This window comes from Anabrus simplex, chromosome 3 (assembly GCF_040414725.1).
Source record: "Anabrus simplex isolate iqAnaSimp1 chromosome 3, ASM4041472v1, whole genome shotgun sequence".
NCBI lineage: Eukaryota > Metazoa > Arthropoda > Insecta > Orthoptera > Tettigoniidae > Anabrus > Anabrus simplex.
In genome coordinates this window covers 50,200,165-50,272,253 of record NC_090267.1, presented here as the reverse complement: position 1 = coordinate 50,272,253, position 72,089 = coordinate 50,200,165, and the positions used below count along the sequence as shown (strand labels likewise).

The window sequence follows — 72,089 nt, the reverse complement described above, 5'->3', positions numbered from 1 at the left end:
CCACGCTGAGTCTGAGAGAAAAATCAACCCTAGATGGTAAATGGACTAATAAATAAATAAATAAATAAATAAATAAATAAATAAATAAATAAATAAATAAATAAATAAATAAATAAATAAATAAATAAATAAATAAATAAATAAATAAATAAATAAATAAATAAATAAATAAATAAATAAATAAATAAATAAATAAATAAATAAATAAATAAATAAATAAATAAATAAATAAATAAATAAATAAATAAATAAATAAATAAATAAATAAATAAATAAATAAATAAATAAATAAATAAATAAATAAATAAATAAATAAATAAATAAATAAATAAATAAATAAATAAATAAATAAATAAATAAATAAATAAATAAATAAATAAATAAATAAATAAATAAATAAATAAATAAATAAATAAATAAATAAATAAATAAATAAATAAATAAATAAATAAATAAATAAATAAATAAATAAATAAATAAATAAATAAATAAATAAGGTTTGTGATGAAATTCAAGAAGAGGGGTACTCACTACCTTCATTTGTTAGGGCGCTCAGAAAAACGAAGGCGAAATATCACAGCCATGTCCATCCCTTTTTATTTACTTTGATAAAAGAACTCGTTCTGCCATCAGTTATTACTGCGGCCAGATGTGTCAACAGTGACCTAACAAATTTTTCATCATAACTATAAAGAATCTGGAATTTAGATTTGAAAATGTTGATGGTAACCCTGATTTGAACCGATCTAGTAATAGGACGAGAGGGAGTAGCCTGGGATTCCTCACTCCCTGTTGTAACAAGAAACTGGACTCAGTGGTAAGAATATGTTGCTTTTATCGACACGTGGAGTGTAGAAGTGAACAGCTGAGAGTCTCGGAGCTAATCCTGGTGGAGAAGAAGCAGGGCTAATGTTGACGAGATCCAGCCTCGGCCTGCTGTAAACAGCGCAGTGTCGCTCACCGTCTCTGGTCTGCGTGTTGCTATTTCTTGACGGATGCACTATTTGTTTAAAATCGGTACCTAGCAACTGGCCGCATGGTTTTGGTCACTTGGCCATCAGCTTGCCTTCGGTTCCAACCCCACTGTCGGCAGCTGTGATGATGATGTTTCGTGGTTTCCCATTTTCACACCAGAAAAATGCTTGGGCTGTACCTTAATTAAGGCCACGGTCGCTTCCTTGCCACTTCTAGCCCTTTCCTATCCATCGTCGCCATGGAACCTATTTGTGTCAGTGCGACGTCAAAATAAAATAAAATAAAATAAAATAAAATAAAATAAAATAAAATAAAAATAAAATAAAATAAAATAAAATAAAATAAAAATAAAATAAAATAAAATAAAATAAAATAAAATAAAATAAAATAAAATAAAATAATTTTTAATCTGTCTCTTAGCACAGGCTAGAACAAAATGTAGCTTCCACCGAAGTCTCAGTCTCATGTATGGTTGTGACAGCACGGGGGCTGCTGAGGTGTTGGTGGTGATAAATAATGACATAGAAAGCACGTCTTGTGTGTCTGGAAATTACGAAAGATGCTCCTCATAAGGTGGTCGTGCTGTAATACCACTTTCTGGTCCAATGAGAGAAACAATGGTAGCCTAAACTACCTTAGTGGTGGTGATTATTGTTTTACTAGGAAGTACAACTAGACAACCATCCTCTATATAACACTAATGAGAGAGAAAAAATGGAAGGGGCCCAACACTTCGAAAAATGAAGATATCGGCCATACGAAGATAAGGGCCACGAAGGGCGTGAAAATGGAAGACTCCCTAACCCTCGGAACCTAATAGTGTTGGAGTCGGAAAAGAACAAGAGTTGACCAAGGGAGATCGATAGGATAGATGAAAGTGAGGAGCCTGGCACAAGTAAGTGGAAGCAATGCCAAGACTCAGCTAAGGGTCCCGTGGTCACCAACCCACGCTCCAAAGTTCCGAGCCCCTGGGGCCCCTTTTAGTCCTCCCTTACGACAGGCAGGGGATACCGTGGGTGTTATTCTTCCGCCCCCAGCAAACTACCTCACTTTTCATGGTTTGTACTTCTCATTATAGCAGTACCATCACTCTTTTGCGGTTTCCCTATAACCTTTCGTGGTGCATTTATTTTGAGGATCGCCTTCCCCTGGGCTGACGACTTATCAGACAGACAGACAGACAGACAGACAGACAGACAGACAGACAGACAGACAGACAGACAGACAGACAGACAGACAGACAGACAGACAGACAGACAGACAGACAGACAGACAGACAGATGAACGTGGTGATTTGTGGCTATTGTTGTTTTAAGAAGAGGTGCAACTTGGCAAACATCCTCTGTTAATATTAACCATAGGGTAAAGATGGAAGGAGTCCGACACTTCCAAAAATGAAGGTATCGGGCAAAGAAAGTCAAGGGCCACGAAGGGCGTGAAAATGAAAGACACTAAAACCGTCGGGGTCGGTAAAGAACAAGATTTGACCAAGAGAGGGCGAATAGGAAGTATGAAGGCGAGGAGCCTGACACAAGTAATTGATACCAATGCCAGACTCAGTTAAGGGCCCCGTGGTTGATAGCCCACGCTCCCATGTCAAGAGGCCCTAGGGCCCCTTTAGTCCCAATTACAACAGGCAGGGGATGCCGTGGGTGTTATTGTACTGTACCCATCACAGTGGGGAGGCAGACGGAGGAATTACTACATGTTAAAGTACTTCTTTATTTATTTCTGTCAAGGATTAGATAAAGAAGTCTATCCCGGCAACCATCGCATTCTTATTTTTTACAACTTGCTTTACTTCGCGCCGACACAGATGGGTTTTATGGCTCCTGCTCGGAGTGAAAAGGAAGCGGCCGTGGCCTTAATTAAGATACAGCCTCAGCATTTGCCTTGTATGAAAATGGGAAACTACGGGAAAATCATCTCCAGGGCTGCTGACAGTGATTTCGAACCCACTATCTCCCGAATGCAAGCTCAGAGCTGCGCGACCCTAACAGCACAGCCAACTCTCTTGGTCATCACATTTTTGATTAACCCATTAGTCTTCCTCGCATTTGGCATCTATTTGTTATTTTGTAACATTCGATGAGATATATTAGGGCGTTCCATATTTATGTACACTTTTTTAGTCAATCGGAACAGTTTCACTTCGGTCCACTTTCTCAATATAGCCTCCCTTCAGCTCAACACACTTGTTCCAAAGGTGTGGCAAATTATGAAGGCCCTCCGAGGGACTACTTTTTCAGAGTATGTCACAACAAGTCGCAGACAGCGTTTTGCAGCTCTTCGTGGTCAGCGAAATGTTATCCGCACAGAGGTTTCTTCAGAGTCCCGAACAGGCAGTAATCAGAATGGGCCAGATCCGGAGAATACGGCGAGTTTTGCAGCACTTTATAACCCCAGAATCAGCGATGGTGATAGTTTTTGTTTGTCTGCTGAGGGCACTGTGTGGTATTTCTTCGGCGGAGAATTCTCCTTGTGCTTCCAAAGCATTGACTCGGCTTTGGTTCATGATAACTGACACGGCAGAGAAGTTGTCTGCGTAGTAAGGCGGAGATAGCCAAATTTCGGTTCCTTTCTATGTCTACCGGTAAAATAACAGACACAGACGTGAATGTTATAAAGATCTCTGGAGAAGTAGAAGGTGAAGGCTTCTATTATACGTTACTTTGGTACTAAGCGGTTAGCTCTGCGTGTACAAGTTCGCACGCAATAATAAACAAACCTGCCAGTCATTCCTGTTGTAGGCTAAGTGAACCATGCGTCGTTCTCCAGAAGTGGTTGTTCCGTTTCGAAAAATCTGAGATTCCTGATGGCATCAAAACCGTGCACTTTAGGGTGAATCAATCATTTTTTTGAGGTCTTAGTTACACCTTCATCAAGGAACTTCACAAACCAGTGCACGTTGCTCATCCTCTGGACAGGGGTTGCCAACTTGGAGCTGTCTAAGACCTAAGAGTCTTGCTTTATATCTCTAGGAAGTGTGGGGAGTCACACATTGTGAAATCAAGCCTACAACCTGCACCAGTGATATATTCTGGAAAATGCTGTAGACGTGAATTCAACCATTTCCTTTTCATTGATTTCGGAATTTATGTAAAAACTACAGATTAAATAATAATAATAATAATAATAATAATAATAATAATAATAATAATAATAATAATAATAATAATAATAATAATAATAATAATAATAATATGAAAGCCGGCACCGTAGTGTAGGGGTCGCGTACCTGCCTCTTACCCGAGGACCCGGGTTCGATTCCCAGCTAGGTCAGGGATTTTTGCCTGGATCCGAGGGCTGGTTCAAGGTCCACTCAGCCTACGTTACTACAATTGAGGAGCTATCTGAAGGTGAGATAGCGGCTCCAGTCGAAAAAGCCAAGAATAATGGCTGAGAGGATTCGTCGTGCTGACCACACGACACCTCGTAATCTGCAGGCCTTCGGGCTGAGCAGCGGTCGCTTGGTAGGCCAAGACCCTTAAGGCTCTAGTACCATGGAGTTAGTTAATAATATAATTATAATATGTGAAGTGGATGATATAACTCCGTTACTTCTTAACTAACACGTCCTAGAGTGAGAAGTGAGAACTGATTTGCAAAAGTTGGACGCATGGCTAACAAAACCACTACATGGGAAGCATCCCTACTTAGTTAGACAAGAAAATGCCGATTCAGAAGCATCGAACTTTTGGCTAACTGCAGGGCAAACGTTCCCCGAAACAGAAGCTTTTATGTTGGCTATACAAGACCAAGTCATTCCACCAAGAAGCTACTTGAAAAATGTGGTGGAGACCTAACAGTCGTGACGGACTCGTGCCGATATGGCTGCCAAACGGAAGAAATTATCCATTATGTTACTTCTGGATGCTCACACTTCTCAGGAAGGGAGTATAAGGAATGCCACGACTATCTTGCCAAGATTTTGCACCAAGAACTTGCTAATACTACTACTACTACTACTACTACTACTACTACTACTACTACTACTACTACTACTACTACTAATAATAATGATAAGTGTGAGCATCCAGAAGTAACATAATGGATAATTTCTTCCGTTTGGCAGCCATATCGGCACGAGTCCGTCACGACTGTTAGGTCTCCACCACATTTTTCCGGTAGCTTCTTGGTGGAATGACTTGGTCTTGTATAGACAACATAAAACCTTCTGTTTCGGGGAACGTTTGCCCTGCACTTAGCCAAAAGTCCGTGGGTATGCTCCTCAAAACCTGACTTTCAAAAGATCAGATGGAAAACTTGCACCCAGTAATCAGGAAAATTATCAGGAACTAGCACTTTACTTCGCTGATCTCCTCAACTGTCCAGAACCCCTCACAAAATTCCCTCAAGAACCCCCAAGGCACACTTTCCCAGAATCTCCACCACCGACAGAGGAAGAAATTCACGGCCACATCCTCAAACTTAAAAACAATAGGACCTCCGGAGAAGATGGCATCATTGCGGAACTTCTGAAAAATCTTGGACCTAACTCCCTCAAGGAACTCACTCAAATCATTACAGATATCTGGCAATCGGAAGAATTACCTCAGGACTGGAAGTGTGCCCTCATCCACCCGTTACACAAAACGGGAGATAAGACTGACGTGAACAATTACAGGGGCATTTCTCTTCTCCAAGTGACATACAAAATTCTTTCAGCTTGCCTTTTGAAGAGAACGCAAGAACAAGTTGAAAAAAGTATTGGCGAATATCAAGCAGGCTTCCGCCCGGGTCGCTCATGTGCAGAACAAATATTCAACTTGAAGGCAACACTTAAATACAAAGCATTGAGGAACAAACCGGTCATCTGCATTTTTGTTGACTTCAGGAAAGCGTACGACTCGGTTGATCGACAGTCTCTCTTCGTTATTCTTGAGCAACTGGGTCTTGATTCCAAGACCCTCAACGTCATCAAGACAACACTCACTGACACTATCTCCAAAGTTAAATTCATGGGGGAGATCTCTGAACCATTCCTGATTAAAACTGGCGTCGACAAGGTGACGGCTTATCTCCGCTTCTTTTCAACCGCGTCCTAGACAAAGTTATCCGCGAGTGGGAGAAGGCATTGAAAGACATGGGATACTGGCGCCCCATACGACTAGGACGACCCAAAGACGGTATTGAGATATCATGCCTCGCTTTTGCAGATGACCTTGTCATACTGACAGATGATGTAGTCACAGCCGTTAAACAAATTGAAACCCTTAGTGAATGTGCTGGAAAGTTTGGCCTACAAATTTCCTTTGAAAAGACCAAGTTCTTCTGCTCAAAGCTTGACATCCAAAATTTGAACACGACATATGGGCAAATCAACCGAGTACCACACTTCAAGTACTTGGGAGAAATACTTGAACCAACGGGAGGCGAGAAGGCTGCCCAGAAAATTCGCTTACAAAAATTTCGGAAAGCCTACAGTAGGGTTCACAACCTATACAATAAAAAGTGCTTGTCCCGCCATGCAAAGATCAGACACTATAATACAGTAATCAAGCCCGAAGTCTTATATGCCAGTGAGACCCTTACACTAAATGGGAAAGGTGAAATAGAAAACATTTTAAAAGAAGAAAGAAGAATCCTGAGGAAAATTCTCGGCCCCCGAAAAACAGAAGATGGATATAGACTGAGGTCACGTAAAGTGACAGAAGAGCTTTCCAACATTGCAGCAGACATCCGCAAAAGACGTCTGAAATTTTATGGGCACGTTCGCAGACTGCCGGCAAGTAGACTGACACACAAGGTTCTCACCTACATAGAACATCTAAAAAATATTCCATGGGTACTGGAAGTGAAAAAGGATCTGGAAAAAGCCCAGATGAACTCAACTGACACCGCGGACAGAAACCTCTACAGGAAAAAAATTAATGGATGGAAAGTGCAACCAGAGAACGAAGTGAAAAAGAAGACTGGAGCAAAGTGGACAGAAGAACGAAAAAGGATCCACGGAGAAAGGATGAGAGCTGTTTGGCAACTCAGAAAATAGAATCGTTAGAGCTTTGCGTGATCCATTGGGTCCATACGCACATAATAATAATAATAATAATAATAATAATAATAATAATAATAATAATAATAATAATAATAATACTAATAATAATAATAATAATAATAATAATAATAATAATAATAATAATAATAATAATAATAATTTTGTGTGGCTATTTCTAGTCGAGTGCAGCGCTTGTAATGCAGACCCTCCGATGAGGGTGGGCGGCATCTGCCATGTGTAGGTAACTGCGTGTTATTGTGATGGAGGATAGTGTTATGTGTGGTGTGTGACTTGGAGGGATGTTGGGGACAGCACAAACACCCATCCCCCCCCGGGAATCGAACTCGGGACCCTCTGAACCGAAGGCCAGTACGCTGGCCATTCAGCCAACGAGTCGGACAAGAACTTGCTATTAAATAGAGACTGGTTGATGAATGATTTCCCTGTTTTCAGTACAGCCCTCAAACTGTATACTCGAAAATGGACGAGATTAAAATGTACTGGGACCGAACTATTATCACGGATAAGACGGCTATCCACAACAGACCGGATATAGTGGTGTTAGAGAAGGGAATAAAATGTGCCGCTATGATAGACATAGCTGTCCCGAACACCGGGAACCTCCATGAAAATTATATCGTGGAAATCAACAACTATACACCACTGGCAGAAGATATTCAAAGACTATGGCACTGTGAAGAGTTGATAATTGTACCAATAATCCTTTTGAGCACAACTGTTATACTTAAAACTCTGGTGGAAGGACTGAAGAAGTTGGATGTCATCACCAACATCCACACGGCCATGCAGAAGACGATGGTCATTGCCACGACTAGAATTGTTTGGAAATTTATGCGTTCAAGTTCTGCGTAAAAATGTAATACCAATATAAATGGTCCGTTGTTGGACATTATACATTTTCCAGCTAACTCATTCCTGGTTGTCAGCGTTGGAGCCACCGGCAGTGCCAATGCACCATGAGAGACTTTGTCTCTTTACCAACAATTGATGCTTGCTTGGCCATCAGATGATATAGATGTTGATTCCCATAGGGAACCTGGCAAATTTTGTCCCGAATGCACTAGCCATGCGTCTTGGTGAGTGTGCTAAGTACCAACTGATGAGCCCAACTTAGCACACGGGGCGATACATGGCAACCAGGAATGATTTAGCTGGAAAACCAATAACGGACCGTTTAAATTTATTCATTCGGGACAAATATTTCAGGTTCCCTATGGGAATCAACACCTATATCATAAAAATGTAGTGTTAAAACTTATTGTGCCTTGATTTCCTAAAATCTGTGCAATTGCTTGAATATCATTATCACGAGAGTGTGCAACATAAATAATAATATAAATAATAACAGTAATAATAATAATAATAATAATAATAATAATAATAATAATAATAATAATAATAATAATAATAATATAATAAAGACAGTAGGGGACTCTTTATATCTGAAAAAGGAAGAAAGGAAAACCCTAGCAAGATACTTAGACCCAGACAACCAACAGATGCATTTATTTCCCTCTTAAAACCAAACCGAGAACTATACGAAAGCTTTGAAAATTTTACTACCACAATGAAGAAAAAGTGATTGACTTTCTATGGACATATTAAAATGATGGAAACAGGAAAGCTCGTCAGCAGGATTCTCACTTTCCAGGAGAACAGGAAAACGCGAGTCCCATGGGGGAGAGATGTCCATCGGGATTTAGGAAAGTGTGGGGCAGAAGACGTACGGAACAGAGAAGTCTTCAGAAGAAATGTTACGGAGGTGAAGGGACTGTCCGAAACAGAGAAGTCTTCAGAAGAAATGTTACGGAGGTGAAGGGACTGTCCGAAACAGAGAAGTCTTCAGAGGAAACGTTACGGAGGTGAAGGGACTGTCCGAAACAGAGAAGTCTTCAGAGGAAACGTTATGGAGGTGAAGGGACTGTCCGAAACAGATAAGTCTTCAGAAGAAATAATACGGAGGTGAAGGGACTGTCCGAAACAGAGAAGTCTTCAGAAGAAATGTTACGGAGGTGAAGGGACTGTCCGAAACAGAGAAGTCTTCAGAAGAAATGTTACGGAGGTGAAGGGACTGTCCGAAACAGAGAAGTCTTCAGAAGAAACGTTACGGAGGTGAAGGGACTGTCCGAAAGAGAGAAGTATTCAGAAAAATACTTAACGGAGGTGAAGGGGCTGTCCGAAAGAGAGAATATTCAGTACTAAGCACTCGTGCGCTCCGAGAGTCGATCTTCTATCGGGACTAGCACTGCTGCAGTCACAACATATTCGCTCGGCGATTTTCCAGTTTCAGTCTAGTTCCAGTCTATGTGTGGAGCCAGACCGTGTGGAACTGCTGCTGGCGCATGCATATACTTCTCCAAATATTTTAACACCGTGATTGCTGTGATTTACTGTTGTAGCTCCGCAGTCCACAAGATAATCCTGAATTAGTGCAGCATGTCTGACGAGAGAAGGAGAATGTTGAGCCCTGTTGGGGATTTTTTTACTCCAATAGAAAATTCGAGTAAGTGAAAATGCGATATGCGTAAACAGACATTTCCTTATAAAACGTCGGTTTCTTTTCAGAGGCTGAAAATATTTTAACTGAACGTCGTAAACTGCTCAGAGCAGAAAAAGTTTGGCTGCTGTTATTTTTAAATGCCAATCTGAAGCTTAGTAAGACATTGACATAAAATGACATAATTAATACTTGAAGGACGATTCCTTCCATTTTAATGTTATAGCTTATGCATGTATGAAAATATGACTACAAACTAGTTGACTCAATTTGGAGTGGGTGCTGATTAATATATGATAATATAATTATATAATGGGAACATCAAAACATTCTGCATAAAATTGAAATATTTGTATCCCGATGTAGCCTATAACCCATTCATGTATAGTTTATATTATGTAGAGCCTATGAGTAAATACGTTCACGATTTTAAAATCTAACCTGTGAACATACGATATTTTACAGGTTTATTTAGTGTTTACTGTCTTCTCTTAGTTTCATCCGCATTAGTCGATTGAGATACATGTCTAGACGAACACGGAACAACGTTAGGTAAAACCACACCTATGACAAAATCACAGGTTCTCGTCACAGTGACTTTCCCGTAGCAGAGCAGTTCCGAGTAGTGACTAGAAAAGCTTGTCATAATCCATGTCTAATTTCACAACAATCGCAACAGGCGAACGCAGTCAGTAGAAAATCATCTTCTTTTAGCTATGCAAATCTTCGTTAAAATCTGTATATGTAATGTCCCTATTCTGTCTGTCATTCACAGTGATTCAACTTTCAACAGCTGAAATTGGTACCGGTTATAGATTATTATGTCTTCTTTACAAGAAGAATACAATGGACCTCTCACGACCACAACGTTTGTACATTCTAAAGAAAAATAAGTTTCTTTCAATCAATCACTACTGATCTGCATTTAGGGCAGTCGCCCAGGTGGCAGATTCGGTATCTGTTGTCTTCCTAACCTTTTCTTAAACGATTTTAAAGAAATTGGAAATTTATTGCACATATCCCTTGGTAAGTTACTCCAGTAACAAAACCCCTTCCTATAAACCCCAAATTGTCCTCTTGAATTCCAACTTTATCTTCATACTGCGATCTTTCCTACTTTTAGAGACACCAATCAAATTTATTCGCCTACTAATGTCATTCCACGCCATCTCTCCACTGACAGTTCGGAACATACCACTTAGTCAAGCAACTTGTATCTTTTCTCCCAAGTCTTCCCAACCAAAACTTTGCAACATTTTTTAAACACTACTCTTTTGTCGGTAATCACCCAGAATAAATGGACCTGCCTTTCTTTGGATTTTTTCTAGTTCTTGAATCAATTAATCCTGTTGAGGGTCGACTCCTATTTGGGGTCTTACCAGAGACTTATATACCCTCTCCTTTACATCCTTACTACAACCCCTAAACACCCTCATAACTATGTGCAGAGATCTTTACCCATTATTTACAATCCCACTCATGTGATTACCAATGAAGATCTTTCTTTATATCAGCACCTGGGTACTTACAGTGATTCCCAAAAGGAACTTTCACCCCATCAACACAGTAATTAAAACTGAGAGGACTTTTCCTATTTGCGAAACTCACAACCTGACTTCCAATCCCGTTTATCATCATCTGCTGTCCATCTCACAACATTATCGAGGTCATTTTGCAGTTGCTCACAATCTTGTAACTTATTTATTACTCTATAGAGAATAACATCATCCGCAAAAAGTCTTATCTTGATTGCACTTCTTTACTCATATCATTTTTATATATAAGAAAACCTAAAGGTCCCATAATACTGCCTTTAGGAACTCCCCTCTTAATTATTACAGGGTCAGATAAAGCTTCGCCTACTCTAATTCTCTGAGATCTATTTCTATCTATTTTCTAGAAATTTTCTGTTTTCTAGATTGTATTTTCTGCGGAGCGTGTGTCTCATATCTATCGGCTTGTGTTAAAACTACGTACATCCTGACTCTTATTGCCTTCCACAGAGACTGTCTTGTCTTCTTTCATTAGAAGTGGGGTAGCAGCCTTTCGGAAGTTGCAAGGGTGGCAGTGTAGATGATTGATAGATATGGTCTTGATTAGGCCCTTTTGACAAAAAAGCATCTTCATCATCATATGGTCTTGTAATAATACTTAACATGGCTTAACATAGCTGTGATGCATTTTTTCAGCAATTTCCGGGTAAAGGACACCTTCCCGAGCGCAGATTCACGTAATTGTAATTGTGCTCAATAAAATTCATGCGCACACACGAACAGTTTTAACAGAGGAAAGTCTATGTGACATTGTTGCGAATTATGAATGGACACCGACTAAATCACTCAAAAATTAGCACAATAAGTAGGGGTTTCAGTTTCTTCTGCACCCAGAGCTACAAAACTGCTACACATCAAATTGTACAGGTTTACACGGGCCCACTGCTGATCCAGCCACAAGAGTGAGATATTGTGAGTGGTATCCTGCATCGTTTATTTGACCCACAGCATGTGTTCTTTTCGTATGAGGTCTAGTTTCATGTTAATGGTCGTGTGAACAGTCAAACCTCTTGCTACTGGTGTGCAAAAATCCTAATGGTGTTCATGAAGTCCCTCATTATGAAGATTGGTGTTTGGAGTGCTGTTAGTGCAAGACGAATAATAGGGCCTATTTATTTTTCGAGATGACAGTAAATGATGAGAGGTACAAATATGACATTCTGACACCGTTCTTCTATCAGTTAACGGAAGAAGAAAATCGCGTGGTTGTTTCTACAAGATTCAGTCCCTGCTCATACAGCAGAAGAATCCCTTCTTAAACCTCGGAAGTGTTTGCAGACAAAGTGATCGGTGCTGGTCTCTTCCCCCTAACAGTGTGCGATTTTTACTTGTGGGTTAAACTAAGAGAAAAAGTGTATCGAACAAATCCTCACACAAGAAAACATTGAGAATTAAATCAGAAACATTACAGTGGCAGAACTCACTCGCGTAAGCCAGAGTATGGCCTGTATAACCCAGGAAGGAAGACACTTCCAGCGTCTTTTATAAGGTAAGATTTCCTTTAAGTTTGTATACACGCTTAAAGCAGGGCGACAGCGTGCGGCATAAGTTCGGCTGAGGCAGCTGCCGTAGCGCAGAGTACAAACACTTTGCGTTCGGTCTTAATTTATATGGAAGACCCTGTATGTATCACGCACTAAATGGCGATCGTATCTTTTCTGACATGTCTTACGGGAATCTGTTGGATTTAAGGAGTTGAAAGAAAATACAAATTATACAAGAAAGAATATACCTATTTTCTACTTTTATGCATGTTTCCGGCGGCAAGACTAGTAACGTAGACCCCAAGTTCCTGGTGAACAAAATGGAGGAGCTATCTGAGGGTGAGATAGCGGTCCCGGTCTTGAGAGGATTTGTAGCGCTGACTTCGTTGCAGGTATTCGGGATGGGCAGCGGTCTCTTGTCAGGCCAAGGCCCATTTGGGCTGTTGTGCCATGCGGTTTGTTTTGAAGCATTTCTTAATAAATATTATTTACGGCCCACTAACTACTTCTACGGTTTTCGAAGACGCAGAGGTGCAGGAAATTTACTCCCACATGCGTTCTTAAACGCGCCGGTAAATCTACCCTCACGAGATTGACGTATTTCAGCATTTAGACTGAATCGGGATGGAACCTGCCAACTTGAGGTCAGAGCCAGTGAGCCCGGAAAAGGCACACACTATGAGAAGTCCAGCTGATGTAAATTATATTCACGGGCTGATCGTGAACACGTAAACCTCGATGACAGATGTGAGCATGCCACGGGCGGCTACTTGGTGTGGCGCTGCGGGTGAGGTATGCTGAGTACGTTATGTAAACAGTGTTCATAATTAAAATAGAAATGTGTGTAGGCTCGAGGCAGTCCCTGACCTACCGTCGCACTTCTTGTTATTCTTGTGTAAACGGATTTGCGGAGAAGAAAATGGTGAGACTAGAATTTTGTTATTCTCTCCTTCGAGGAAGTATCCGGAGTGTCATTACTACTGACTGCAGGCACCGCTCTTAATAGAGGTCGTCACGGTCCCTGAAACTCCACTAATAATAGCTGCGTTCTCAGCATGACGCCAGTAATATGTTGCAATGTTGATGTTCGGTAATCAGCCTGCAGCTCCCATTACTGTCCTGTCATGTGACGTTGTCCTCGTGTCTAGTGAGTAACCAAGTAAATATATAAGTAAGCCATTAAATTCGTAATTAATTAATTAATTAATTAAGTAAGTAAGTGTCCGACTCGTTGGCTGAATGGTCAGCGTACTGACCTTCGGTTCTGAGGGTCCCGGGTTCGATTCCCGGCCGGGTCGGGGATTTTAATCTTCATTGATTAATTCCATTGGCCCGGGGGCTGGGTGTTTGTGCTGTCCCCAACATCCCTGCTACTCACACACAACTATCCTCCACCACAATAACACGCAGTTACCTTCACCCTCATCGGAGGGTCTGCCTTACAAGGGCTGCACTCGGCTAGAAATAGTCACACGAAATTAATTAAAGTAAGAATAAATAAATAAATAAATAAATAAATAAATAATTAAATAAGTAAGTGAGTAATTAATTAATTACGTAAGCAAGTAAGTAAGTAAGTATAAATAAATAAATAAAAAATAAATAAATAAGTAAAAAATAAAAAAGTAAATAAATAAATGTATACAACAAACCAAACAAACAAACCCCACGGCACTACAGCCCTTGAAGGGGCTTGGTCTACCAAGCGACCGCTGCTCAGCCCGAAGGCCTGCAGATTACGAGGTGTCGTATGGTCAGCACGACGAATTTTCTCGGCCGTTATTCTTGGCTTTCTAGACCGGGGCCGCTATCTCACCGTCAGATAAATCCTCAATTCTAATCACGTAGGCTGAGTGGACCTCGAACCAGCCCTCAGATCCAGGTAAATATCCCTGACCTCGCCGGGAATCGAACCCGGGGCCTCCGCGTAAGAGGCAGGCACGCTACCCCTACACCACGGGCCTGGAAAATAAATGTATAAGCAAGCAAGCAAGCAAGCAAGCAAGCAAGCAAGCATATAACAAAATAAGTAAACAAGTGAATAAGTAAGTGAGAAATAAGTAAATACGTAAGTAAGCAAGTGAATATATACGTAAGTAAATAAGTAAGGAAATAAATATGTAAGTAAGCAAGTAAAACTTAAGTAAGTAAGTGAATAATTAAGTTCGTAATTAACCAAGTAAATACATAAGTAAGTGATAAAGTAAACAAGTAAAAATGTTAAGTAAGGAAATTCTTAAGTAATTATGTAAGTACAATAGACAAGTTAACAAGCAAGTAACAAATAAATGGGCAGCAGATACTCTTAAAGTCTTAAGTTATTTTTTATAATTCGCCCTACGTCACGAGTTTATTTTATTTCTTTACTGGTGAATCTCCGGTTGGAGGAAGCTGAATGGCATTTGCTGTTGTAGAAGAGGCATGTAGACATTTGCTTGCTAGCGACTGTCAAATTTCAATTATAGTTTAAAGAACTTGAGCGTGTTTTAGTACGGCTAGAGCCCGCTTTATATACTGTCCCCGACGTAGTCAGTCAGCGAACACGAGACACCCCAGGGGTGCTCAGTTCGATGGCTGTAGGCTTATAAAATAAATGAATATGGCAGGATTAACATGGGGTTCATCGAATAAGCATGTTCAAGGTATAGAACAGATATGACACTTTTATTTAATTAAATGAAATTCTAGCCATCCTGAAGTCTGTGATTATGACTATGATCACTACTTTATGTGATTTAATATGGCTCTTGATGTAACAAACCTAAATGCAAACAAATGGGATGGTACACGGCAGTTGTTTTCCCTAATATTCTAACAGAGTATTTTACATTGTTAATTTTCTTTATCGTGTGTAAAATCATTAAATTATTTATTTAAAGTTGAATCAAAAATTTGTTATTCAGAAAAATGAGGTCTGGGCCAAGCCTTCATCGACAATCTGGAAAAAATGCAGTAATTGTAAGAACGAGTATAATAAAGAAATATCTAAGGTTCAATAAGTTAACAATTATAGCAAAATAAAATGTACACTCGTTATATTAACAATTTTGTAGTTACAAAATGGAAAGTTGAATTTGCCTTGGTTTCCTCTAAGTTAATCCGAGACGTCGGATATACCTGTTCACGTCGTCTCACATCTCTTTTCGTGAGAATTAATACTGAACTTTAAGCATCTGATCAATAATTAAACAAAATAAAACGCCTTTTGAGCTTACGAACATAAGTAAATGGGGAGGATATCATCCATATGGAAATCCTATCCACTATCCATCGATAATATCAAAGTGTCACACATTATCAGAACAGAACACATAGAAAATAATTCTCTAACTACTAGCAAATTACTACATCTACAGCTAACTACGGAAATTATCAAGAAGACTGTGATTACCAAGAAGAAAATATCTACACTATTTACATGTCGACGAGTGTCGATCAACTATATTACTCTCCTGTTAACAGATTTATTACGTTCCAACAAGATCGAGTTACTTCATGAGAGCGAAAAATTGCATCAACGAATGAACTTGCATAGTCACGAATCAAATATTATTGAGATATTTCATCGAAGATCTGTTCCTCAGACCTAAGGCCTTCGCGAACATTCCCCTGTACCTCCAACTTGAAATTATTGAATTACTTGAGAAAAATTGGGATATTCCCACGAATTAAGAAGTACATCTATTAACATGGACTTTCATTTTCTTCATCTGAAGACACTAATATTAGACTACACTGCATTCATCTCGCATAATCCATATTCACCTTACCACCTAATCAACATCAGGCTTAATAATATTACGACATTAACATGTGAAAAACTCAGTTTCACGAGATTCGCATCATGCGCAATTATTCCATATACTTTACACGTACAGTATATCACAATGACGACTCTAACTTGTCGCATCCTAATCTCAAATATGTGTAGCCACGAAATATCAGGACCTACCATCGTCCGACAAATACATAATATCCACTTAAATGTGTCTCGATGATTAATTACCCCAATTAATTATCACATGCCCCAATGCACATATTCTCATAGAATTCAGACTTAATATCCCGATGGCACGTTATCTCAGACACGAGGTACAAGTAGAAGTTCCATTACAAGGAAAATATTGAAAATACTGACAAAATATCCTATCATTAAATCCATCGGACATAAATCAACTCATATTCGTGACGAAATTCACTCAATAAGCAAAGATGGTGTCGATAACACATGGATAACTCTATCAGAACCCTCGCTGTCAAATTCATGGCCACATGGTCAGTAAGCAATCGCATGTGTTAATTTTACGACATATCCGAGCAAATATACAACAATAAAATGTGTCAAAATAAATTACTACGAAGAAAGAAAGAATAGAACAAAACTACATAGAACAGATATGAATGAGACGTAATCGACTTAAGGAGAAATCTTCACGTCTGGAAGTCTGGATTCTCAATCAGCCATGCTAGGATGAAAGAATCTGCATCCCGACGCCGCCGACGGTGGTCGGTGGTTTAGAACTTCATGGTGAAGCACTGGTAATCCATAATGCGAAGTTCCGTCCTCTTCTGGAAGTGATCACGTTCTGATCTTCCACGTTCACTCGTGAGAAAGCTGAAACTTACACAAAGTGCTTTAGAATAAACTCCAAACACACACGTAACTGTATTTTGGAAATGACACGTACTTAAGGGATTAATATCTGCACATTCGACGTCCGATCACAGCACTGTTCTAAGTTGTATACAATTATCAGAAGTGTAGAGCACAGGAGCGAAGCCACTGTTCCTGACGACAGTATTCACGATGTTCTACGTTAAAAATCTTGCTGTCAAGGGCTCTGAGCGACTGAAGATGATAGCTCGGGAACACGTCAGTATGTGAGAGTGAGTACTCTTATCACATGACTTAAATATCGTGTCTGGTACACATGCACGGAAGTCAAGTCAATTTAGATACTAAATTCTTCTACCGTATGAATATATAATTTTATCACCATTTTAGCCAAAGGGTCGTGTAAATTAGTTCAAAAATTTTAGTTTTTAATTTATATCCTCTAAATGTGCTATTATTTATCCAGTTTATTTTAATTTAATCCTTGAGCATTCCGTAATTATGCATGTCACGCCACCAAAGGTATTATAAATATTTCATTCATATCGTTCCTCGCAATTACAAGTGTCACGCGCTAGCATCTTTTTTCTTTCGCCAACCTTCGTTTTTCTTTTTCTTTTTCTTTTGTTAGTCAACCGTCCGCCCTCTTCACGTAAAAAAAACTTGTTCTCGTCCTCTCCAAGGTCGCGCACACCCCATCTCGCCGACAAGCGAACACAAGCCACACACCAACACCTGTCCAGTCAGCTATGGCCAACTCACGGTCACAATACAGTATACACAATATCTACGTACATACATAGCATTCGAGTGGTGGTCGTCTTTACTATATTAAAGGAAAATACATCCAGACATCCTTTTAATTCTAATCAGAAGGGAAAGAAATGAGACACTTTGAAAAATTAAGGTACTGGAAAAGGAAAGGGAAGAGTCATAGAGGGCGTGAAAATGAAAGCTTCCCTAATCTTCATAAAGAGTAATTGACAATGGGAGGTAGGGGTCTACATGACCGAGTATGAAGACCTACCCTGCTACATCGACTAGTGGGACTAGTGTGCTTATGTTCTTTCCTTCTCGGCTGTGACGACCATTTGGCTATCCGTTATAATTTATATAAGCGAGGCTGCACATGAAATGGCTAATTGAAGAGAGCACAGAAAATACACTGTTAATTAGTCGCCTTCCTTAATTGATATTATGCGTGAGAAAATTTGGGAGTAACGAGGGGACCTGATCGACTAAGTGTTTTTTTACAACTTGCTTTACGTCGTACCGTATGTCTTATGGCGACGATAGGATAGGAAAGGGCTAGGAGTGGAAAGGAAGCGGCCGTGGCCTTAATTAAGCACTTGCCTGGTGTGAAAATGGTAAACCACGGAAAACCATCTTCAATGCTGCCGTCAGTGAGGTTCGAACCCACTATCTCCCGAATGCAAGCTCACAGCAGCGCCCCCACCCCCTAATCGCACGGCCAACTCGATATGTTCTGAGTTATCAGTGGAGTGATGGCGTGAAATGACTTCAGCAGATCAATAAGCTTGACTGGAGTTTTTAAATGTAGGAAAGACATAATCTTAGTCTTAAAGGAAGTAGATGAATATTGCTACTTGGGTAGTAAAATAACTAACGATGGCAGAAGTAAGGAGGACATAAAATGCAGACTAGCACAAGCGAGGAAGAGCTTTCTTAAGAAAAGAAATTTGCTCACTTCAAATATTGATATCGGAATTAGAAAGATGTTTTTGAAGACTTTCGTGTGGAACGTGGCATTGTATGGAAGTGAAACATGGACGATAACTAGCTCAGAAAGAAAGAGAATAGAAGCTTTTGAAATGTGGTGTTACAAAAGAATGCTGAAAGTGAGATGGATAGATCGAATCACGAATGAAGAGATACTGAATCGAAATAGTGAGAGGAGATCGATTTGGCTAAATTTGACGAAAAGAAGAGATAGAATGATAGGACACATCTTAAGACACCCAGGACTTGTTCAGTTGGTTTTTGAAGGAAGTGTAGGTGGTAAGAACGGTAGGGATAGACCAAGATGTGAATATGACAAGCAGATTAGAGCAGATGTAGGATGCAATAGTTACGTAGAAATGAAAAGGTTAGCACAGGGTAGGGTGGCATGGAGGTTTGCATCAAACCAGTATATGGACTGATGACTCAAACAACAACAAGAACAACATAATCTGTATAAACAAAGTCTGCAATTTCGCTTGTTTTGCCAATTTTTCTGGTATTTATCTGTTCTAGGTCAACTCAAGACCGTATCAGTGGTTTCTAATAACTGGTTCGATAGAAGGCAGTTTAGGTTTAGGAAAGGCTATTCCACTGAAGCTCAACTTGTAGGATTCCAGAGAGATATAGCAGATATCTTGGATTCAGGAGGTCAAATGGACCGTATCGCGATTGAGCTGTCTAAAGCATTTGAAAGGGTGGATCGTGGGAGACTACTGGCAAAAATGAGTGCAATTGGACTAGACAACAGAGTGATTGAGTGGGTTGCTATATTTCTAGAAAATAATGTCAGAGAATTAGGGTAGGCGAAGCTTTACCTGACCCTGCAATAATTAAGAGGGGAATTCCTGAAGGCAGTATTAATGGACCTATTTTTTTATATATATATATCAATGATATCAGTAAAGAAGTGGAATCAGAGATAAGGATTTTTGCATACGATGTTATTCTCTATAGAGTAATAAATAAGTTACAAGATTGTGAGTAACTGCAAAATGACCTCGATAATGTAGTGAGATGGACATCAGATGATGATGAACGGGGTTAAAAGTCAGGTTGTGACATTCACAAATATGAAAAGTCCTCTCAGTTGTAATTACTGCGTTGATGGGGATCATTGTAAGTTGTAAGTACCTAGGTGTTAATATAAGGAAAGGTCTACATTGAGGTAATCGCATAAATGGTATTGTAATTAAAGGGTACAAATCTCTCCACAGGGTTATGAGGGTATTTAAGGGATGTAGTAACGATGTAAAGGAGAGGGCATATAAGTCTCTGGTAAAACTCCAACTAGAGTATAGTTCCAGTGTATGGGATCCTCACCAGGATTACTTGATTCGAGAACTGGAAAAAAATCCAAAGAAGAGCAGCTCGATTTGTTCTGGGTGATTTCCGACAAAAGAGTAGCGTTACAAAAATGTTGCGAAGTTTGAGGTGGAGAAACTTAGGAGAAAGGAGACGAGCTGCTCGACTAAGTGGTATGTTCCGAACTGTCAGCGGAGAGATGGCGTGGAATGACATTAGTAAATGAATAAGTTTGAGTGGTGTCTTTAAATGTAGGAAAGATCACAATATGAAGATAAAGGTGGAATTCAAGAGGACAAATTGGGGAAAATATTCCTTTATAGGAAGGGGAGTCAGGGATTGGAAAAGCTTATCAAGGGAGATGTTCAATAAATTTCCAATTTCTTTGCAATCGTTTAAGAAAAGGCTTTGAAAACTAGACATAGGGAATCTGCCACCTGGGCAACCGACCTAAATACAGATCAGTAGTGACTGATTGATTATTACTTGACGTATTACTGTTAGTGGCCTCTTGCGGCACTCAGGGCGTACAGATATTGCACCTTGTAACTCAATCCACAGCGGAGATGAAGAATTCCGATAAAACGAAGAAAAAATGACTGTATCCACAAATTAATGGTAAGGCTCATGAATTGTGAGGAAATGAAGGACATTCTAGACCTGGTAATTATTATTATTATTATTATTATTATTATTATTATTATTATTATTATTATTATTATTATTATTATTATTATTATTATTATTATTATTATTCCGGGGATAGAGAAAAGATAAAATTTTAATTTAAAATTCTAAAATTTGAAATTTTATTTATTTCCAATGTTTTATTGGTTTTCTTTTCAGATCTTATACTTTGTTAAACAATAACACATAATAGTTTTAAATACATAGGGGGAGCTCTACAACTCTAGAAACAATAATTTTTTGATATCAGGTACAGTAAGAGTTGAGACAGATAGCTCAAATATTACACATTCCCAAGAGCACAATTGTTCCAATTAATTACAAGAAAGTAAACGGTGCTCCATAATTTACAACATTAGAAAAAGCGTCTTTGGTCCTCGCAATCACTCTCTAGGAGATTACACTCCAAACTTTACAAGATCCAAGCCTCTCAACGGCACAATTTAATTTTTACATTAGGTGAACGTTAGCCATTTCCACTGTCATACTCGCTCGACAGTCTACATTGCATTAAATAGGAAACAGAATAGTGCCCTTTCTACCTGGCCTTAGTAAAAAGTAAAGGTTACAGTTACTGGACGAAATCAAAATGTTAGGAGGCGAACTCTTGCACTCCTTCGAAATTCACGGGGACATAATTAAAATCCCTATGTGGGCTTATGGCCCGACGTTACAGTGGCTAAGCCTATACTATGGAGGTGACTAGTTGGAGAGAAAGTTTAAATTACCAAAGGAAGAGATAAAGTTTAAAGTCACCTCAAAACCAAGTTGAAGAGGAATAAAAGCTCTCACTCTTTATTCCCTAGGTTAGACTAAGGTCTTTAGGCTTGTTCAAAAGTTATATGTAAATATTACATTAAAATACATTGAAACCTTCCCCTCGAGTTAGCTTTCTGAGACTATTACCTGATTAAAGAATGTCTGCCGTTACCTTGAGCTGGTGGACCTTTTGGAGATGGACGAGGCAAACTCTCCTCTGCCTCCTCTACGAACACACTGTACTGCTGGACTGGAGCGATCAAAAGACAACATACCGAGCTCGATAGCTACAGTCGCTTAAGTGCGGCCAGTATCCGATATTCGGGAGATAGTGGGTTCGAGCCCCACTGTCGGCAGCCCTGATTATGGTTTTCCGTGGTTTCCCATTTTCACACCATGAAATTGCTGGGGCTGTGCCTTAAATAAGGCCACGGCCGCTTCCTTCCCAGTTCTAGCCCTTTCCTGTACCATCGTCGCCATAAGACCTAACTGTGTCAGTGCGACGTAAAGCAACTTGCAAAAAAAAAAAAAAAAAAAAAAAAAAAAAAAAAAATACAACATGGGTCGAAAGGTCCCAGCTTTTATAGCGGAGAGGAAGGTTGCAGAATTCTCTTTGCCGAAGCCCTGAACACACCCACAAATTTCATTGATTGATTAAATACATTTCAAAAAATCCTTATTGGTTAATTTTTAAGGCCAGCGGGAGGAGATAAACGTGCTGATAACCTCAGAACCCTAAAAACAATCTACAAAGAATTCAGTTTTACCAACTAATGACTACAAAACATCTCTTGAAAACTAATAGTCCATCCTCTCATCAGAGGGTGCACATAAGTTGACAGTAGAGACATCTGACCATGAACATTCAAATTTCTTCCACTAGAAGTTTCACAGTTCGTATTAGATGTGACCTAAAAGGTGCTCGTTTTAAATGTACGGAGTTGGTATACCTCCGGTACAATTATTATTGTTCCGCGGATTATTAGGAACGCAGAAGTAATGGAAGGTGCAGGCATGAATGGATCAAATAAGACGATCAGAAGAGTAATTTAAAGCTTTAAAATTAGCAGTTTTATTTCTTTCCTTAAGTTTCTTTTTTTCTCTTTCTTTCTAGATGTTAAATTTTAACAGAACAATTCGCTGAGCGAATAACACAATCTTAATAACTTGCCAAGTAATTAACAGTTATTCACAAGGTTTAGCCCGTAGGCTCGATACAATGCCTTTAGAGAGGTCTAGAATACTTAGATCACAACTTTACAGGTTGAGCCTGAAGCTCACAATTACAATTTTCAGCTGAGCACTACTGCTTCTTCTTAAAAACCGTAGTCACGGAGACGAATCTCCCAATTTCTTTACACCACTAGTGAGGGCCTCTTTGCTGTACTCTTAGGAGACTATTTTCAAAGTTCCACATCTATCAGGCCTGTCAAAGGCACAACCTACATTTAACAGAATCCAACAGTATTCACTGTCTAACATGCACAACAGTCTAACATCTTTACATAAGAGGAATGAAATCGAATTTAACAGGGGTTTTGAATACCCATTCTACCGGTCCTTTGTGAAAAACAATACGTTAAAGTTACTGGCCCCAAAATCAAAATTGTGTGGAGGCGGACACTTCCGCCTCTTGAAATTTGCAATGAAAAGCTTAAAACCCTATTTGGGCTTATGGCTCGGAGTTACAGAGGCCAATCCTTAACTAAAATGTTTAAGTTACAAAGATTACAAACAGAACACGGTTACAAAATCATAGTCACCTCAAAATCAAGTTGATAGGGAGCACGAGAGGGTAGTTCACTCTCTACTCCCTGATTTCGGTTAAGTTCCTTCGGCTTGTTTGAAATTTACATTAGAATTTAGAATTTACATTTTAGAAAATTAAAGTTACATTGTTAAACATTGGAAACCTTCCTCTTGAGCTAGCTTTCAAAGATTATCACGTAGTTACTTCACGACTGCCATTACCTTGAGCTGATGGACTACTCGATGAAGGACGAGGCACCCCCCGCTTCCTTTTTTAACACACACACTGTCGACTGGAACGATGAATAAGACAACTTGGTCCGAAAATGTGCCTGCTTTTGTACCCAAGAGGAAGGTTCCAGGAAACTGTGGGCTAAGGCCCGACACACCCCCAAATTTGATTGGGTAATTAAGTAAATACAAGACAGTTGATTAGCTAAAAATGAAATATACAACACTTTCTTAAATTGGCGGCAGAGATAGAAGTGTTGCAAACTTTAACACACACACAAAAAAGAATAATCAATACAGTTTAGTAAACATCAAAATATCAAATTACTTTACAATTTTAATAGTCAATCTTCCTACCAGAGGGCACAACATAAGTTTGTAGTAGAGACGTCTGTAGGGAAATGTCCAAACTTCTTGTGTTAGTTGTTGCGCGTTTTACCTTGTAGATGGCATTCTCCAAGGCACTTCATTTGAATGAACGGGTCGGATGTACCTTCCGGTACAATTATTATTATTATTATTATTATTATTATTATTATTATTATTATTATTATTATTATTATTATTATTATTATTATTATTATTATTATTAGGCAGTCCTGCCGTGGAAAGGTAGCGTGCTTGTCTCTTATTCCAAGGCCCTGGGTCCGTTTTCTGGCCAGTTCAACGATTTTAGTTGTGGCCTGTGGAGTAGACCGGGGTTCACTTGGTAGCCTAGCTTTTAGTTACAGGAAGAAAGCGCACAGTGAGAAGATGACGCTACTGACCGAGTGTACAGAGACGAACACTTGTTGTCATGGTTACAATGGTGTCGGAGAATTGATGGCGTTAATTCCAGATAGACCTCCAGCCCAAGATCATACCATGTTAATTTAAAAATTCATCTGGATTCGAATCTGTGAACAAAGTTTAGAGTAAAAGGAAGTGTTCTTAATGGTGTATTTCTAGGTCTCAACTAAATAAGAAACAGAATATTCCTTAAACATAGTACAGTATGCTGAGTTCTTTTTGTATTTTCGTACTTTCATTCTACAATGAGAATGACAGAATATGATAAAGAAGCAAGAGCAAACGAAATATATCTACTTTAAAAATATATCATTAACATATTTTACAGCAATACGTGATATAAAATAATCCCGCCGCCTTTCCCACACCATGGAGTGATCGCTGGTGCAAACGGTGGAGTCAATTTGGACGTGGATCAGTTTTACTTCGGATGCCCTTCCTGACGCCTTCCCCATGTGAAGGGATGTACCCACTGTGTGCTTTTATGGTGTAAGGATGTGTATTCAGACAAAGACGAAACAGTCCCCGAGTGGGAGGAATCAACTAGACGTGGGTAAAATGTCCAACCCAGCTGGTAGCAGAACTCGAGTTCCTCTGAATCGAACGATTTGAATGCCCCAGGCACCACCGACCTGCATTTAAGGCAGTCGCCCAGCTGGCCGATTCCCTATAAATTCTTTCCTTAATGTTTTCTTGAAAGATTTCAAACACTTTGGAAATGTATCAAATTCCTCTTCTTATAAACGAACATTTGCCCCGCTTGATCCTCCTGAGTGCCTCTCATCCGGGGCCCCCGGGTTCGATTCCCGGCCAGGTCAGGGATTGTTGTCTGGATCTGAGGTCTGGTTCGAGGTCTACTCGACCTTCCCGATTACAATTGAGGAGCCATTATAATACAAATATTCATATTTTTATAGACTTCATTCAAGATTATTCGTATACTGATGTCATTCCGAGCCATATCTCCACTAATAATAATAATAATAATAATAATAATAATAATAATAATAATAATAATAATAATAATAATAATTGTTCCGGGGATTCTGTGGAACGCAGAGGTGAAAGAAGGCGCGGTCATGAGTGGTGGATATAGGAAAGTCAGAAGATTAATTTTAAACTTTCAAATTTGAGCTATATTTCTTTCTCCTTTATTTTCTTGTTTAAACTTTACACTTTGCTAAGCAAATAACAAAATCAGGTACGAAACCTAGCTCGTAAGCTTGGGTAACAATATTAGGAAAATCATAATAATCACCTAATAACCAATTAACAACCTGAGTTTGAAGCTCTCTAGATACAGATTTTACACGATCACTATTGCTTCTTTAAACCAACAGCAAGGAGACGGGTTTCCCAATTTTTACATCAGTGGAGGAGCGTCTTTTCTCTACAAATTTACACTTTAGGAGAGTATTCTCCAAAATTACATGTTCCAGGCCTATCAAAGGCAAAGCCTACATTTAACAAAACAAACAGTATACACTATCTTATCGGCTCAACAGTGTAATTTACCTTAAAAGTAAAATAATGAAATTGACTTTAACAGGGATAACAAGTACCCATACTATTACGGGGTTACCCGTGGAGCAGAAAGAGGTTAAAGAAGGTGCCGGGGTGAATGGGTCCAACTAAAATATCAAAATTAATTTAAAACATAAACTGAAGGTTATAGTTTCAGAACTTCAAACTTAACAATTTATTCATGACAATATTACAGGTACAAGTAGCAATCATTAAACAAGATTGGGGAAATTCCAAGATTTAGAACCTGAATACTTTGGGCCTTAAGCCACCCGTTTTACAATTCCGGAGATACCGGATTCAGTTTACACAAAAATTGGGAACCATTAAGTCAACGGCAGAAATCCCCCAAATCAGGAGCACTTGCTCCCAAAATTACAATATCTAGCCTTCCAAAGGCACTCTTTAATGTTACCAAAACTTTGAAAAAGAGCAAACAGGCTCTCAGTATCTTCTAGCCTATTCAAGGTAGTATCAGCAAATTACAATCATTCGCCCATCCAGCCACAACTTACAAATTGAAAGGTAATGTTATACAGGGGTATCTAGTGTCCAACCCACAGGGCCTTTGCGGAAAAGAACAGGTTAAGTAAATGGCTCGAAACACAAACTGAATGGAAGCGTGCACTCCTAGATATGGACACTAAAACAACCTAAGGGGCTCTAGGCCGATGAAACAGGGGCTATTCCCAAACTACTGAGGTGACTCGTATAGAAATTACTTTACCACATTACAGAATGAAAAACAGTTATAAAAACGTAATCACCTCAAACCAAGATGAAGGGGAGCTCGAGAGGGTACATCACTCTCTATCCCCGGTTTACAGTTAAAGATTTTATGAAATTTTTACATCAGCCGGAAGAAAGTTACATTTTCAAAAAAGGTGGTTGCATACTAAAGAGTTGGACCTTTCCCTCGGGTTAAACTGCGGAAGTAGCAATAAAGAAAGAAGTTATGTGGCCATTACCTGGTAGATGTTCTGTTGACCGACGAAATAGGCCGCCCGCCTCCTGCTTTGACACACACACTCAGTAAGATGACGATCAATTGGCCATGAAACGAGAAAAGCCGCAGTTTATAAACCCTCAGGGAAGGTTCGAGATCATTCAAGATTAAACTAGCCACACCCTCTCAATTTTATTGGATAAATTCAAGAGTTACACTTAGAATCGAACAAGAAGCCTGTGATAGGTTGCACATTAAATACAGAAATTAGGGATTGGCTAGATTTTCAAAACTGGCGGAGAGAAACAGGAAATATTGCCAACCCAAAAATAAATGAACATCGTTCAGTTACAGAAACCTAGAAAAACAAAACTTCTTTACATTAGAACTTCTTACAACTCGCACCGGGGTGCATGATCATAGTTTTTAGTCGTGTCCTCTTTGGAAAAATGTCCAAACTTCTTGATGAATGTCAAACAAAACAAGTAGAAATTCACTCAGGTTAGGAAACTGCACAATAACAAAATTACTCAATATTTTAGTGGTGACTTCTTCTGATTAAAGTTCCAAGTTGGTGTAGTTTCAGTTTCACTGTTTTACCAATAGGGGAGTTCATTTGGGTGCTAGTTTTGAATGCGCGGCGTTGAGATGTATCTCCCGGTACACATACTATGGGGCCTTTGGAAAAAATGAAAGGTAAAAGTTAATGACCGAAAATCAAGAGGTTAGGAGGCGAACACTTACACTCCTTGAAATTCGCACGAAAATATTTAAGACCCTATGTGGGCTCATGGCCCGACGTTACAGAGGTGACTAGATGACTGAAAGGTTACAAAATTAAGAGATAAATTTAAAGGTTACAAAATCATAGTCACGTCAATATCAACTTGAGAGGGAATACAAGAGGGTACCTCACTCTTTATATTCTAAGTACGAGTAAGTTCTTTAGACTTGCGTGAGAATTTACATTAAGAAATAAAAGTTACGTTGCGAAAGAAAATTTGAAACCTTCCCCTCGAGCTACCTTTCAAAGACTATCATATTGTTAAGCAAAATCTGCCATTACCTTGAGCTGGTGGACCTCCTGAAAATGGACGAGGGAGCCCTTTCCCGCTGCCTCCGTTACGTACACACTCTAGACTGGAGCGATCACAAAGATAACATGGCCCGAAATGTCCCAGCTTTTACAGCGGAAAGAAAGGTTCCAGGTTTCTATGGCCCTGACACACCCACCATTCCTATTGGTTAATTTAATAAATGTCAAAATTTATAATTGGTTACTTAAATAAATGTACAAATATTCTTATTGGGTAACATATTAAGTTGGCGGGAAGTGATAGAAGTGTTGATAATTTTAGAATACCAAAAATAACCAATAAACAATTCAGGTTAGGGAACCTTGACGCGCACAATTACTTTGAAAATTAATAGTTCATCTTCAGCCCAGAGGGCGCAATATAGTTTGATAGTAGCGACATCTGTTGAGAAATGTCCAAACTTCTTGTATCAAACAGTTTAACGACCAAGTTCTAGATGGCCTTGTCAAAGGCGCTTAATTTAAATGCATGAGGCGGGTGTACCTCCGGTACAGACCTCCACTCCCTAAAGTCTTTACACAGTTTAGAAATTTTACTTTTTAGAAACCTTTGAAGTTGAAGTTTCTAGGCAGAAAATTTCTTGATGGAGAGTTCGTTTGTAGGTTATTATGTCGTAAATAAGTCTTGAAGTATTTACAAAGCAGTAGAAGTCCGGATGGTACAGTCCAAGTTTGACGGCAAGAGTGGCCGCCGCTGCCGATAGCCGGGTAGGGTCCCCCGAACCCCTCCCCCGAGTACCCCTCAGATACATTTCTCCCGCTACCTTGAGAGGGGTAGCCCTGGTGATGGTCGCCACAGATCAGATATTGAAGCAATGCCTCGTGGTGAAGTAGGCGGTTGTGGTACCGCACCTCAGCCCTTGCCGGTAAAGATGGTGCTCAAGTTCGCCGTTATGAAGGAGACTGGGCCAGAGCGGGGAGGGCCATTACCCCGCGCTCGTATCACTCGCCGGTTGTCGTGACCCGGCCGCAGATGACAAACAATAATCTTCTGGGCAATAGTAACTGTTTTTATGGAGAGAGAGTTCCTTTATATTTGTGTTCGAGGTGCAGATAAGGAGGGTGGCATCGAGAATGAGTGTGTGAAATGCCGGCTCGGCTTTGGAGGCGAGGGAAAGGTAATGGCAGATGGGCAACGGAAGAACAGCAATCTTTCTAGAGGGGAAGGTTTGTACACAGGTGGTTCAAAGTCACAAAAAAATCTTAGGTATATTGCAATCTTAACAGGGCAAAATGCCTCAACATTATACTTACATAGATTATTCCAAGCTGTAAAGGAAATATATATATACAGGGTGAAGCGTAATTCTCGCACGCGGGCGTCGCAGCGCGACTCCTCACATGCCAGCAATAAAAAAATGTCTCTTACAAATTTTCGTCTTGTGAGTATATCATCATCATCATCTGTTTACCCTCCAGGTTCGGTTTTTCCCTCGGACTTAGCGAGGGATCCCACCTCTACCGCCTCAAGGGCAGTGTCCTGGAGCTTCAGACTCTTGGTCGGGGATACAACTGAGGAGTATGACCAGTACCTCGCCCAGGCGGCCTCACCTGCTATGCTGAACAGGGGCCTTGTGGAGGGATGGGAAGATTGGAAGGGATAGGCAAGGATGAGGGAAGGAAGCGGCCGTGGCCTTAAGTTAGGTACCATCCCAGCATTCGCCTGGAGGAGAAGTGGGAAACCACGGAAAACCACTTCCAGGATGGCTGAGGTGGGAATCGAACCCACCTCTACTCAGTTGACCTCCCGAGGCTGAGTGGACCCCGTTCCAGCCCTCGCACCACGTTTCAAATTTCGTGGCAGAGCCGGGAATCGAACCCGGGCCTCCGGGGGTGGCAGCTAATCACGCTAACCACTACACCACAGAGGCGGACATACCTGGTTATACTAATAAGAAATAGACAGCTGAAACAAATGACCAGTCATAGGACAGAATAACTACACAAACAATATCACTTTCGATATGCTAAAGATGATAGCGCAGTACAATAACACAACATCTACTTGTCATTTACATACTACATGTATAATCATCATCATCATCATCATCTGTTTACCCTCCAGGTTCGGTTTTTCCCTCGGACTTAGCGAGGGATCCCACCTCTACCGCCGCAAGGGCAGTGTCCTGGAGCTTCAGGCTCTTGGTCGGGGGATACAACTGGGGAGTATGACCAGTACCTCGCCCAGGCGGCCTCACCTGCTATGCTGAACAGGGGCCTTGTGGAGGGATGGGAAGATTGGAAGGGATAGGCAAGGATGAGGGAAGGAAGCGGCCGTGGCCTTAAGTTAGGTACCATCCCAGCATTCGCCTGGAGGAGAAGTGGGAAACCACGGAAAACCACTTCCAGGATGGCTGAGGTGGGAATCGAACCCACCTCTACTCAGTTGACCTCCCGAGGCTGAGTGGACCCCGTTCCAGCCCTCGCACCACGTTTCAAATTTCGTGGCAGAGCCGGGAATCGAACCCGGGCCTCCGGGGGTGGCAGCTAATCACGCTAACCACTACACCACAGAGGCGGACATACCTGGTTATACTAATAAGAAATAGACAGCTGAAACAAATGACCAGTCATAGGACAGAATAACTACACAAACAATATCACTTTCGATATGCTAAAGATGATAGCGCAGTACAATAACACAACATCTACTTGTCATTTACATACTACATGTATAATCATCATCATCATCATCATCTGTTTACCCTCCAGGTTCGGTTTTTCCCTCGGACTTAGCGAGGGATCCCACCTCTACCGCCGCAAGGGCAGTGTCCTGGAGCTTCAGGCTCTTGGTCGGGGGATACAACTGGGGAGTATGACCAGTACCTCGCCCAGGCGGCCTCACCTGCTATGCTGAACAGGGGCCTTGTGGAGGGATGGGAAGATTGGAAGGGATAGGCAAGGAAGAGGGAAGGAAGCGGCCGTGGCCTTAAGTTAGGTACCATCCCGGCATTTGCCTGGAGGAGAAGTGGGAAACCACGGAAAACCACTTCCAGGATGGCTGAGGTGGGAATCGAACCCACCTCTACTCAGTTGACCTCCCGAGGCTGAGTGGACCCCGTTCCAGCCCTCGTACCACTTTTCAAATTTCGTGGCAGAGCCGGGAATCGAACCCGGGCCTCCGGGGGTGGCAGCTAATCACGCTAACCACTACACCACAGAGGCGGCTACATGTATAATAATAATGTTATTTGTTTCACGTCCCACGAACTACTTTTTAAGGGTTTCGGAGACGCCACCATACTACATGTAATATGATCGCGCAGATGTAGCACATTAGCACTAATACTGTCCATATTAAATTTACGCCCACGACGTGGAAAGGGCGCCTTTCAAAGCTGACCAATGAAAACGATTGTTCGTCCATTTCTAGAATCGTAGTATGTAAGTGCAAATGGTTTCTAGAGGACCCACTGCAATCGCTGTTGACGATTAAGATGCCAGATACCATACCACCTGGACTACATTTACAAAATAAAAAACATACGCCTCAACCCAGGATCGACCACTCGATCTCCTGCATGCTAACCCAAAACTCTATCCACTGCACCAACTGTACAGTACGACTAACTTCTGCTGACAGAGGTAGTTACCGTACATGTGGTTACAGTGTTGCCAGATTGCTGCTTTTCAACGTCGTTTTTCTGCCGGATATACTCGCAAGACGAAATTTTGTAAGATACATTTTTTTATTCCTGGCATGTGAGGAGTCGCGCTGCGACTCCCGAGTGCGCGAATTACGCTTCACCCTGTATATATACAGGGTGTTAGGTGTATACGTGCAGATATTAAGCTAGTCGGCTAAGAAAAATACATCTCATAATATATGCTATGTACTTTTTACCTTGTCCTATTAGTTTGCCCATAACTGAGCCAAATATTTCAGGACCTAATGTGTTTTGAACGGCCGTAGCAGGATACGCCGGTGATGTCATTCTGTCCACGCGTAGCGGAAGTACAGTAGCCGAGTATAGGGCTTGTTGAACCTGTTTCTTATCGCAGGCCAACACATGTTGTTGTGCACTTCCCCTAAAGGCTTGGCAAGTAGAAGAGGATGACTCACGTGCCAGGTCACTTGCTGTACTCGAAAACCGGTGTAGGGTACTCTGTGTGAAAAGTACACAGAATCCTTACAGTGACGTCGAAGATCCGTACAAGCACATACGTGCGAATCAAGTGTTGTGTATTTGTGTGCGATTTTTAAGACGTCAATGGCATTACCCAGTGATCCAAGCTGACAAAATGAAAGGAAATGGTTAATAAGTAAATGAAATATGGGCGCAACATTTCTGTGCTGTTATTGCGACAGTCTACGATGAATTTCTGACAATAGACAATGCGGGTTGTCTATGCTTATTCATAAACTTTTCAGGTCATTGAAAGGACGGTGGATACTGAAAGAAAAGGCTATAAGTATTCAGTGAAATTGTTATTAATGAGACAAATTTCAAAAACCGTAGTTGCATCCATCGTGAACATTGCTCGAAGGAAAAAGACCTACTGTGGAATTGCCGCCGGGCATTTCTAATAGAAGGCTTATTCTTCTTTTTCCTAATCTGTTTACCCTCCAGGGTTGGTTTTTCATGGGACACAGCAAGGGATCCCACCTCTACCGCCTCAAGGCTAGTGTCCTGGAGCGTGAGACATTGGATCGGGGATACAACTGGGGAGAATGACCAGTACCTCACCCAGGTGGCCTCACCTGCTATGCTGAACAGTGGCCTTGCGGGGGTATGGGAAGATTGGAAAGGATAGACAAGGAAGAGGGAAGGAAGCGGCCGTGGCCTTAAGTTAGGTACCATCCCGGCATTTGCCTGGAGAAGGGGGGAACTACGGGAAACAACTTTCAGGATGGCTGAGGTGGGAATCGGACCACCTCTACTCATTTGACCTCCCGAGGCTAAGTGGACCCCGTTCCAGCCCTCGTACCACTTTTCAAATTTCTTGTCAGAGCTGGAAATCGAACCCGAGCTTCGGGGGTGGCAGCTAATCACACTAACCACTGCACCACAGAGGCGGACGGAAGGCTTATTACTGAACAGTAAGTACCGATAGGTGAAATGATGACTGTAATGGACCCGTTTAATTAGAACTTCCGTAAAAATAATATTAATACTACTACTACTACTACTACTACTACTACTACTACTACTACTACTACTAATAATAATAATAATAATAATATCTTTACGTTCCACTAACTAATTTGCACGGTTTTCGGAGACGCAGAAATGCCAGAATTTTTTTATCGCAGTATTTTTTAATGCAAATAAATCTACAGACACGAGACTGACGTATTTGAGCACCTTCAAATACCACCGGACTGAGCCAAGACCAAGCCTCCCAAGTTGGGTTCAGAAGGCCAGCACCTTACGCAGTGCTGCACCAATCATATTGCCGGGCTGAGTGGCTCAGACGGTTGAGGCACTGGCCTTCTGAGTCCAGTCTTGACAAGGTGCTCAAATACGTCAGCCTTGTGTCAGTAGATTTACTGGTACGTGAAGAACTCCTATGGTACTAAATTCCTGCAAATCCGCGTCTCCGAAAACCGTGAAAAGTAGTTAGTGGGACGTAAAGCCAATGGCATTATTATCATCATCTTACCTGCACAGTTCATAGGGGTATCTTACCTGGAGTTCCTCATAGGTACGTTATTAGAGCTTTCAGAGGACGCTCCGTTTCGACTACGCCGAAACATGGGGTTTTTACACGATGGTCCACCACCTGATATAAGCCGCTTACTGCGTGATCATTTGGATCAGTCCTTTGGTCTATGGCGAATAGGACGACTTGGACCCATCAATTGGCCCGCCAGATCTCCAATGGATATTACGGAAGACTGGATTCGGAGAAGTGATTTTCTTTTGTTAGTTGCTTTACGTCGCACCGACACAGAGAGGTCTTATGGCGACAATCGGACAAGAAAGGCCTAGGAATGGTAAGAAAGTGGTCGTGGCCTTAATTAAGGTTCAACCCCCTCACTGCCTGGTGTGAACTTGGGAAACCACGGAAAACCATCTTCAGGGCTGCCGACATTGGGGTTCGAAGCCCTAATCTCCCGGATGCGAGCTCACAACTGTGCGCTCCTAACCGCATGGCCAACTCGCTGGGTACGGAGAAGTGAAGCCTGCAGAGTAGTCCAGGGAGGTCACTTGAACAATTGCTACGTGTTTCACATTGGTATGTCAGATGTTACACCATTTCTGCAGCGTATTGAGTTGGGAGTTCAGTTCTCAATCGATGTAGTATTTTGAGTCTCGATAGTTCGATATTCTCATAAATCCGAGCAGAAAAATTGAAGTACCGGTAACAAAAATTATAAATCTAGACTTTCAGTTCGCGATTGCCTTGTACGTGGCTCAAGCTGAACACAACACACGGAAGACTTGCTTGTTAAAACGCTAGATATTGACCTTGAACACAGCATGGCAGTTCTTCATTCTACACTGTACTGGTTTGGGTACATTGCGTGTGTGTGTCTGTTGATGTGCATGTTTGATGTTTATACACAAAACCTGTTTGTCACACTTTGTCCTCTAGTGCTAACCACAATACGAAGATACACCTGACTCATCGCAAAGAGACCTGGTTCTGGTCTTACGCATACTATCCTGTAGTAAACTACTGCGAGCGATGTAGGCACGGGTGAAGGACATTTCATCTTGTTTCCTCCTACACCACGCATATTTTACTATTTTCTTCCCTGCCTTTCAGCTCCTAATGACTTGTTAATAATAATACCGGTAATGTTATTTGCTTTACGTCCCACTAACTACTCTTACTGTTTCTGGAGGCGCTGAGGTGCTGTAATTTAGTCTCGCAGGAGTTCTTTTTACGCGCCAGTAAATCTACCGACACGAGGCTGACTTATTTGAGCATCTTCGAATACCATCGGACTGAGCCAAGATCGAGCCTGCCAAGTTGGGGTCAGAAGGCCAGCGCCTCAACCGTCTGAGCCACCCTGCCCGGCAGCAAAAAATATTATTATTATCATTATTATTATTATTATTATTATTATTATTATTATTATTATTATTACCGGGCGAGTTGGCCGTGCGGTTAGAGACGCATGGCTGAGAGCTTGCATCCCGGAGATAATGGGTTCGAATCCCACTGTCGGCAGCCCAGAAGATGGTTTTCCGTGGTTTCCCATTTTCACACCAGGCAAATGCTAGGGCTGTACCTTAATTAAGGCTACGGCCGCCTCCTTCCAACTCCTAGGCCTTTGCTATCCCATCGTCCTATAAGACCTATCTGTATCGGTGCGTCGCACCGACACAGATAGGTTTTATGGCGACAGATATAACTAAGGACTAGGATCGGGAAGGAAGCAACCGTGGTCTTAATTAAGGTACAGCCCTAGCATTTGCCTGGTGTGAACATGAAAAACCACGGAAAATCACCTTTAAAGCTGCCGACAGAGGGATTCGAAGCCAGTACATCCCGAATATTGGATACTGTTCGAACTTTAGCGACTGCTACTATCAAGCTCGGTGATGATTTAAGAGTGGATTTCTGCCGCTGGTTAATTGATCAAGCACTCAATCCAGAATTTCTGTCAAGTGTATTAGTGACACATGAGGCAATTTTTATAGAAGGAGTGTTTAATATTTAGTATACCAAGGCAACCTCTAGCACCGGCTCTCAATTGATATCTGGATGGATGCAGTGGGAAGTCTGTCTCTTTGACCAATTGTCTTTTTATTAGCGTTATTTTGCTTTACATCCCACATACTATTTATACCGTTTTCTGAGACGCTGAGGTGACGAAATTTCATATCGCAGGAGTTCATTTACGTGCCAGTATTTCTACGACACGAGACTGACGTATGTGTGCCCCATCAAATATCATCAGACTGAGCCAAGATTGAACCTGCCAAGTTGGAGGTCGGAAGATAAGGACCTCAACGGTCTCAGACACTCAGACCGGTACCAGTCACCTTACTTGCATACATTTGATCGGTGTAGCTTTCCTTATGGTGACGATGGGACGGGAAAGGAAGAGATCGTGGCATTCATGACGTTACAGCCCCAGCACTTGCCTGGTGTGAACATGGAAAACCACGGTAAACCGCCTTTAGGGCTGCCGACAGAGGGGTTGGAACCCACTATATCCCACTCATGAGCTGTGGAATATCCCCATTCAATAGGACAAGGCAGTTTCCAGCACCGGTTCTAATTAATATCAGGATGGGTGTAGTTGGAGGTCGGTTACATCTTTTTATTAATGTTATCTTGCTCCTGTACAGTAGATACAGTACGTTATTGGAGCTTTCAGAGGACGTGTCGCTTCGACTACGCCGAACCACGTGGATTTTACACGATGGTGCAGACATTTCCTCAACGGTAGACAGGACGATGTGGAACTATCAATTGGCCAGCCCTTATTCCAGTGGATTGTTATGCCTGGGGGGACATGAGAAACAAAGTATACCGAACTGAGGTAACCACTTCGGATGACCTCCGTGAACGTATGTTTAAGCACCAGAGGATATTCTGAACCACAGTGGTGTCTTGGCTCGAATGACAAGTTACTTTACGTCGCACCGACACAGATAGGTATTATAGCGATGACGGGGCAGGTAAGGGTTAGGAGTGGGAAGGAAGCAACCATGGCCTTAATTAAGGTACAGCCCCAGCATTCGCCTCGTGTGAAAATGGGAAACCACGGAAAACCATCTTCAGGGCTACCGACAGTGGGGTACGAACCCACTATCTCCCGAATACTGGATACTGGTAGCACTTAAGCGACTGCAGCTATCGAGGTCGGTGTACCAGTAAATGTACCGACACGAGGCTGACGTATTTGAGCACCTTCGAATACCACTGCACGGGGCCAGGTTCGAACATGCGAAGTTGGAGTCAAAAGGCTGGCACCTCAACCGTTTTAGCCACTCAACCAGGCAGGAAGCACGAAATGTAGGTACGTTTAATTTACTTAGTTGTATAATATGTCCATTTTTCGTTTGAAACAAAACGTTCGATGTGCTTCGATAATTCAATTCTGATTCTACTCATATGGATATCCTATGCCATGCATTTGTTCGTTGGCGCAAGGAACTGTCTTCCTTCTTCTACCTTTACGCAATGCACAACGGGGATCGTACCGCATTTCACGTCCCGGCGTGCGTATCCCAACCAATAATTATATCACACGCTCGTACAGGTCGCTCACCGACACAGGTTTTCAGGTCATTTCCATACTCACTAGACCACAGGGCTGACGACCACAGATATCCCTATCCCCTAAAGGACGTAACAGCAAATGAACCAGTATTAACGCTGAGAATTCAATACATCTCCAAGGTCCGAAACCGATAACTAGTGTTGTCTGAAACCCCTAAGACGGAAACTAAATACTAACAACAACAAACCAGTCTGGCGATAATGTAACGTAACATGTTGTAGACTGGTAGCCTTCAGCTGTTACCGTAGGTCAGTTGCTCGTAAACATAAAACCAGTTTGGCAAGTATATTACGTAACATCTCGTGGCATGGAATAGGGAGCGCTCAGCTGTCACAGTAGTTCATTTGCTCTTAAACATAAAGAGAACAGAAACCAGTTTGGCAGGGATGGCACGTGACTTGCCTGTTATCAAAGGAAAGCTATTCATTCACATGAACAAGGCATACTACCTATTCTAAAAACATCGTACCCCTTTGCTCTCGAAAATAACTTCCGAGGATTACTAAAAGTTTGATATATAGTGGTTCGTCACATCGTTCTCTATTGCTACAATAAATATCTGCACGTATACACCTAACAGCCTGTATATACTGTATATATAACTACTTTCTCACTGCCATGACTTAGCAGCCTACACTGAAAACAAGGGATTTCATACGGGCTTTACTTGTGACAAATGAACTCTAAAGATTCTTTCTGTGGTGGATTGCTCACCAAAAGCGTGACCGGAGTTAGGAAATCATGCAGTCCATGAAATCGAGCATTTCTTCTCACTCCAAAGTCTTCCCAGTCCAAAGTTTGAAACATTTTCGTAACACTCCTTTTTCGTCTGAAATCAACCAGAAGAAATAATTAAATTAACAGAGACAATGAGATATTGAGCTTGCCCGACTCATTGGCTGAATGGGCAGCGATGAGGCCTTCGGTTCAGTGGGTCCTGGATACGGATTCCTGCCCCATCAGGGATTTCAGTCGGGTCTGATTAATTCATTTGCCTGGAGGACTGGGTGTTTGTGTTTATCCCAACACTTCTCTCTTCATATTTAGACAACACACCACACTACCGTCCGCCACAAAACACGCAATAGTGATTAAATCTCTCCACATAGGGATCCGGCCGTATGTGTGACAGCTCGCGCCTGCGACCCCACTGGAGTTGGAGAAACGGTAGAATAATAATAAAGGGATATTGAGCTACTTGTCATGAATATGTTCGGTGTGCCGACCAGGGTTAGCCGCCCCTAATCTAGGTGACGTGGAGTTGAGCAATAAGGAGGGGAACTAGACTCTAGTTGATGGCACTGATAGGAACGTAACAGAGAGGAGCATTATCTGCGGGTGCGCTATTCATCTTGTCGAGGCTGATAATGTGGTGCCCAGCCATTAGCGGATTACATCCACGTGTACCGCGAGGAAGGGCGTAAGATGCAATTTACATCCTAGTTCAAGTGACGGGTGAAGGTTAGGACTCCGATGCTCGTAGAGTCTACGTACTGCACAAGAACATGAACAGGTGAACGTACAGGGTGCTCGGAAACAACATGAACCCGATAATATGAACTTTGGAGGGTTGGTCATACTGATAAATAATTGAAAAAATATAATTCGATATCTCGCACTATACCCATTTTATCAGTTGCTCAATTTAGACGATCAGATCGCTTTGCGCTCTGTGTTACATTTTTTTGCTATTTGCTATAGGTCGCACCGACACAGATAGGTCTTATGGCTACGATGGGACAGGAAAGGCCTAGGAATGGGAACGAAGCGGCCTTGGCCTTAATTAAGTTACAGCACCAGCATTTGCCTGGTGTGAAAATGGGAAACCACGGAAAACCATCTTCAGAGTGCTGACAGTGGAGTTCGAACCCACTCTCTCCCGGATGCGAGTTCACAACTGCACGCTCCTAACCGCACGACCAACTTTCCCGGTTAAAGGGAATTGAGCCAACGGCACGTGGTGTTCCCTAGCGGTCACCCATCCAATTACTGATCACGCCCAAGGCTGCTTAACTGCGGTGATGGGACGAGAACCGGTGTATTCAACATGGTATGGCCGTTGGCGGCAGTGTTACTAAATCTGTACGTGACTTAAGAACGCCATGCCGAGAAATCATCATCATGCCAAACACAACGTTACTTTCAGCCAGTGTCACGGTAGCGCACTTGCTTTGGCGTGATCCTGTCAGCTTGGAGGTCTCTATTTAAGCCCCTCCACAGGCGAAATTTGTTTCCTTTCACTGGTGTTCTCATGCCAGTCTTAAGTCACGTACAGATTTAGCAAAACCGCATAGCAAAATCAATTTAAATTCGCCCTCGAAGTGATCTGATTGGCTAACTTCTGACTGGCAACGGTGTGAGATATCGAATTATTTCTTTCAAATTATTCATCAGTATGACCAACCCTCCAACGCTCATATATCTGGTTGACGTTGTTTCCGACCACCCAGTGTATTGTATGCAAATACAGCCTAGATAGGGTTACCGCTTCATCCCTGTGCAGTGTCTGTGCGTCTGGATGATGCAATAGCTCACCCAGTGATGTCTTGACCTCACCTAGTCTGCGATAAGCTTCCCTACAGCGTGATTGCTTCTTATGCAGCAGTAATTGATCAGTTTGGTGCTTTTCCTGGCTTCCAAATTAAGTGTTGAGCATTGTAATTTCGTGTGCTGGAGAATTATTGCGAATGAAGTCACAGTCAAACGAGGTGTGAGGCAAGATTGCATTCCATCCCTTCTCCTGTTCAACCTGTACTGCTATAAGGGGGCTGTCCATGATGTGGATAGTCGCATCAAAACGAATTGGGTGACGTTAAACACATCAAATATGCTGACGACACCGTCGTTATGGTCAATAGGGCGGGGAGCCTGCAGCACATCCTGTCGAAAGTGGTGGAGACATGTGGAAAACCTTGGTCTAAACTCGAACTTAAAGAAAACCAAATACATGGATGTGATCATGGGCTCTGTCTTAGATCCCGATCTGTGGGTCAGTGGAATTCCGATAAAGAGGGTAGAGAAAATCACGTCAAGGAGCAGTGGGACCCATTCTCCCTGAAGGGAGAGGTGGGCCTCTTAGACGGTGACGCCGTCTCTCACGCCAGGAGATTTGTATGGGAAAATAAGATGTGCGGAGAATGTGAGAGGGTTGGTGGCCGTGGCCTATACTAGGAACTGTCACGACATTCACCTTAGTGCAGGAGAATGGAAAACCACGGAAAACAATTCTCAGGACAGCCGACTGTTGGGACCAGCCCCTCTCCGTCTTCCGAATGCGGAGGAGTAGAGCCATGGTAGAGCCGTGGCCACCTGTCCTCTGCTCGGTTGGTCGGTTGGAGTGCACATTGAGAAGGCCTGGGCAGCATTTATAAGCCTCCGTTGAGTGCTCTGTATCAGAGAACTACCATTGCATTTCGGGTTAGGATCACACGGTGCTGTGTGTTTTCCGTCGTGGTGTATGCAGTCGAGTCCTGAACCATGGCAAAACCCACCATGTGAAGTGTGGGTCTACTGTGCGTTTTTTATGTCAGCTGAGTAGACAAAGCATGCAATGTGGAAGTGTTCACCAGAATGCACATCGCCTGACAAAAAAGTCAAGCACCCAGAAGGAGTGGTCCAGTATTATCCCATTTCGGTGCACATGTACACCATTGATGTGTGAGTAAATGATTTGATTTACAAGGATCTGTAATGTGTAGCTCGCCCACCGGGGTGCATTCGTTATGGCACCGTCCTGTTGTTGGTAAGTTGTTACCAGCCAACTGCTGTGAGTCAGACAGGAAAGGAAGACGTGCAGAGAGGATTGCGCACAGTACGAACCGCCCGCGATGCCTCACCGACGCGTTGGACAGCCTATCCACCAACTGACAGCATTTGGCAGAGGACTGCATAAGGCTGGTTGGTTGTATCGTGCAATTGCCAGGCATGTGGGCCATTCAGATGTCACAGTGGCTTGATGTTGGATTCAATGGTACATGAGGGCACCCAATCACGTCGTGCAGGTTCGGGTTGACCAAGAAACACCACCCCGAGAGAGGACCATCGTATGGTGCGCCAAGCATTGCGGGATCCCATAACATCGGCACCCGCCATCCGCGAACATATACTGGAGACTCTACAACATCCTGTGCGTTCTCGCACAGTGTCTCGACGACTCGCATCCGCCGGATTGGGGTCCTACCAGCCCATGCGTCGGTTGCCATTGACACCGTAACACCAACGTCTGCCTTTGGAGTGGTAACTTGCCAGGGATGCATGGACAGAGAACGACTGGCGTCGGATCATATTCAGTGATGAGTCCCGCTTCTTCATAATCTTCGATGACCATCGTGTGCGGGTTTGGCAGCGACGAGGGCAGAGGGCATATTGTGGAAAGACAAAAGGCATAATCCCTGGCATCATGGTGTGGGAAGCCATAGGCTATGCGTTCAGATCATCTCTAATAGTGCTTCGGCAGACTTTGACGGAACAGCGATACGTCACAGACATTCTGCGTCCGCACATCCTACCCCTTATGGCACAGCACCCTGCGACAGTGTTCCAACAAGATAATGCACGTCTACATACAACACGGGGTCTCTGGACTGCCTGGAGCATGTTGAGGTCCTCCCGTGGCCAGCAAGATCCTCGGACCTCTCCATCATTAAACACGTGCACCCAACGGCCTTGCCTCTTTCATCCCAAATTGTAATGAGTTCAATACAGGCACATGGTCTTTCAGCATATTTAGTTTCATGAAATAGAATTGTGTAGGGCTGTTAAGATCAATAAGCTCCCCTGCTTCGGATATACCAGGAGGCACCGGGAAATTTACACTCTCCTGTAAATAATTAATTAATAATTATACAGGGAAAGGTCGAGAGGAAGAGAGGTCCTGGGAGACCCCGTACGTCTTGGCTGAATGATGGTGGTGGTAATTACTCTATAGGCTACGTGCGCTACACTCTTGTGGCCACCGGTTGTATTAAATGTGGACTTGCAGCTTCATTTAGTTTAATGGAATCATGAATGTAAGGCGTAAGAAATTGCAGAAAGGAAAAGGAAGGGGAAGTTTCGTACTGTGTTGTGTTGTAGGGTGTTCCATTAGGCACAGAGATATACTACTGATGTGATATTCTATTCCTTTCCTAAGAGGATAACTGAGGCATGAAGGCGGTAAAAATGGATTCAAGCACTGAATCGTGAAAAGTTTTTTTGTCTTTTTTCACGCATTGACAGTAAAAGTACTTTAGACAGAAAATACGGATATACACAAAAGTATATTTTCTTCTTTCTTATAACCCAGATGGTTCACGTTGGGAACCAATACCACAGCCACACTCCTCAGTTGCATCCATCCTTCCTATCAGACCTCTCTTGGTCAACTCTTGTTCTTTACCGACCTCGACGGTATTGGGTATCAAGGCCTAGGGATCCGGTAATATTCACGCACTTCGTGGCCCCTTGTCTTTCTTTGGCCGATACCTTCATTTTTCGAAGTGTCGGATCCCTTCAATTTTTCTCTCTGATTGGTGCTGAATAGAAGATGGTTGCTTAGTTGTACTTCCTCTTCAAACAATAATCACCACCACTACCGCCACTATTGTTTTATTCGGCTTAGGTGCAATTGATACGTCGAAAGTTATCTTTTGTTAGAAAGGAGATAGGAACTGTACACTTCTATTATTTTCCTCGGGAAGACTCCTCTATTCGCTTTCCCTTTGAATACGGTATATTTTTCTGAGTCTTAGTAGCACTAGGTATACCCCAACTTTGTAGCAGACTAGTCTTGGAGAAGGAACATTCATTGTTGATATAATAACATATAATTTAAATGTGTTAACATAATCCTCCTTCTCCTGCAGGACAGGATCAGTCCCCACTAAAAACATTGCGCTGCGAATCAAATTAAACAAACTCGAATACAAATAATAATTGAAAGTTTCGTATTTACTTAGAATGGAATGGATAACAGATATATACACAATTATACAGTTACCTGGAGTCTTACTGTGTACGGTGGTAGTGTGGCAGAGGTTTGCCGTATCACATTTGCAGAAATATCTGATACATCATCTCTTCTCATTTCGATTCACATGTCCACTTACGCACAAATGTTCACCCTTAGAGAGCGATGGGAAGCCAAATATTTTACTTTTGATGAGTAGAAACTCTCATTCAGTGCTCAGATCCACAATTTTTTAATGTCACTCCGAAAATCCACAGTGGACGCAAGATACACATTTAATTCGCCTCGGTGACGCTGTATGGCGCCACTAGTACATCCCGAACGGTGCCTATATAACTCTAATAAGAGAGAAAAATTGAAGGGATCCGACACTTCGAAAAATAGAGGCATCGGGCAAAGAAAGAGAAGGATAACATAGGGCGTGAAAATGAAAGACTACGCAGGCCTCGAAAACCTAATACTGTCGGGGTCGGAAAATAACAAGAGTAGACCAAGAGAGGTCGGATATGATAGATGAAAGCGAGGAGCCTAGCAACAAGTAACCGGAAGCAATGCCAGGACACAGAACAGGGACTCGTGGTCACCAACACACGCTCTGAAATTGAGAGCCCTTGGGGCCTCTTTCAATCGCGTGGGTGCTTTTCTCCCACCCCCACCCACAGGAGCATCTTGGCCGGAGACCTGAGACAATGTTGTGGACAAACATACCATTTCGGTATTCAGCACAGCTAACAACAATACTACGGTAGCCAGAATGGTCGCCAACATCGGGTGATGGACACAGAACCAGAAGAAGAAGATTTTTAAAAGCAATTTGCACCGAAACTTTGACGATTCATGAGGCTAAATATGTAGAGAGTGATCCACAATATCATCAAACGCAACAACGCTTGTTTACAGGATGAGGGAGAGCTTTTTTAATACTTATGATAATGGGGTAAGTTTTGTTGATTTTCTATCAGTTTCTCAATCTGATTATCCATTCATCAACGTTGATGTGTTCTCCACGGGCGTCCGGGAACGGTGTGACGGCGATCGCGGGCTTCTTTAGCGACACGCGACACGCGACGCGCAGGAATGACGGCAACTCTTGTGGCACTCGCTCTGTAAATGGCGCTCATTAATATGCAGGTATTTACTGAATTTGCTAAAAACAAATAATAGGAACATGGTTCGTCATGTGAAGATTTGCGTTACGAAATTAGCGGATAGAAATTGAGTAACCGCTGCCTAAGTTTTATAGCGTTATAATGGAAATGAAGTAGTACAAATCTTATGTGGAATAACTTGTAGAGGAGAGATGAGTTCACCAGGGACCCACCATCCAGCCCCCAGAAGTACGTTTACTGTATTACAACCTACGGTATTGTAATTTACCACGCGCCATTCTTCATTGCTTAAGCACGCAGTAGCATTTCCATTGGCTGAGATACAATCGGATATGACGTCATTCCCAGCTATCAAGTCAAATGCATTTCGTTTCCAATCTGCGCACAATAAAATCACAACTAAATGGGATCTGTAACGAAACAGTGTACAATACAGAACAGCAATAATTTTATATGAACTTGCCTTAACGCAGCGGACGAAGCACACTCTCAGCATTGAAAAATATTCGTGCATCCTCGTGTCAGCGGGGAAGGACCTAACCAATATAGACCAATGGTTTTATCACTAGCTGGACCTAACCAGGCTTTGTCGCTAACCGATATAATACGGTATATTAATTCAGTTTTTCACCACTGACCAACATAGAATGCGCTTCTATCGCCCTACAGAATGCTAGAGGCTTCGCGGCCGTAACATGGGGGAGCGTATGCTCCCAGACTCCTTTGTTTGATCACAGTCCGATGGTTTTGTCACTAACCGGATCTAACCAATCCAGACCAATGATTTTTGTCACTAGCTGGATCTGACCAATGGCTTTGTCATTAGCGAGCATGATAAGTTCATAAGTTGGTAGCCTTGTACACAGCACGATCACGTCAACTACGAGAAGTCCACGTGAAAGAAAGAAATGACAGTACAATCACGCCTAGATGTTAGTGCTGAAAGAAGGCCGCAGATACTGAACTTATGCCAATTAGCAATGCAAAATGTGTGACGCCGTGTTACCTAGCAACCGTACCGGCTGTGATGTAAAGTACTGATGGATGGCCATGACTGAGAGATATATTATCAAAGGGGGGCGTTAGAGTACAGATGGTCGATGTGATCTTGCAGGCTGTGTTAATTAATAATGGCGTGTGGCCTCCGGAGAGGCCGGGTGCAGGTCTTTTGATTTGACTCCCGAAGGCGACCTGCGCGTTATGATGAGGACGGCACATACACCTAGTCACCGTGCTAGGGGAATTAGCCAATTATGGTTAAAATTCATCACCCTGGCAGGAATCGAACCCGGAACCCCTGTGACCAAAGACCAACACGCTAACCATTTAGCCATGGAGCTGGACGCAGGCTGTGATATAGAACATTATTTTGGATGACCATCACTGAGAGATATATTGTTAAATAGGGGCGTTAGAGTACAGATGGTTGATGTGATCTTGCAGATTGTGATGTGAAGTATTGTTGGATGGCCATGGCTGAGATACATATTTTCAAAGAGGGGCGTTAGAGTACAGATAGTCGATGTGATCTTGTAGACTGTGAGGTGAAGTATTGATTAATGTCTTGACTGAGAGACATATCGTCAAAGAGGGGTGTTAGAGTACAGATGGTCAATGTGATCTTGCAGGCTGTGAGGTGAAGTATTGATGGATGTCTTTATTGAGAGACATATTACCAAGGAGGGGCGTTAGAATACAGATTGTCGATGTGATCTTGCAGGCTGTTATATGAAGTATTGATGGATGGCCATGCATGAGGGACATATTATCAAAGTTCTCAAGGGATTATGGGACTGTAAGAATTGGAACAGTAGAAGTGGTAGTTCAATAATGTTGGGACATATTGTATTAGACCATATAATGAAGTGTAGAATGCGGACGTGACTTAAGATTTATTTTAAAATAGGAGCGCTTTGGAAGTACTATAAGTTATGAAAACTGATTTGAACGTAAGCAAAATTAGTCTTTCCTGTTATTATAGTGGAGTGAGTATGTGCCTCGCATTCAAACAAAATACTAACACAAAAACGTATAATTTATAACTTACACGGTGTTTAAAGACAGAAGACCTGTTCAATTGCAGAGTTCATCAATGCTATCGAGAATGTTCCACTTGAGCGAGTCATACTCCAACCTTCAGCATATTCGGATAAGATACTTCTATTTTTTACACTTTGCTTTACGTCGCACCAACACAGAATGTTCTTCTGGAGACGGTGGGATAGGAAATGACTAGTTGTCGGAAGGAAGCGACCGTGACCTTAATTAAAGTACAGCCTAAGCATTTGCCTGGTATGTAAGCGGGAAACCACGGAAAACCATCTTCAGGATTCGAACTCACTATCTCCCGAATTAAAGTTCTTAGTTACGTGACCCAAACCGCGCAGCTACTTGCTCGGAGTATTCAGAGACTTCCGCGACCTTTATGGATATCTTTAATCTGGTAACATCTTTTCGAATGGCCTTCTTTCTTTACTTCTTCTCCCAGTTTTCCAGTGTGGACAATACGTATTGACTAGAATCAGTTTTACGGCCACATGCCCTTCCTGATGCCATCGCTATTTGCATATTTCTGTAGTGGTTGGTAGTGTGTTGTAATGTGTGTAGAAGAAGAAATGTATGTAAAGACGCTCACAAACACCCAGTCCACTAGCCATAGTTAAAATCCCTGACCCAGCTGGGAATCGAACCCGGGGCCTTATGAACCGAAGACCACTAATGTGACTATTTGTACAAGGAACCGGACATCATTAATATAATGTTTGATTCCTTAACTTACTAATTTACATCCTCTTCATGGGCAAGCTATTAAGCTTCTTCCGACCTCAGAATGCAATCCTCCTGTGGGTGGTGGAGTTAGAATAACACCCACGTTATCGCCTGCCTGTCGCAAGAGGTGAATAAAAGGGGCTGTCTACTCGGGAGCATAGGTTGGCGAACAAGGGGTCCATAGCTGAGTCCTGACATTCCAACCAACCAACCAACCAACCAACCAACCAACCAACCAACCAACCAACCAACCAACCAACCAACCAACCAACCAACCAACCAACCAACCAACCAACCAACCAACCAACCAACCAACCAACCAACCAACCAACCAACCAACCAACCAACCAACCAACCAACCAACCAACCAACCAACCAACCAACCAACCAACCAACCAACCAACCAACCAACCAACCAACCAACCAACCAACCAACCAACCAACCAACCAACCAACCAACCAACCAACCAACCAACCAACCAACCAACCAACCAACCAACCAACCAACCAACCAACCAACCAACCAACCAACCAACCAACCAACCAACCAACCAACCAACCAACCAACCAACCAACCAACCAACCAACCAACCAACCAACCAACCAACCAACCAACCAACCAACCAACCAACCAACCAACCAACCAACCAACCAACCAACCAACCAACCAACCAACCAACCAACCAACCAACCAACCAACCAACCAACCAACCAACCAACCAACCAACCAACCAACCAACCAACCAACCAACCAACCAACCAACCAACCAACCAACCAACCAACCAACCAACCAACCAACCAACCAACCAACCAACCAACCAACCAACCAACCAACCAACCAACCAACCAACCAACCAACCAACCAACCAACCAACCAACCAACCAACCAACCAACCAACCAACCAACCAACCAACCAACCAACCAACCAACCAACCAACCAACCAACCAACCAACCAACCAACCAACCAACCAACCAACCAACCAACCAACCAACCAACCAACCAACCAACCAACCAACCAACCAACCAACCAACCAACCAACCAACCAACCAACCAACCAACCAACCAACCAACCAACCAACCAACCAACCAACCAACCAACCAACCAACCAACCAACCAACCAACCAACCAACCAACCAACCAACCAACCAACCAACCAACCAACCAACCAACCAACCAACCAACCAACCAACCAACCAACCAACCAACCAATAAATAAATAAATAAATAAACCTGGCTGGTCACTGCTGATACGAAAGGCTAATTAATTATTACTGTATACAGCCCGAGAATGTTTCAAATAATGGGGTAAGTTTTGAAAATAGTACGCCATGTAAGTTCTATCGCAATTGCTCTAATTCTACCAGAATGGTAGGCCTATCAATATGTTGGGCGTACACACGCCACGGGTCAGAATTTACATTCAAAATTAGGTATGAAGCAAATAAAGTAATTCTCATGTTTTTGATCTTCACACAACTTTTACCCTAAAGATTGGAAGGCAACTTTTTTTGGTGTATATACAACTTACGTGTCTGGTGGGGACAAATGTCCACTTGTGTCGCCACTTAGAACGCGTTGAAGGTATGGATAGCCACTCGGCGTGGAGGACAAGTTGCGGGCTTAGCGCCTAGTCATTCCAGTGCCACGACACCTGTTATCGCTGCTGTAGAGCGGGTGGTGGCCTCCCCGGGCTGAAAATTCCTGCTGTGTGTATTGTAATGCGAATGGACTTACTGTACGTCCCCACTAGATACTGTACATAATAGAAGAGAGAGGCAGCAAGATAACAAGTTGCCGGCTTTACTCCTAGCCATTCCAGTGCAACGACACGTGTTATCGCTGCTGTAGAGCGGATTGTGGAAATGCGGTGGACAGGTCAATTGCGATCCAGTCCATTTGACCTCCCGAATCTAGGATATCTGCTATATCTTACTAGAATCCTACAAGTCGAGCTTTCAGTGGAGTAACCTTTCCTAAACCAGAACTGCCTTCTATCCAAACAGTTATTCATTTCGCAAACATATATAATCATAAGTAATGCTTTCCAAAAGCTTACATGTCACTATCAGCCATATTCAATCGTTTTTGCGATGTGGCCTCTTTAAGTCCGAAGCAAGGTAGGTTTACATGAGGTCTCTCCATCTGGGACGATCTTGAGAAATGTTCTGCTGATTGATCCCAGTAATCTTCCGGATGTCTTTAGCCCATCTGTCCGATGGACTTCCCTTTGGTCTCAGATGATCTTTCGGACTACACTCAAGCACAAGCTTTGTCCAACTACCATCAGTTCTCCGAGCAACATGGCCTGCCCACTGTCATTTTAGGGTAGCCACCCTTTCTAAAATGTCACTGACCTTTGTGATTGACCTGATGTAATATGCTCTCTTCCTGTCTTTCTTCGTGAAGCCTAGCAGAAACCGTTCCATACCTCTTTGGGCTGCTCAGAAGTTTTGCTTAACAAACTCGCTCATTGTCCAGGTTTCATAACCGTAAGTCAGTACAGGAAGAACACTCTGGTCAAAGACTATCTTCGTTAGGTGAGTTGGCATGTTGAATTTGAAGATTGAAGAATTTCTTCCGTAGGCTTTCCATCCTAGTTTGATACGTCGGAAGATTTACGGTATTAAGTCCCCTTTCATGTTTAAAAGCTGGCCAAGATAGACATACTCATTGACCTGTTCTAGTGTGGAGTTTCCCACGTGTAGCTTTCTTGCTGGGGCCCATTTGTTGAGTATTACTTTGATAATAGAAAGGTTCATTTATAGTCGCACTTTTTGACAGGCTGAGACAAGATCTTGTATTAGAGTTTGTAGTTCATCGATGTCGTTAGCCTAAAGTGTAATGTCGTCTGCAAACCTTAAGTTGTTCAGTTTTTCCCATTGATTTTGATTCCTGTACCTTGCCAGTTGATTTTTGACATGGCCATTTCTTCCCTATCAGTAATTCGGCCGTTGTCCCCATCTAATGCAATTAATTGCTTCTTGCCGATCTGTAGCTTCCTTTTAGCAGATTTTAAACTTGTTTTTTCGGATAAGAAAGTTCTTAGAGTATCTTCATTGAATTTATTTAAGCCGGTTTTAATTCTCTTTCTTATGGTTTTGCACAGCTCAGAGTAATGTATTTTGTCACAATCAGACTGAATTTTCATTTCTCTCCTCTTCTTTGTTAGGTTCCTGGTATCGTCACTGAGTTTCTTATCCCGAATGTTATTCTTTTTCAATCCTCCAATTACTTCAGCAGTATCCAGTAGCATTTTTGCCAAATTTTCACCAGTTGTTTCATGTAGGCTTTGTTAAAGGACTTGATGTAATTTCTCTTTATTTTCTTCTAGATGTTTAAGATTTATTTATTTCTTTTTCACCCGCACTAGTTAAAGTCGATGTTCCTTAATGTATAACTCGGCTCTAGCCCTTACTAATCGGTGGTCACTACCAGTATTGAATCTATTTAGGACTGATATGTCTTAGTGATTTGTAGAATATTACAGAGAACAAAATCGATCTCATTCGTGAATTCAAAATTGGGACTTCTCCATCTCCATTTACGCTGTGGGTGTTTCTTAAAGAATGTATTCATTATACGCATGTTGGTGTATTCGGCAAACTGGACCAATTCTCTCATCTATCCCATGGTTTCCAATAAATGTTTCACCAGCCTTACAGGTTCCAACCTTCGCATTGAAGCCACCCATTACTATTTGAAAGTAACAACCACAAGATTCATGTAGACTCTTATAAAGGGATTCTAACTTCTCGTATGAATGGCTTGATGTGGGGGCTTATACTTGCAAAATGTGCATTTTGTGTATCTTAGAGAGTTTTAGAACTAATCGCGCTATTCTACTTGAAGTACCTTCCAATAGAGAGACCTTGTTTACGAGGTATCGATTGATTAGGAACCCTACTCCATTAAGCCCTCCTTCTGGTTCACCACAGTTGTGTTGTCAAGGCTGCTTCACAGGTTAGTGCCCTGGCCTTTGCTACTGTCGATAATCAACACCTGATCAGTGAAGGTGGTAGCCTAAGCTTTAGCCAATTAAATTCCTTAGCAAACGTCTGGTTTTGTGGCTAAATGGATAGAATGATTGCTTTTGGTCCGATGGCTCCGGTTGAATTCTCAGAATCAACGCCTTCGTACTGTTAATTTTCCGTACTTGGGTATTGGGTGTTTATGACGTCTTCGGCATTCGTTTCATCCTTATTAGGTCACCACCAAGCCTATACAGATACCATGCATTATGATTATAATTGTTATTATTAATTAAAATTTTTACAGCAATACCAGCGGTTGTTACCATCGTTCACTAGTTTATTATCTTCCTCGGGAGATCAGTGGTTGTGTCCGATCCATGATTACATGTTCGATTCCAATGAAGAAAGGAGAAATTGAGAGAATGCATTTCATTTGAGCAGATCTAGCTATAAAAAGAAAATTAGATTACTCCTATAACAGCAGCCGTATAGTGTCTTCCTACAAGGATGTAGAAGTAAACGGGAGTGAAATACCATCACCCTTTTATCTATATAATTATGTCAGTATATGTCCTTTCACGAGAGTTTAATCCTGATGTAAATATGGTATGTCCACGCCTCCGGCAAAGAAAGAGTAGTGATTCGCTGAGCGTGTTGTACCGCCCTCTACCTCTCGTGTTTGGACGTACAGGGCTACGCATCACATACGACAACAGTGCGAAGATCAGAACTTCTGAATAAACGACTAAACCTGGATTATGTTCACTTAGTTTATTGAAAATATTCATAATGCACTGCCTACGGTCACTTCTGAGCGGTTTTCCTCTTTTTTGCTTCACTAAACGCGATGGTCCTACCTCTTGCTCCATTGAATACTGACACTGACTGCTGCTGCAAGATGCAACACCTTATCTTCACGCTGTACAGCTTGGGACTTTCCCTCTCTACGAGAACACTTCCTGTAATACACCACGCCTTGTGCCTTCATTTCTCGTTATTTAATCACTAATTTATTAAAACAAGAACATATATATATACCGGTATATATGACAACCATTTGATTACGTACTCTTCCAAACTCTCTAAGGGCCGGTATTATAATAGAGGTTTAAACTGTTGGTTCAGTTTAAACTTCGGTTTACCTGTTAGTCGTGTATTATACAACTTAATCTTAAGTTTAACTAGAGATTAATTTTACTGCCACTCATCTACCGTTTAAACTGAAGTTTAAGAATACATAACCTTACAACATGGCAGAATGAATGGATCTCGAAGATATTTTTGAGGTGTTTGATGAAATAGTAAGCGATGACGAAGAAGTGGTTCAAATTATTGAACGACCACGGGAACTACCGAGGTTTTCCGATCAAGGGGACGTCGCTTTCATATAAGTTATCGAATGAAAAATAGTTCTTAAAAAGGTTTAGGCTTACAAAACAAACTGTCATAACCCTATTTCAGCAAATTGGTGCTAGAATAATACATGCAACGAAAAGGTGAGAATTTAAAAAATGACTTTTTGAACTGTTTGAATGTCAAAAGTGTAAATTTTAGAAAATACAATAACTTCCTTCTATTTCAGACATCATGCTGTAGAACCCCTCAGTCAGCTACTAATAGCATTGCAGTTTTAGGCCTCCCGCAGTATGATTATTAAAATGGAAGAATTCAGAGGAATTCATAAGGCCACTGTTTCACGGACTACTGTATATAAATATTTCTGTACTGATTGCACAAGAAATTCTATTTCTTTACACGTAAAATTACGACAACGTTTATTGCTTTTATCCGCCATTTTACCTGCAAAAAGTAAAGAAAACGCTATCGATAGTCATATTTTCTTGCAAGTCACTGCAAAACATTATCGACAGTCACTGCTACCAAGATCGCATATTTACTTCTTCACCTCAGTTTAACATAGGCCGGCCATTATAAGACTTAACATTGGTTTAAACTCAACTTACAGTTTAACTCAATCTTCAGTTTAAACCCTCATTATAATACCGGCCCTAAATGTAATAAACTAACAAGTAAAAAAGAAGCAAAGTCACCTCCGTACAGGTCATGAAGGCCCTTGGAGGAGTGGAAGGTAAAGGCTCCCACCATTGTTAACCTCGGCACGTGATGGGGTAGAGTGGTTAGCTCTACGTCTGGCTGCCTTTCCCCCCAGGAATTAACCTGGTACTCAATTTTGATGTAGGCTGAGTGAACCTCAGGGCCATATGCACCTCCGGAAGTGGAAATATCGTTTCTTAAATTTTACGACTTCCTGACGGGGATTCGAACCCACGTCCTTCCGGGCGAACCGAGGACGCCTTTACCGCCTCGGCCAGGCAGCCCCTAATAAACTAAAATAAAATAAAACTAATGAGAAGTACTATTTTTTTCGAGCTCGCATACAGTCGAGTGAGTGCAACGGCTGCTTCTCCAACCAACTACGTTCATGTCCACGTGCATAGGCAAGGTGCTCCGCCTATTTGTTTACACCAGGATTAAAGTCTCGTGAAAAGCGGTATAGTATGAAGTGAGGAAGTATATACGGTGAGTAACGCATGGTTGTTCGTTAGCAGTGGTGATCTGACGGAGCGAAGCCTAGCAATTCTACCCCCCCCCCCCGGTCACTGCACCTATCCGATATACAGCATCACGCCGCGGGAGGTGGGTCGAGGGAGAGGGACGCAGAGCTTGGGCTGCAAGACCAGTCTCCGATGCCTTGCACTCAGAAATACGTGCGACGTTTTTCTCATTGTTTTCAAGTTTTTGTATGTATCTTATCAAATAATTCTGAATCAGCGTCATCCTTTCTAGGTCTGTGCATTCCAAATACATCAAGTTACCTATAATATTTAGATATGAGTCTTACACCTAGAATTTCATCTTTAACTTTTCCGTAGCTTGCAAATTTGTGTTTCAACAGAATGAATACTCTCCGTCCTACCACTGCTATCCTCTCTCTACGATACATGCTGCAGTTCAGTGAGAAAATTTCTTCATCCGTTATATCATTTCTCAGCCATGATTCAACTCCTAATACAATATCTGGTAAGTATATATCTATTAAATTACTTACGGTAATTCTATTTCTCTCTTTATAATACTTATACAGTTCACACTAACACTTTTATGACATCACTACTTGACGTCCACATACCTGTACCCTTTATAGCGGGTTTTGTGTTACCAATCGCAAAATAAACATTGTACCTCAAAGTAGTAACTTTTCCAAAGCCACCTGCAGTGCGCTTATTAAACCAAGACCCACAGTTATTCATATTCTCTCTTTTTTCTCGCATTTCTAATAAAACGATAGCCGGGCTGGCCTTCTAACCCCATCTTGGCAGGTTCGATCATGGCTCAGTCCGGTGGCATTTGAAGGTGCTCAAATACGTCAGCCTCCTGTAGGTAGATTTACTGGTACGTAAAAGAACTCCTTCGGGACTAAATTCCGGCACCTCGGCGTCTCCGAAAACCGTAAAAGTAGTTAGTGGGACGTAAATAAAAACAACGCCAACCATTCGTATCAGATCTTTAGTTTCGGAGGTACAAGTCAGAAAGTGAGCACATGACTTCATTATACAAAGGTGGTAGTGGTGGTTAATGTGTTAAGAGGAAGCACAGTTATTAGGCAACCACTCTGTATTAATACTAATCAGAAGGGAAAAGGAGGAGGCCGGATACCTCGAAGAATGAAGGCATCGCTAAAATACAGCCAAGGGCCACGAAGGGCGTGAAAATGAAAGACTTCCAAGGCCTCATGAAGGTAATACCGTCGGGGTCAAGAAGAGTTGTCCAAGGAATAAAGTCATATAAAGCGAACTCCAACATGTAACACTTTACTTTGCGAGACGATATATATACTATCTTAAAATACTGGTAGAGGTGAGATGTGTACATCGTCAATTCCCCCACCATCCCGTCTCACAGCGGATACAGGAGGGAGTATTTACACGACGCCACAGAAGATGATTACCGCAGCAGTAGTCGAAACGTCTGGACGAAATGAGAGGAGTGGAGCACGGCATAATAGCCCGGAAGATTTTTATTATATTGACACTGGCTGTGAGAGCTTTCATACTTTAATACTTTTTGTAACTAATAATGACAGATGAATCTTCCGCCCACAACCTTTTGCTCAATACAGACCACCATTAGATGCATTTTAAGAACATGGCTTCGCTCCCATAATTTAGACATAATAGCCAACTTCTGATCACTAATCGATCCTAAGAAAACAGTTGTTTTCACTAGCCAGGTCGTGTGCCTGTTCCAATGGCTGACACGAAACACTGGAACAGGCATGTCAAGGTCAGGAGCTGAGCGACAGTTCTGTGTTCATGAGAAACAGCTGGTACGAGCGCTACTCCGGGACACTATCACATAGCGCACGTCTGGAGGGGTGTACAATACATGTTCATAACATTCTTTCATATAAAGACATACATAATTGAATATGCTCACGGCGTTTGCATAAAATGCATGAAGCAGCATGCTTTGCAGTTTCCGATGTACCAGAAAAATAAGTATATTCTTTAAAGTTTGTTATAAGCAATGAAGTATAAAATAAAGATCATTTATCTTTTTAAGGACTTAAGACGCTCAATCTCCTATCAGGAATTATGAAGCAGAATAATGCACAGTAGCATGCCACTGCTAGATCGTTTCTTATATCTATCAGCTTCATTGTCCGTATTGGTAGTTTGACCACACAAGTTTGAAGGATGAGAGTTATCCACCTAATTAATACTTTATTATACCAAGTGTCTAATAATTTAAGTTACATAAAAACACAGTACCGGTTTCGACCTGTTGAGCTGCTGATGAACCTGCTTGTCATAACTAAAGCAAGTTTTTATGTAATTTAAATTATTAGACACTTTGTAAGTCCGCCTCTGTGGTGTAGTGGTTAGTGTGATTAGCTGCCACCTTCGGAGGCCCGGGTTCGATTTACGGCTCTGTCACGAAATTTGAAAAGTGGTACGAGGGCTGGAACGGGGTCCACTCAGCCTCGGGAGGTCAGTTGAGTAGAGGTGGGTTCGATTTCCACCTCAGCCATCCTGGAAATGGTTTTTCGTGGTTTCCCACTTCTCCTCCAGGCATATGTCGGGATGGTTCGTAACTTAAGGCCACGGCCGATTCCTTCCCTCTTCCTTGTCTATTCCTTCCAATCTTCCCATCCCCTCGCACGGCCCCTGTTCAGCATAGCAGGTGAGGCCGCCTGGGCGAGGTACTTCTCATCCTCTACGGTTGTATCCTCCGACCCAATGTCTCACGCTCCAGGACACTGCCCTTGAGGTGGTAGAGGTGGAATCCCTCGCTGAGTCCGAGGAAATTTGATCAAGAAAGAAAGAAAGAAAGAAGGAAAGAAAGACACTTTGTAAAGTAAAGTATTGATTAGGTGGATAACTCTCATCCTTCATACTTGTGTAGATCTTTTCTGTTGGTAAACGTGATTTTTAAACATTCAAACAAAAGAAAACGGGTTCCGATAAAAATAGCATCTCCTCAAGGAAACGTGTTGATAGAAAAGTACGCAAATGTAAACACACACTAACAAATTGCTATGTAGTTATTTATATCAACCATTACTGTAGACTAAAACAGGTAACTGTAGCCTGTCAGTACTAGGCATTCAAAGCCCTGAGTGAGTGACGTGGAAAAGTACAAGCTAAGAGAGGGGTAGAGGCTTGCGGCCTCTTGTCCAGGTATTTCTACACGGGCACTGCACTTACTGAGGGTAAGCAGTAGAGGACTAAATACCCCTGAAGCGTTAGACCAGAGGTGCTCACGCTGGGTATTTCGCCCCGCGGGCGCACAGCAATGTAAGCGGGCAGGTAGGCAGGCATGAGCGTATGGTATTCAGTCACAGTGACGTTGTGGATACGTCACAGGCCGTGAAGGTTGGGCGAAATTCTCCCGGTCACTCTCGATCACTGCGGAGATACCCGAGTTTGAAATGGAGGCAGAAAGAAATGAAGGAACGACGGCAGAAATCCACGTCATTTTCAATTTACGTTGTAAGAAATAAGTTATTTATGTTCACTGCAGTTTACTGTATATATTTTGACCGGATGCAATAAAGAGTTAGGTCTACAACGTCAATTATTATTGTAATTTACGTAATAAATTACAATATTCTGTAATATATTTTAAGAGGTTCTTTAGGAATATATTTCTAATATAATGCGGAGAATGCATTTGATAGGGTGGATCATGGGAGACTACTGGCAAAAATGAGTGCAATTGGACTTAACAAAAGAGTGACTGAATGGGTGGCTTTGTTTCTAGAAAATAGAACTCAGAGAATTAGAGTAGGTGAAGCTTTATCTGTCCCTGTAAAAATGAAGAGGGGAATTCCTCAAGGCAGTATTATCGGACCTTTATGTTTTCTTATATATATCAATGGTATGTGTAAAGAAGTGGAATCAGAGGTAAGGCTTTTCGCAGATGATGTTATTCTGTACAGAGTAATAAATAAGTTACAAGATAGTGAACAACTGCAAAATGACCTCGATAATGTTGTGAGATGGACAGTAGGGAATGATATGATGATAAACGGGGATAAAAGTCAGGTTGTGAGTTTCACAAATAGGAAAAGTCCTCTGAGTTTTAATTACTGCGTTGATGGAGTGAAAGTCCCCTTTGGGGATCATTGTAAATACCTGGGTATTAATATAAGGAAAGATCTTCATTGGGGTAATCACATAAATATGATTGTAAATAAAGGGTACAGATCTCTGCAGATGGTTATGAGAGTGTTTAGGGGTTGTAGTAAGGATGTAAAGGAAAGAGCATATTTGTCTCTGGTGAGACCCCAACTAGAGTATGGTTCCAGTGTATGGGCCCCTCACCAGGATTACTTGATTCAGAAACTGGAAAAAATCCAAAGGAAAGCAGCTCGATTTGTTCTGGGCGATTTCCGACAAAAGAGTAGCGTTACAAAAATGTTGCAAAGTTTGGGCTGGGAAGACTGGGTAGTAAGGAGACGAACTGCTCGACTAAGTGGTATGTTCCGAGCTGTCAGTGGAGAGATGGCGTGGGAGGGCATCAGTAGACGAATAAGTTTGTATGGTGTCTTTAAAAGTAGGAAAGATCACAATATGAAGATAAAGTTGGAATTCAAGACGACAAATTGGGGCAAATATTCGTTTATAGGAAGTGGAGTTAGGGATTGGAATAACTTACCAAGGGAGATGTTCAATAAATTTCCAATTTCTTTGCAATCATTTAAGAAAAGGCTAGGAAAACAACAGATAGGGAATCTGCCACCCGGGCGACTGCCCTAAATGCAGATCAGTAGTGATTGATTGATTGATTGATTGATTGATTGATTGATTGAGTTACGTGGATAATCTGTGGCTTGTGGTTGCTTGAGTTTAAATTATGGATAATCTCAGCAACAATGCAATCATGCCTACCGGTAATAACGTCAGTTATGTTATTTATTTGAATGAAAACTGTGCATCTATTTGGTAGATATATGTACGTCATTATTGTGCTTAAATCTTGGATAGTAAATAATTATCTCCTCACTCGTAATGAAACTGCCTCACTGTTTAGAGGCCAGTTATTATCATCGGACGTCTAATAAGTTTTAAATACCGGTACTATTTTCAGAAATTGAGTGAAAAGAGAAAGTCACACAACACTAAAAGACTATGCAAAATCAAGCAGTAAACGTGTTGAATTATGTAAATATATATTCTTTGCTGAATGAATAACAGGAATTTTACTTTTAAAACAAATGGAAATTCTATCCTTTCTTTCAAGGAATTGAAAATCGTGGCTTGCAAGCTTTAAACCCTGTACCTTATTATAACATGGCAGTTTTCTTTGAAGGTATAGCAATCTCCGTACAGGACATGAAGGCTCTTGGAGGGGTGGAAGGTAAAGGCTTCCACTATCCGTAACCTCGGCACTTGATAGGGTAGAGTGGTTAGCTCTATGCCCGGCCGCCTTTGCCCCCAGGAATTCACCTGGTACTCATTTTTGGTGTAGGCTGAGTGAACCTCAGGCCATGCGCACCTCCGAAAGTGGAAATTGTTTCTTAAATTTTACGACTTCATGACGGCGATTCGAACCGACGTCCTTCCGGGAGAACCGAGCACGCCTTTACCGCCTCGGCCAGGCAGCCCATCTTTGAACGCATAAATATGTAAAAATAAAACTTACTATTTATATCGAGCGCAGTATAAATAAAATCGGAACATCTTCAAAAGGTCGGTTTATTTGCGATTATATATATTTTAAAAATACTGTACCCCAATCAGCACTTCGCTGAGTGGTGGAGGAAGGATTTATATTCACAGTCGAACGGCGGCGCTTCACTTCAGTGTAAAGTGTGGTCGCACTCTCGCTTTATTGTGGCGTATGCTTGCTGCGTAAGCTGCTCCCATTTACGCTAGGGCAGCCCGGCCACACTGGGCTAGTCTCAACGGATGCCTCGCTGAACTCCTCTGCATTAAGCTAGCCATACACGTGCAGGAAATCCTCAAGGAAAAAGCCTCCGGGATTTCCTCAACCGAACCCTCGCCCACACACGGAGAGGATATCCTCAAGGAAAAGGCCTTGGGGATTTTCTCAAGGTTCAACTCCAGGTTGACTGGTGGTGGTTGGCTGTTCACGTGGTGTTATAAATAGTTTTCATCATCGTAATTTTTTGAACTCACTTGCCACAAGCAAGGTTAATTCTGGTATATTTGTATAAATTCTGTTGAAAGTTCTCGAGACATGACGATATAGGACACTCCCGACAATCACTTCACTTCACAAATCCTCAAGGGCTACTGTCGTCAACACATATAACACGCAACAAGAGACTGGCACAATCCGGCCTGCTTGGCCTCAAGGCGGAAAAGAATTGAATTTTGTTCGCGATTTTTGGATCTCTCGCACCCAGCACGGCCTCAAGGACACCACCACACACGTTGAGGAATTCCTCACGGATTGGACTGTTCAGGCCGAAACTTGAAGAAATCCCGCTCGTGTATGGCCGCCTTAACCTGCTCCCATTTACGTCAGGCCACCCCGGTCACAGTGGACTAGCCTCAACGGATGCCTCGCTGAACACCTCTGCATTAGACCAATAGTGTTTTGTCACCAGCAAGGAGCAGTGAGGGAATTACACACCCTTCTTTTTATTGTATTTTGTGGGTTATTCTTATTGTGTTTGGTTGGAATTGGCTCCTATCGGCAGTCCTGTGAACTAACAATAAAAGAGAATCACTCTGCGCCTAGTCTCTGCAGTCCTAGTCCAAGGACTGTAGCGACCAAGGCAGTCGGATAGGAAAATGGCATCATTAAGTGGTAATAAAGACAGACATAGCTCGGTGACCCGTGGTCGCACCCTGGGTCGCTGTTGATGACAGGCAGGGGATACTATAGATGTACTTTACCACTCCCACTTGCAGAAGATTTCGTTACATTAAGGTTCGAATGTAGCCTGAGTCACCTCGGAACCCAAGAAGTTTGATTCAGTGCTGGAATCCTTGAGCCAAAGATATCTACACGTGGTACTTGGATGGTTCTTAATGGATGTTCGGCTTGTAAAGAAACTGTAAACACGGTCAATAAAATATAATGCAAACATCATTAATGTCACTGGATAAAATAGGAAACTCTTGGTAAAGAGAATGAGGAGGTCTTAAATAGAGTGTTTGGGATCGATATCATAAAAAGTGGCAAGCGGTAATATCACAGGAAGTTTATAAAGCATAGGATCTAAGTACTTCTAGATATTACAAGATAACTGATCAAATGGCCAGACACTGTTACTGTGAGCTTAATGGAAACATTTCAGGAGGTTTATGAGTGAGGTTTATGTCATCTTGACCTAGAAATAAGTTTCTGTTATCTGATAAAGAAGAACATTGACCCTCTTTTGGTTGATCTTGTTACTGAAGTCTTTAGTTCCATAGAAAGGAAAGTGCATAGTATTTAATTGTCTAGCACCCACATTTTATTCATTTTTGTAGTGAACGGGAAGCTCCTTCATCCAACATGGCGTGTTTCGTATATGTGGAGTTTCACCACTGGGCTGTACACAGCTGTATTGTAGAACAGTGGAAGTATTTATATTCAAGATTCCCCTCACATCCTGCTAAGTGTAAGTTACTAATCTCACCGGACAAAACATTTGTCACTCCTGGAGAAATCATTACAAGAATAATTCAATACCGTTTAACTTCGTCCCGGGACTTGATAACCGACTGGATTCGTTTAAGAAGTGAATCCACAAGGTTTTGCAGGTAAGTCGCATCCAGGTTAAGCCTCTCGCTGAAGATATGATTGCGCAGTTGCACCAAATTGCGGGGATACTAATGTTGGCGTTTGACCCGCTGTTCCAAAATTTCCCACAGATTTCCAATGGAGTTCAATTCACGTGATTTTGTGGGCCAATCTAGATGCAATAGCATGGGGAGTGTTCATAAAAATCAACCACATATGTGTCGAGCCCGATGAACTTAGCTGTTGTCATCTTGAAAAATCAGGGTATCAATAACATACCCACCATGCATATGTTGACTGTTCATCCAGAGTGTTTAAATAAACATGTTGGTTCATGTTAGTGGTATCTCAGTGAGCGGACCCAGTCCATGACACGAGAAACGCCCCCAAAACATCACAGACGCACCTCTGGCTTGAGCCTGACGTTGCACACATCCAGGACGAAAGGCTTCACTTGGCCTTTGGTGCATTCGACGACGTGCGTTATTGGAATAGAGGCAAAAACGTGATTCGTCAGACCAAATTACGTTCCGCCAATCCGCTACTGTCCACGTTCGATAATTTCTAGCCCATTGAAGACGCGCAGATTTATCTACCTGAGTGAACTCTTGCGAGGTGACCGATTCTAAATGTTCAGTGCATGCAGTTCTCGTCGCAATGTTCTGTTACAAACAGGTTACTATTGACCTTCATTCACTGTTGTTTGTCCAACCCTCATCCTGTTTCTCTACGGTGTCGGGTATGAGGTGCAGCGAGATGAATCTGTCGAGGCGGGTTTTTATGACCGGATGCCTTTCTTGACGTCAACCTCACCAGAGGAGTTAATGAGAAGAAATGAATGACGATATATATGATACTAGGTAAGGAGAGGGTGAAACCCCCGCGCCGGCACGTAGTCTTTTCCTGTCGAGTAGCACCAAGGGGCCTGCTCAAGGCTTAACGTCTTCATCCGACGGACGAGCCACTATCAACAGCGCCATATGCCCTCACACCGTGTGGGCAATGAGGAGAGGTTTGGAATTTAATCCAGGCTTTTGGGACGCAATCTAGTGATAAGAAATTGTATACGACCAACGGGACTCGAACCGGCTAACCTCGGTGTCAGATCGTTTAGACTTAAGCGCTTTAACGATCTTGGCCACCAAGCGGGCTATTGACCTTCATTCACTGACTGCAGCAATTCCTGTCGGGTTTAGAAGAGAATTTGATTCACAAGTCGTGAAACGCGTCTCCGGGCCCTCTCAATCAGGATCATTTTTCTACCGCAATTGTGACGTCGTGTTTCGTGGCCACGTGTAGTACAGCCCTGCTTGTAGACACGCTGAACAGTCCTGTGTGAAACACTAACAAATCCAGCAACTTCGCGCACCGTATGGTCATGGGCACGGCCAAACACGATTGTCCCTCTTTGCTACTCTGTTACATCCTTACATGTACCCATGTTTTCGTACGCTGTACAGTGTTTCACTGATAGCTACTGCCTTATACTCATGAAGAGACAGTGCGCGTGCGGTTGAGCATAGGACCCGTTTACTGCGCCATCTGTACAGGGTTAACGATCCATCTGTGCGTGCGCACTCGGGTGACTCATTTTCTTTTTCATCGGTGAGCTTACTGCATACTCAACACTGTCTCTAAAATACGTTTGGAACATTTCAGTGTGTCGTCCAGTCGGTCAGTATGTACCAGTATCAGTAGCATACATCTGTTACCACTACCACTCACCCAGGTCAACAAACCGCCGACGCTACTGCTATAGCCTATCATGCAGCAACGAACTACCCCGCCACCTGCTTGCGCTACCTCCTCCTCAGCGCTCGGCCCCACGTGCTGTGCCTGGAAGTGAGCCTGCCCTCACCGAATCGCTCTGGAAACTCCAACACCCTGTATCAATCTCACTTCTCAACAAAAAGACTTTGAAGTAGATGAAACCCAACCACCTTTAACGCCACTTTAGATGCCGATTTTCCACTCCTCATGCCAGTCAAATGTCCGTGCGCTACAGTCCCATTCCCAGGGGACCCATTCTCTCCTTCTCATTAATCCCGTCCCAGCTTTTCGCTCGGCTCAGAAAATTCTTGCCACTGTTCTTCAATTCAACATCCGGAAAGGAGGTGCCGACATTCGCCCCACGCAGAAAGGGATTATCCTCAAGGTCAAGCTGAAAACAAGGTCTTGAACACCATAGACTCAGCTCAACTAGGGTCATCTGTACTTTTTCAGCGTCTACCACCGTATGTCTTCAATCCTCCACCCCATCGCAGTCACCTTTCCAATTGCGTGATTGAGGGTGTGGACCCGGCCATCTCAGACGAATCTATACTCACCGAAGTAGAAGGGCTGGAATGACATCCATGCTGCGTCTCTTCCTACCACTCATCGCTGATCTTGACAGATTGCTACAGCAGGTGTATATAATAGAGCGGAGCCTTCGCGTACGCCTCGCCTCCAGCCCCTGCGTTGTGAGTGCTGCTTACTGTACAACGATTATGGCACGGCTTAATGTCGAGCAGAGGAATCAAACTGTGGACACTCCAATCAGCCTCACTACATTTCTCAATGTCCCAACAAACAAGCGCCTCCACAGTAATTCACACAACTTACTCAAGGCGGTGTAAAGCTCGCCCAGCCCCACCACCAGACCGCCCTGACCTCATAGCCCCCATCAGAACAATAGACCCCACCATACCCGCGACAGATTCCAGCTATCCATCCTCAACCACAGAATACATTGATGTTCTTTGATGAATATCTTCCCATACCATTGCTCCCTAGTTATTTATCACCTCCAGGCCGCAGCCAATCAGGCATTAAAGCTGCATTTTCAGGCAATTCATACCGGCTTAAACACGCACTAGAAATTAATGTATAATGAAGGACTGTTCTGCTTCTTTTCAGCCTACAGTATTACCTCCTACTTCAGTGCGCTTGGCAGTGCTAATAATTTTCTACATCTCTTAGCGCAAAAGATTGTGTAAAACGTACGCAATTGAATCTCGGTATGTGACGGTTAAAGCAAATGACTCAAGACTAGATTGGGGAACAAAATCTCCTAATCACCAGTGCCAACGTCCTTCAGTTCTTTTAAATATTATTCAGTTTGAAGCTGGGCTCCATTAACATTTACTCCGTGTGCTGCTCATTTACTGAGGCGTTATTATGCAAAATACACTAATAATTTGATATAATTTGGACAATCAACTGTTTACGCGACATATCTTTAAATTGTATCTCTTATCGGCACTAGTAATCTTTCGTGAATTATTGCATTCTGGTATTGAACCTTGTATTCGCAGCCAATACTGAGCTGTGAATGGAATCCAACACTATTTGACGAATTGGATGACTAAACTATGTATCTGGTGGACTCTGATAATTTTAGTGCATCGGCGCATTGGACATTTTATCTGCTTATAAACTACTCATTGTATGGATGGCTATTAGGACATGACTGCACCTAATTATCCTGCAAGTTTTATCTGGCGTGTATGATCATACTGTGGACAGCAACGCGTATTCCTACGCCATCTGTGTCTGTATATTGCAACCACAGTGTGTGTTTTGACTGTCCCCGCCAGGGCGTGTACCGAGACTAGACTGTGTCGCTTCTAGCGGCGGATAGTGAAGTGCGTCTTTCTGCGCTTGGATCTGCTTGGAAACGGATGGTTCTGCAGAAAATGGAGTGCTTAGCGGCTCCTAAAATAATGGACCTCCCGTCTGGTGTGGGTTAGAGGATATATATATATATATCCCAGCAAGGGGATGGTGTTTTGTTTAACCTTTTCATCATATTAGTGTAATGTAGATATGTAGTTTTTCGTTTTATTTTTTCTTACTTGTGTGTGGTAGTGTTGGGTCAAATACGACGTAAGTTATCTAGGCGTATGGCTTCCTTGTAAATACGTTTTATGAATTATTTCTGTTAAAATTATTTTATTGGTGTATTATTTATGTTCTATTTAGTGTTTTAATTTGAATGTGAATGGTATCTCAGTTTGGTGGGATGGAGTTCTTGCTTTGGGTGTGTGCGGCGTATGCAATGGATGTCCATTATGTGCTTAGATAACTTTGAAATTCTCCGTTGCCTTGTTTTAAATTTGTTGTTCCCTTCGTCTGGTTCTATTTTTCTGTGTATTTGCGGGTGTTTATCTGTGCCATGTCTTTGATGCGTGTGCCGTTACCTTTGAAATTTATTATATATCATCTCTATCGTTGATGTATTGTGGGCACATATTCGTGCTCATTTCGTGGTAATTGTCTTATGTGTGATTCGTGCTTCTTTTCGTGTGCTTCGGCTTTAGCGTGCCCGTATTTGACCTAATACTACGCTTACACTAGTCTCTAATTTTTTAAAATTTAATATTATTATTATTTTAAGTTTGTAAAATTTTATATCCCTTGGGGAATTTTTATTTCGGTTTGGTTAGTTTATTTTCATTTCTATTGCGGGCGTTTAATGTAATGTTCACTCTGTTATTAGTGTAACCCCGTATTAAATTTATCTTTACTTTTCAACAATGTCTTTGTAACGTTTTGGGTTTTAATTGAGGGTTTGGACACCTCTAGTGTGGAGCGATCTTAGCCTGGGTGTTATCTATTCTTCTGATTGTTATTTGCTTATCTTATCTTATCGTAGTGTGGCAGTTACGCAGCTGAAATGTTCATTATTGTCTCGTCTGGAATAGCGTCCGCTTGTGTGTGCCGTTGTGAATATAATTATGGATTGTTTGGTGGTCTTAAGGCGAGATCGGGTTTTTTCTTTCTTGTCGTTGCGTGTTCTGCCTCATTCTATTATTTATATCGGGCTGTGTATTTGTTAATTTCCATGTTTACTATGGTTGTGTGAATTATTTCGTAATTTATTTGAGTTGATATTATTTTAATTTCTGTGCGGTTTTGTGTTTAACATATTGGTCCGTTTTGTGTGTTTCATTTATTGTAAGCGTTATTGGACCTACGTTATGTGGGTTTTACGGGGAATGATCCTTCCACTGGGGCCTGTCGGAAGCCCTCTATTAAGCAACTTATTTTTTATTCTAATTAAAATTGTAAATTTTATTTAAGGTAGTTACTATTAACTTGTGGGGTTTGAAGTGATCTGGTATACCAGGATTTTCATTTAAATCGAAGAAATGATTTTACTTTAAAGCATGTTATTTATATTTATATCAAAATGATTTATTTACGAACTCTTAAATATGCTGTTAAGATTTCCATTCTTTCAAGTTCCTTTTATTTTATCAGGTCCTAAAAGAATTTTTTATTTTATGCTATGTAAATATTATTTACTCAAGTATACATTTATTTAAAAAATTTTGAAAGTTGGTGTTATTTTTCGTGAATGCTTCCGTAGTTCCTTGGGATCCCACCTCTCCTTTTGGCATTTATGGGTAGGTTCCAGCCGTCTTCCTTGCTTCCTAGTATGTTTTATGTGTCATTCCCTGAATTCTTGGATCTATTTGCTCTATTTTCAACTTGTCTTGCGTGCGCAATCTACGATGACGCTACACTAGCCTAGTGTCATTTATTATTATTATTGTTTGGGGGTGTTGCAGTACAAATCGAGATAATCCACTTGTTTAAGTGCAGGTGCGCACCAGAAAATTGTTAAATAAAGTTAATTTCCAGAACTAACAAAACTTTGTATTCATTTGTTTAACCTACATGCAAAATTGCTTGTTCTATTGGGTCGATGCATAAGTTCGTGCGGTTCTTATATTTTATATTTTATTTTATTTTACTGTCACTGTCACGCACTGTAACTCACAATCACAATCACTCAGTGATGCATTCACCTCCACTCTCTATGACCTTCTGCCAACGTTCAGGTAGCAGTAGAATGCCTCGCATGTGCAATTGTTTTGGTTTTGACTGCAAGAAATCTGTTAGCCATAGGTCAAGAGAAACCTCGTCAGGAAACACTTGCCCCTGAATGTGGTTAGAAAGAGAGCGGAAAAGATGGAAATCTGAGGGGCAAGTCAGGGTCATAGGAGGATGAAGAAGAGGTTCCCATCCAAGTTCCGCAATCACACGTTTGGTCAATTGCACCGTATGCGGACGAGCGTTATCATGGTCGTTGTCTTTGTTTTTTGTTGTCAATAGCAATGGCAAGCCGTCTTAGTTGGTCACTATACACAACAAAGGTAATCGTTACGTTTTTCGGAAGAAGTTCATAGTGAAGAATGGCATCTTTGTTCCACCAGACACATAACATGATTTTCTGTGGATGGGCACTATCCTTGGCACGGGGAGTTGCTTTTATGATGGGCCGAGTTACTCTTTCCTCTTCTTCATGTTGGCATACAGGCACCATTTCTCGTCACCGGTGACAGTGTTTGAAAGGAATGCATCGTGCCTATCACAAGCCAAGCGGTGCCGGGCAAGCAATAACGAACAGATGTTTATTCGTTGATTTTTGTCACTGTCACTTAGCACATGTGGTACCCATATACCTTATTTCTGTACCTTACCCATCGAATGCAAATGGCGTACAATAGTTGACTGATCCGATTCAAAAACTTGTACCATTTCCCGCGTTGTTTGACGAGGATTCTCATGCGGCAACTCATTCAAGCGATTTTCGTCAAAATCTGAAGGTGTTCCAGAACGCGGATCATCAGAGAAGTCAAACCGTCCTGCTCGAAAGCGGGAAAACCAATTTTGTGCTGTTCTTTCAGCAACTGCTTCATTCTCGTACACTTTAAAAATTGTTCTTGCTGCTCCTGCTGCACTGGATGTTCGGTTAAACTCAAAGAGTAAAATGTGTCGGAAATCCTCACTTTTCTCAACTTGATATTCCATATCCGTTTGTCTGAAATATACACAAATAATACGTTCACAATCAAGAAAACCTCTGTTTCACAACACACAAACTCCAAACTCAGTTGAAACAACGGAATGACTATAAGCAATCCCTTCACGCCGCATTGTTGCCAACCCAAAAGAATACCGCACGAACTTATGCATCGACCCTATACTTTGTTATATAAGAATTCTTAGCCAAGAGGCAAATCCCCCTCCGTCTCCTTAACTTTTCACATCCTTCTTCCCTCACTCTCCTCCATAATATCTCCTCAACCCAGCCAGAGAGAGGGTGTTGTCTTTTAGGTGGCCCGCCTCACTCCATCAGGTTGTGGAGTGAAAGCTTAAAAAATAGTTTCAAAGCATTAGTTATTCTAAATTTGTTGTAACATTATTCTTAACAACTAAATTAAAATATCCATGTTTGAATACCAGTTTGCAGCACTTGGTGGCACCTCATGAGTCTCCCTCAGCCCATCATCATAGGCAGAAGCATGGGTGCGTCGGGGGGTCCTGTTCTTGAAGCTCTCCGTTTCCCGTTCTTTTATTGTTTAAAATAGAGAACCAAACACGTTTACAATGCTCGACATCGGGCCGTGTAAAACTACTACATATCCACAATATAATTGTTGTAAAGTATTTTTGACAATTTTACGGCGCAAGAACTTAGAATTACACTGAAAAGCTCAATTTAGTCAGTTCTGTCGACTAAAGTTTTCTGGTTTGCATTTTTTTAAGTTGCTTTACGTTGCACTGACACAGATAGGTCTTATGGCGACGACGGGATAGGAAAGGGCTAGACATGGGAAGGAAGCGGCCGTGGCCTTAATTAAGGTACAACCCCAGCATTTGCCTGGCGTGAAAATGGGAAAGCGCGGAAAACCATCTTCAGGGCTGCCGACAATGGTGTTCAAACCCATATCTCCCGAATACTGGATACTGGCCGCACTTAAGCGACTGCAGCTATCGAGCACGTTTTTTTCGGTTTGAGCTGCTAAGCTGTGAGTTATTCACTCTTATGGAGAATTAGCATTAACGTGATTTCGTGCACCGTACTTTTATAGTCGTGAGTTTCTGACCAACGCATTGTTGATAATGATAATCTGCAAACATTTTGAGCATCACCGCTGATACGCGAATCAAACCCTCGAAAGTATATTGCCAAATCAGATGTTCTATTTCGAGTGCTGAAAGATATTATCACAAATGAATAGGAACTTTCTGAAATCTCGAATATTTTTCATAGTGTAACGTCAAGGCGGAGTGGAAAATAAACGTGCAACTGGTAGCCTTTACTTTAGGATTTATTGATTAATTAATAATTGGATGTACAACTACACAGGCACAAAATTACACTAGTTCGCGCTCTCATTCCTCTCCATGTTCAGTCATCCTGTTTATTTGCTCTCTTACTTACAACTCTTAGACCCTAGTATTTCACAATTAGACACACTGTATACTAATCACGATCACACAATTCACACTTGTGCGCACTCAGCACAGTCTTAGAGTTATGGTATACACAGTCCGTACACTCACGGCGGCCTTCGTTCACTGTTCCTCGTCGCTCAGCCGCGCTGTCCCACACTCATCGTCAGTTCACACACACGGCACTAACAGCAGTCTTCACTGTCTGCTGACTGAACCAGTGCTCCTCATCAGCATTCACGCAACTGATCCTCTGACGGAACTGTATCGTCTTTACCGCTAGCGGAACTGGACCATTGAAGCTCGTCCGTGCTGCCTTAAATAGGAAGACTGTCCCTTTCAGAATCCTCCAGAGTCCTCTGGAATCCAAAAGCTTTCGGTTCATCTTCCATTACTTTCTCGCGCTGTCATGGAGGCCTGGAATGAGATTGTAGAGTGGTGGAAGAGAGGTCTGGCCTTGTGCGCTGGGCGGGACCCTAACTCGGTGACCTCACTCGCGGCTGGAGATAGGCTAACTTGCTCCTCCCAAAGCCTTACAAAAATGGCGGAATGCTGGGAGAATGACTGAATCTTCTCATGCAGCCTGCAGGTGATAATTACAATATACGAAACGTTGATGTCCTCATTGAATTTGTCCTCAGAAAATTATATCAAGCTCACTCTGTAATTTACTTTGCTACGGGGAAAACGTGTAGGAGGGAAGGAATGAATTGCTCTGACATTTTCACCTTCACACCCACCAGTGGAATTAATTGGGGCTTCAAAATGTAAGGAAGAAGATGCCAATATCAAGTGGAAAAGAGAACAGCTGGATCAGGTCAACTCATAAGCCTATCTAGGTAGTGATTTCTGAGGATGTTAAGACTTACTAAGAACCCTTCCCAATCGAAACCCGAATTATCGACTTGAGCCTTTGTGGGCAAGGAATACAGTTTATTCACATGTTCCCTACATAATTTCACGTGCGTACGACGATTGATTTTAGAGCACCCATAGGAACAAGAAATTGACCACAATAAATTATACAATAAAATCTAATATAATTCCTATTTCTCCTTGTGGAGCAAAGAACATCCAGTAAATGTCTCTATTCCCAACGCTCTGCAGTCAGCTGTTTTACTTCGTCCCATGTTTTCCCAGTTCCAATTAACTCCTCTCTGTCCGGATCCATGGCTAAGGGGGTAGCCTGCTGTGCCTTGGCTCAATGAGACCCAGGTTCGATTCCCGGCTGAGACAGGGATTTTAACCTTCATTGGTTAATTTTAATGGGTTGGGGGCTGGGTGTGTGTGTCGTCTTCAGCATTAGAATGCATCATATGTAGGGCCTCATCGTCACAGGCGTGCAGGTTACCTGTTGGGCGTCAACTCAAATGACCTGCACTAGCCCTCTCCGAAGGCTACACGTCATTATTATTACATCTTATCTAACCGTTCTTAGGTCTTCTACATCTCCTTTTCTCCTTTTGGATTCCGTCCTAACACCGACTTTTCAACTGCTTCGTCCTGTTTTCTTAATGTTTGTCCTATCCACCCCCCACTTTCCTTATTTCTATATCAGTGGGTTTCTGGTTGGTTTCCTTCCAAATGTTTTCGTTTTTGATCACTTCAGGTCGGCTTATGTTGATGATACGCCGCAGACAGTGATTTGTGAACATTTGGAGTTTTTATGCGATTTCTTTAGTGACCTTCCATGATTCATAGCCCTAAAGGAGAACAGTCTTTACGTTGGTACTGAAAAGCCGGATCTTGGATTCTCCGCGAGAGGTTACTGTTCTTCTTAAAATTATAACACAATTTATTACTTCATGACTTGTTTACACATTGAATATGTATGGACTAAAAATGATTTTGATAATAAAATACATTGTTATGTTATACCCCTCACGGCACTTAACGCCCTTAAAAGGGCTTTGGCCTGCCCAGCGACCGCTGCTCAGCCTGAAGGGCTGCAGATTACGAGGGGCCGTGTGGTCAGCCCGACGCATCCTCTCGGCCGTTATTCCGGGCTTTCCAGACCGGGGCCGCCATCTCACCGTCAGATAGCTCCTCAATTCTAATCATGTAGGCTGAGTGGACCTCGAACCAGCTCTCAGGTCGAGAGAAAAATCTCTGATCTGGGCAGGAATCGAACCCGGGGCCTTTCGGCGAGAGGCAGGCACGCTACCCCTACACCACGGGGCCGGCTTGTTATGTTTTACGTGGGCTGTATATAAAATAGTAGCAATATTGATAGAACACAATATTTAATGAAGTAACAAGTACAATTGCATCACATCCCTTCAGTGTAGTCACCGCAAGGTCTATTCTTCTTCTTTCGGTGCCTATCCGTTTCGGATGTTGGCGATCATGATGGCTATTTTCGTCTTGTTTGTGGCAGAGCAGAACAGTTCAACTGATGACATATTGCACCAGCCTCTAAGATTGTCAAGCCAAGGTATTCTTCTTCTTCCAGGACCTCTTTTGCTGTTGATTTTCCCCTGGAGTATTTTTTGGAGTAGGTTGTATCTATCTGTGTTGCGCATTATATGTCCCAGATACTGCAGCTTTCGGCACTTCACTATCTTGATCAACTGAGGTGTTGTGTTCATCCTTCTCATTACTTCCACGTTTGTAATTCTCTGGGTCCAAGATATTCTCAGGATCCGCCTATAAAGCCATGTTTCAAAGGCCTCCAGCTT

At 42.1% G+C, this 72,089-nt stretch overlaps 1 pseudogene; it reads right to left on the bottom strand.

Moving 5' to 3' along the window:
• Positions 1-39,101: 39,101 nt before the first annotated feature.
• LOC136867568 (5S ribosomal RNA) lies at positions 39,102-39,220 on the bottom strand (annotated as a pseudogene).
• Between the last annotated feature and the right edge of the window lie 32,869 nt (positions 39,221-72,089).